This window comes from Salarias fasciatus, chromosome 4, assembly GCF_902148845.1.
Source record: "Salarias fasciatus chromosome 4, fSalaFa1.1, whole genome shotgun sequence".
NCBI lineage: Eukaryota > Metazoa > Chordata > Actinopteri > Blenniiformes > Blenniidae > Salarias > Salarias fasciatus.
Window position 1 is genome coordinate 26,256,495 of NC_043748.1, and position 69,781 is coordinate 26,326,275.

General features: G+C 45.7%; 2 protein-coding genes across 5 annotated transcripts; both read left to right on the forward strand.

The window, feature by feature from the left end:
• Positions 1–3,681: 3,681 nt before the first annotated feature.
• LOC115387641 (proline-rich protein 15-like protein A) lies at positions 3,682–4,020 on the forward strand. The gene has a single exon (XM_030090440.1). It carries the CDS (start codon positions 3,682–3,684, stop codon positions 4,018–4,020), a length of 339 nt encoding a protein of 112 aa, XP_029946300.1.
• Positions 4,021–32,967: 28,947 nt separating this feature from the next.
• Positions 32,968–60,610, forward strand: LOC115387556 (zinc finger protein 646-like). 4 transcript variants are annotated; one of them, XM_030090320.1, is made up of 7 exons: positions 32,968–33,235; positions 35,533–35,780; positions 35,875–36,121; positions 55,318–55,407; positions 56,596–56,790; positions 56,865–56,996; positions 59,823–60,610. In XM_030090320.1, the coding sequence occupies exons 1-7, from the start codon at positions 33,101–33,103 to the stop codon at positions 59,988–59,990; spliced, it is 1,215 nt and encodes a 404-aa protein (XP_029946180.1). In that variant the 5' UTR covers positions 32,968–33,100; the 3' UTR covers positions 59,991–60,610. The 4 variants fall into 4 exon arrangements, with proteins under 4 accessions (XP_029946180.1, XP_029946179.1, XP_029946178.1 ...); XM_030090319.1 differs by having other exon boundaries at positions 56,596–56,772; positions 56,865–57,044; XM_030090318.1 differs by having other exon boundaries at positions 32,969–33,235; positions 56,865–57,044.
• Positions 60,611–69,781: the final 9,171 nt, after the last annotated feature.

The window sequence follows — 69,781 nt, forward strand, 5'->3', positions numbered from 1 at the left end:
GTTCTGGTGGTGAACCTTCGTTCTGGTGGTGAACCTTCGTTCTGGTGGTGAACCTTCGGCCTGGTGGTGAACCTTCAGTCTGGTGGTGAACCTTCGGTCTCGGCCTGGTGGTGAACCTTCGGCCTGGTGGTGAACCTTCAGCCTGGTGGTGAACCTTCAGCCTGGTGGTGAACCTTCAGTCTGGTGGTGAACCTTCAGCCTGGTGGTGAACCTTCAGTCTGGTGGTGAACCTTCAGCCTGGTGGTGAACCTTCGGTCTGGTGGTGAACCTTCAGTCTGGTGGTGAACCTTCAGTCTGGTGGTGAACCTTCGGTCTGGTGGTGAACCTTCAGCCTGGTGGTGAACCTTCACCTTCACACCTCCTGTATGAGAAGTGATGCTACTCTGGAGAACACTGGGGCAGAGTGTGACGGCCTGTCTAAATGTCACTCTTCCATCTTTACACCTTACATCCAGGAACCAGGTGGGTAGAGTGGCCGAATCTCAGTGGGAAGGTTGCAGATTCAATTCCCCATCGACCCCTGTCCACGCTCTGCAGCGTCCTCGAGCAAGGCACTGGACTGAGCCCTGTGGCTGAGAGGGTGAGGCGCTCTGAGTGGAGTCCATGTCCCTCTCTGGTCTCTGCTCGTCCTCGCTGTCAGCTCTCTGGACCAGACAGAAGACGCCCGACAGCGGAGTGAAAGGTCACAGCTCCTGTCCACAGGCTCACTTCTCAAATCCCACAACATCAGCAAATGTGAAAATTTACAACCTGGTCGTGTTAGGTAAGAATGAATCTGTAGAGCGATGAGGAAACACACACTGTGTGTTTGTGTGTGGGCTTTGGTTTAGCTAGATAGGTTTAGCCCTGACCCTAACCCTAACCCATTTAGCATATAAATGTAGAAATAAATGAATATGGAAATATGTTTTTGAATAAGGCTCAATCTCTTCCACAAACATTATGAAACAAACCACTGTCGTGACGTTACACATCCAGTCAACCAGGAGAACACAAGGGTGTACAGTTCAAGGATAACTGAGAAGACTGCAGGAGGATTCAGGACCGTAGAAGAATATAGCAGCCATTTTCACATATAGCTCCAACAGCAGCGCCGTTAATCACCAAACAGTCTCCAGAGACAGAAGGACTTGATGTTTCAGATCTGTGGTTTTATTGAGTTTTATGACAGATGCACTTTATCCAGGTGGACTTTATTCCTCTATCAGGGGGAAACTACAGCCGTGCATCAATAATCAGAGGCACCAACAATAAAAGATGAATAAAGCCATAAAGCCCAGAGGAAAGTCCCAGGCTGGGCAGAGAGTGTTTCAGGAGCGTTGGACCTGACGGGGCTGATGGTCCAGGTTCAGGACCAGCCTCACCGTCACTGTAAAGGTTCACAGCCGAAATGAAAGAGAACAAAAGGAGCCAGAGGACAATAACCAAAACACAGCGTGCTTCACTGTCTGTTTGCTCAGCTGCTGCGAAAACTGCTGCAGGCGGAGAGGACGAGCCTTCAGATCCAGAGAGCAGCAGATCCTCTCAGAGGACACCGCTGTCCGCAGAGGACGCCACCGTCCTCAGCCTCACAGCCAGTCAGGACTATTGTTACCACAGCTTATTAAAACACAATATATGGTGTGTGTGTGTGTGTGTGTGTGTGTGTGTGACCATATGGAAACGATCCAGTTACACTGGAATATTAACAGTGTCAGGTGCAGACGTTGGACACACACACAGGAGCTGTGGGAAGAACACACTCTTTCCAGGGTGGAGAACATTCAGGTGGAGAACCAGGAAACCTCATGATGTGAAGTAACAGGTCCACCCACTGCACTGCCATGTTCCTGTGTCATTCAACTCATCTCAGACTAATGTGTGTGCCTGTCGAGGAAAATAAGTTCTGGGCTGTGAATGTAGAATGCTTGAAATGACTGTTGACAGCTGCTGTGGAGTCCAGTCTGTCCTGAGCTCGCTCATATTTGTTGCTTTCTGCCAGTGTCTACACTTCCTGACACATCTCCTGACATCCAGCGCATGAGAACACCATCATGTGCTGCATCATTTAAATGTGAAATACTCACTTTTGGATTTAACTTCAATTCATGAAATAACTTGACAGTTCTCTCTACCTGTGTTCTATACTCTCTACCTCTGTTCTATACTCTCTACCTGTGTTCTATACTCTCTACCTCTGTTCTATACTCTCTACCTGTGTTCTATACTCTCTACCTGTGTTCTATACTCTCTACCTCTGTTCTATACTCTCTACCTGTGTTCTATACTCTCTACCTGTGTTCTATACTCTCTACCTCTGTTCTATACTCTCTACCTGTGTTCTATACTCTCTACCTCTGTTCTATACTCTCTACCTGTGTTCTATACTCTCTACCTGTGTTCTATACTCTCTACCTCTGTTCTATACTCTCTACCTGTGTTCTATACTCTCTACCTGTGTTCTATACTCTCTACCTCTGTTCTATACTCTCTACCTGTGTTCTATACTCTCTACCTCTGTTCTATACTCTCTACCTGTGTTCTATACTCTCTACCTCTGTTCTATACTCTCTACCTCTGTTCTATACTCTCTACCTGTGTTCTATACTCTCTACCTGTGTTCTATACTCTCTACCTCTGTTCTATACTCTCTACCTCTGTTCTATACTCTCTACCTGTGTTCTATACTCTCTACCTCTGTTCTATACTCTCTACCTCTGTTCTATACTCTCTACCTGTGTTCTATACTCTCTACCTGTGTTCTATACTCTCTACCTGTGTTCTATACTCTCTACCTCTGTTCTATACTCTCTACCTCTGTTCTATACTCTCTACCTGTGTTCTATACTCTCTACCTCTGTTCTATACTCTCTACCTGTGTTCTATACTCTCTACCTGTGTTCTATACTCTCTACCTCTGTTCTATACTCTCTACCTGTGTTCTATACTCTCTACCTGTGTTCTATACTCTCTACCTGTGTTCTATACTCTCTACCTCTGTTCTATACTCTCTACCTGTGTTCTATACTCTCTACCTGTGTTCTATACTCTCTACCTCTGTTCTATACTCTCTACCTGTGTTCTATACTCTCTACCTGTGTTCTATACTCTCTACCTCTGTTCTATACTCTCTACCTGTGTTCTATACTCTCTACCTCTGTTCTATACTCTCTACCTGTGTTCTATACTCTCTACCTCTGTTCTATACTCTCTACCTGTGTTCTATACTCTCTACCTGTGTTCTATACTCTCTACCTGTGTTCTATACTCTCTAACGTCTGTTCTATACTCTCTAACCTCTGTTCTATACTCTCTACCTCTGTTCTATACTCTCTACCTGTGTTCTATACTCTCTAACGTCTGTTCTATACTCTCTACCTGTGTTCTATACTCTCTACCTCTGTTCTATACTCTCTATCTGTGTTCTATACTCTCTAACGTCTGTTCTATACTCTCTACCTCTGTTCTATACTCTCTACCTGTGTTCTATACTCTCTAACGTCTGTTCTATACTCTCTAACCTCTGTTCTATACTCTCTACCTCTGTTCTATACTCTCTACCTGTGTTCTATACTCTCTAACCTCTGTTCTATACTCTCTACCTCTGTTCTATACTCTCTACCTGTGTTCTATACTCTCTACCTGTGTTCTATACTCTCTAACCTCTGCTGATCTGTCCTCCTCCTCAGACCTTCGTCCATCATGGTGGATCCATCTGAAAGCTGGCGGAAGCTGCCGTTCCTGAACAGAATGAAGTCCCATCCCAAGGTTCTGTATGAGATCCCGGTTGAGTTTGTGTCCAACTCTGCTGCTCCTGGTTCTGGAGTGGTCCCCCACACCGAGGGGGGGCCACAGGACTCTGGGCTGGACGCCCGGCTGGAGAGGATTGTGGACAAAACGGCCACCAAAGGACGCCACGTCAAGGTGTCTCCGTCTGGGAGGTTCAAGGAGAAGAAGAGAGTTCGAGCCACGCTGGCGGACAACCCAGAGATATTTACTGGAGAGTCCAGCAGGGACCAGAATCAGAGGGCCAGGAAGTGAGGGGACATCCAGAACGCGAGACCCACGACGAGAACCGCACACTGACTAACACACACCGGTCAGAGACGTGTCCAGGGAGCCTGGGTGTGAGATCCTTCATCTCCCTGCCTGTGAGGCCAGCATGAAGCCAGTACTGATCCAGACTGCCTGCTGGGACCTGGACCCGGGGACTGGTGCAGACTGCTGGGCTCCTGCAGGACCAGGCGCCTGGCCTGAGGGCCGGACCAGAGCCAATTAAAACCTGACTGTTCTTCACTCTGACACACTTTCAACGCTTCCTCTTCTCATGGATTCATGTCTTTTAAGTGTGAAGTTTTGATCAAGAATCATTAAATAAGGCTCAAGGAAATGAGGATGTATTGACAATTACATTTTTTTTGTGAAAAACGCAGATTCCTCAATCAACATCTGAATCATGGATGCACCAATCAGAACGTTTTGATCGATACTGATACAGATAGCTGATCTTGATATTGTAGCTGTAGCCCATAGCCGACATTATAAAAACATGTTGCTATGGTGATTTGGTAAACTGAAAACCTTGTAAACTCTGAATGTGAAATATATCAATACGGTAAAAAACGACCAGCAACGGCTGATACCAATATCAACACTGATATGTTATGCATCCCTTATCTGGATGAGTTATCAAATCTAAAAATAAAAACGTCTCATTGATTCAGATGGACGTGTGATCAGGGATGAAAACACTGGCTTTACTTATCATTAAAACAACGTGCATGATACAGTTTTTAACGGTTTTCTGTCAATAAACTCTGGTTTTCAGCACCACAGTGAAGAAACCGGCTGTGATGAAACATCTGTGCTGTAATAAATGACTTCACTGTGCAGAAGCCTCGAGCTCAGCAAGACTCTTTCATTCTTCTGCTTCAACAAAGAAGCAGTGAGAAGGAAAGGCTCACCAGGCGAGCTCCCAGCGTTCTGGAGCGTGGGAGGAGACTGGTCAGAGGAAACACTCACAAGCAGGGGAAACATGCACACTCCACACAGAAATGCTACTTCAACCAACCAAGGATGCCCTCAGTGCTAGGCGAGAGCGCCACCGTGTGGCCGGCATGTGCGTGTGCATATGTGTGTGTGGAGATAGAACAGTGGTCACTCAGTGTTTTTGATTCGGAATTGGTTTAATCTGAATTAAGCCATTCAGAATCATGTGCCTGATCTCGGTGTTTACATGGGAAAACAGATTAACTCCTCTCTCACGCCGTTGTCTGTGCAGCGTTCTGATTGGACGGGGCAGCCGTGACGTTCTGACGTCTCCTGGAAGTAAACAGCGTTTTTCTCGTCTTTCTTTCTGGGTTAACTTTGACGCTGCAGCTTTGAAAATGTCCTCGTTGTGAAGCGCCCGTCGATTCACTCGTTTCATTATATCCAATTCTTCTAAAACTGCCGTTAAATAAATCGTCTCCATACGAGTCGAACCGCGGACAGCAGGCCGCCATCTTGGAACGTTGCGTCATCACGATGGAGCATGCGCAGAACGACCAGAAGCAAGTCGCCTCATTAGCAGGTAATCCTGCTTCCATGGATATAATTCGGGAACTTTAAATAATCAATTAATAACTGAATTAGAGGACAATATCAACCCACTCCTGCGCAAATATCCATCAACCAAATTACTCCTTGGAGGAGATTTCAATAAGGTGTGGTCACAGCAGTTAGACAGATTCCCCCCAAAGGCCTAGTGTAGGTTCCTGAATCATGAAGCCTAAGTCCGACGCTCCGATTCCCTCCTGAAGTCCACACTTGAAAACACAAAAAACTCCACAGAATCCTCGTTTCCTTTAAAAACGTTTAGTTGAACTTTTAAAGTCATGTTACAAAAATATAATGTCCACAAACATAAACAAATTACAAAGGTAATATCCAAAGATACAAATCAAAATCAAAAGAAACAAAAAAGTGAGAAAATGAGAGAAAGAGAGAGGTTGAAAAACTGTGTGACTCCACTCCACTCGCCTGTCTGCCTGTCAGATCCAGGACTCAGGATCCACACTCAAAACGAAACTCAAGTTTTGTCACAAGCAATTAAATATGCAGATTAAGAAAACTTCAGTTTACTCCACAGTATCTAACTAACGTTATCCATATGGATTTTTAACCTGAACTTATTTATAAACATATTTTTAAATGTAATTACCACACCATGAACTGTAAATAATCATATGTAAATATTTTAACCATGTAAATAGTCCCTTATCATCACAAACACAAACATTTAAACATGAAATCACAATTTCCACATTGAATAAACCCAAATTGTATTTAAGCTCCTACATTACTGGCCCCTAATTGTTATCAACGTCCTTGAAACAATTACTCAAACGGTGTAAACATAACTCAAAGGAGCTTGAATAACATTACTTTCATTATGTAAAACATCGTTCTTGAGCCCTTTCTTCAGCCCACTGTTCCTGTTGATTTCAGAACAGTCCATCAGCCATCTTCTGATTCCTGAAGAAGACATAGCTTTGTTAGAGGGCGACAAAGCTCGTTGGTTTTGGTTTTTACTTTCACCTGACGAACAAGACCATTTCTGTCAGGAAAAGTCTCCACGATTCTTCAAGTAACCATGAATTCCTGGGAGCAGTGTCGTCCGCGATCAGAACCACATCACCCACACAGAAGTTTCTTCTCGGTGTAGACCATCGCTGACGTTCTTGGAGCTGTGTCAGATATTCTTTGCACCAGCGTTTCCAGAAGACATCCACAAGGTATCGCACCTGTCTCCAGCGGCGATTAGCATACTGGTCTTCCTTCTGATATACTCCTGGTGGTAAATCAGGTTTGACCTTCATCAACAACAGATGATTGGGTGTTAAGGCCTCTAAATCATCGAGGTCTGATGATGCCTTTGTGATGGGCCTGCTGTTAATCACTGCCTCTGCTTCACAAAGTAAGGTGTGGAGACCATCTTCATCCAAAGGCTGCTCCGTGACTGTGATGTTCAGGATTTTCCTCACCGAGCGGATCAATCGCTCCCAGTTTCCTCCGTGGTGAGAACCTGCTGGCGGGTTGAAATGCCACTGAACACCTTTCTGTTGCAAATGTTTCTCAATCTTGGTAGTGTTCCAATCTTTGATTGCCTTTTTCAACTCACTGCCTGCTGACCTGAAGTTGGTTCCGTTATCTGAATACATCTCTCTGACTTGTCCTCTTCTAGCAATAAACCTTCTGATCGCATTGAGACATGCATCAGTGTCAAGTGAAGAGGCAATCTCTAGCTGCACCGCTCTTATGGCAAGACGTGAAGATCACGCCGTATCTCTTTATTTGTCCTCTTCTTCTTTTCACCAGAAATGGACCGAAGTAATCTACGCCGACTCTCGTGAATGGAGGCTGATCCGGCAGGATTCTGCATGTTGGTAGATCTGCCACGAGTTGCTTGCCAGTAGTTCCATGTAGTCTTTTACAGATGACGCACTTGGAGAGATAACTTTTGATGGCTCCAGTGGCTCCAGGGATCCAGAATTTCTGACGTAGCTGAGCCAACATGTGTTTCCGTCCTGCGTGAGCTGTAATTTCGTGAATGTGTCTCAACACAAGCTTGGTGATGTGTGAGTCCTTAGCCAAGATAGCTTGCTGCTTAGAGTCGTCAGGCATAGCTGCACGGCTCAACCTTCCTCCAACCCTCATAACTCCATCTTGAAGTACTGGATTCAGCTTGAAAAGTGAGCTACTTTTCTTCACCCTTTGATGTTCCTTCAGCATAGCCAAATCTTTTTTGAAATTTTGCCTTTGACAGTACTTTCCGATTTGTTTCTGCTTCGATCAAGTTGTCACACATCAGCTTCTTTCCTTTGAAAGCTTTCTTGAACTCAACCATCTTGCTTTCTCCTCCTGATGCCTTTAGTTCCTTCCTCTTATCTTTAAGCTCTTTCAGTAATTCCTTAAGTTTCAGAAACCACGCTACAGCACGTTTCAATGCTGTCCAAGAAGAGTAGTGGTTCATCCACTGGTCCATGAAATTCCTTTGGTTTTTGTACCTGGATGACATGCATCACTTCAGTCACTCTTTTGACCTCTGGGGTGTGACAGCCCCCTGCTGGTGGTCTGTGGCAGGCATTAGTTTGTGCTTATGTGGAGGTCTCCTGTCGGAGGGCGCTGTGGTGCGTCCTGGGGCTGCACTACTTCCGGCCGCTCCTGTCAGAAGCCGGGCTTCCGCTTCCCTCTTGGCTGCCGCTCCCTGCGCTACTTTCTGCCTCGCTCTCTCTCCGGGCTGCCATCCTCCACCGACGCTGCCATGCATTGAGACTGCCACGCCACTGTTTTACAGATTAACTTACTGATATGTTTGCACGCACACTTACACTGATTCCTGCACGTACGTCCGCACCTTTACAACACCACACACTCGCCTGCTGGTGATTCCATTCACTGATTGCAAACAGCATGCACGACAGCTTACTGCGTTTTGCTCTCATCTATGCTGACAACACACTGATATCTTTTGTATCTGCTGCTTTTAGATTATTTAAAGAGAAGAAACTTGATTAATGATTAAATAAAGTATTTAAAATCTTATGCTGTTGTCCTGTCCCCTCCTTTATTTGTTGCGGTCTTGAGCCGAGCCGTCACAGGGTCATCAATAGCGTTCCAGGATCTGGATTCTTGGGCCACTGTTCCTGTGAGCTGAGCAAGAAACTTGGTCCTGAAAGCCAGCTCTCATTTTTCAAAAATGCTTCCACAGTTTGTCCTCTGGAGACATGATCAGCGGGATTTAAGGTAGTGTTGATGTATCTCCACTGTGATGTTTTAGAGTACTCCAGGATTGCTGAGACCCTATTAGCGACAAACGTCTTGAATCTGGTGCTTTCGCTGTTAAGGTATTTTAGCACAGTCGTGCTGACAGTCCAAAAGATAGAGTCATCAAGTTCCAGTTCCAGTTCCTTCTTCAGAAGTTTGTCCATTTAAGTCGCAACCGTGGCCGCTGTCAATTCCATTCTTGGGATGGTTGGAGACTTCAATGGTGCGACCCTTGCCTTCGCCATGACCAAGCTGCATTGCGCTTCATCAGTTTCAGATCGCAGCAGCAGGAAGCTTCCTGTTCCGTAGGCATCTTCACTAACATCAGCAAAATGATGAAGCTGAGCGTAGACTGGCACACCAGACTGTCTTGACTTGACGCAGCGGTTGACTCCAAATTTCTCAAGCTGAGCTAGACTTGAAATCCACTTTTTCCAGATCTTGACCACACTGTCTGGCAGCTCTTCAACCCAGCTATACTTCTGCTGACACAAATCTTGTAGAATTCTTTTCACAGGAAGTACCACTGGAGCGAGAAATCCCAATGAGTCGAAGATGGAGCTAACCAGGGAAAGCAAACCTCTCCTAGTGTGTGGCCAATCCTTGAGGCTGATCTTGAACCTGAATTGGTCTGATTCAGCACACCACTGGATACCCAAAGTCCTCTCCATTGGAAGATTGTCCTCGTCCAAGTCCAGATCTTGAAAACCTTGAGCCCTCTCCCTCTCTGGGATTGAGCTGAGCAGTTTCCTGCTGTTGCTGGACCATTTTGTCAGTCGAAAGCCACCCTTTGCCAACATGCTTCTCAAGTCAGCACACAGCGTGATAGCTGCATCTTCATCAGAAACTGACTTGAGACAGTCGTCCACGTAAAAATTGGTCTTGACCGCTTTGGCTGTCTCCTGACCAAACTCCTCGGCAAAATCTGTTGCACATTTCTGAAGCGCAAAGGTTGACACACTTGGTGAGGATGTGGCACCAAAAATATGCACTAACATCTTGTGTTCGATGAGGTCCAGGTTGTAGTTTCCCTCAGGCCACCAAAGAAACCTAAGGAGATCTGTGTCTTCACTGTTGACCCTGACTTGGTGGAACATGGCCTCAACGTCAGCCATGACCGCCACATTCTCCTGACGGAATCTCATGAGAACACCCACTAACGAACTTGTCAGGTCCGGTCCCTGAAGAAGCTGTTGGTTCAGTGCCGTTCCTTGAAAGCTTGTTCCGCAGTCAAATACAACCCATAGTTTCTGCTTGGTTGGATGTCTGACCCCGTAGTGAGGCAAATACCATGTTCTCCCTTGGCTTCGCATGCAGCTCCCTCAAGCTTCACTGCATAGCCTTTCTTGAGAAGATCATCCATAAACGCAATCTATTCTCCGTGAAACTTGGCATCTCTTGAGAATCTTCGGCGTAGGTTCAATGCACGTTGCTCTGCAACAGCTCTGTTGTTTGGCATGTGCAAAGATTTCTTCCTCACTGGAAGGCAAACACTGTAATGACCATCTTCAAGTTTCACAGATTGAGACACCATGTCGATAAACTGATGGTCATCCTTGGACATCTCAAAGTCTTCATTTTGTCCAGCATCAGGAAAGTCCTGCTTGAACTGAAGATGCCAGAGATCTGCTAGCTTAGCCACTGAGATGCGATTTGCAGTGATCCCTGAGGGTGTGTTTGTCTCTACTACTTCGCTTCCACCTCTTAGTGGTCTATTCACTGTCCAGCCCAAGATAGTTCTTACGGTGTACAGTCCATTGTCCACACGGTTAACCACTTGCAGTGGTTCCATAGCCTTTGGAACATTTGCTCCAATGAGCAATCCAATCTCTGCTTAGATAGTGGGAATTCTCACCTCCTGTAGGTGAGGCCAACCATCAATATCCTCTTGCCGGGGAATGTTGTCCTTGGTTACAGGAATGTCTTTCTACGCATACACTTCTGAAAGTTCCACAAACTGATCACCGTCCAAGCTGCTGATCTCTAGACCCGTCACAATGCGTGTGTTCACAACTGAATCATTCCCCATAGTTCGCAACGAGATGCTGATATTGCGTCCATTCATGTTCAGCTGATTCATCAGTGATTCTGTAGCAAAGGAAGCTGAGCTACTTGAATCCAAAAAGGCATACATCATCACTGTCTTGGTTCCCTTTTGTGCTTTGACACGCATTAGAATGATCAAAAGAACACAATCTTCTCTACCGGCCCCAGTGACACCAGGTGTTCCAGCTGTTTGTACAAGCGCACTTCATACAGATTGCTGTCCACAACTTTTCTTTACTGATTCTTCTTTTCAAATCCAAATCCAAATTTATTTATATAGCACATTTTAACAACTAAAGACAGTTTCCAAAGTGCTGCACAGACAACAAATTCAACATTACACAATAAAAAAGAGATAAATAAAAGATAAAATCAGAATGAAATAACAATAAAAACATAACATAATATAGAAATAGGATTAAAAACCCAGAGGACCACACAACTCTACGTTGTTAAAAGCCAGAGAATAAAAGTGGGCCTTAAGACGAGACTTAAAACACTCAACTGTGGGAGCTGTTTGGACGTGGAGGGGCAGAGTGTTCCAGAGTTTGGGACCAACCACAGAGAAGGCCCTGTCCCCTCGGGTCTTCAGTCTCGTCTTAGGCACCTCGAGCTGGAGCTGGCCTTCAGACCTCAAGGCGCGCTGAGGCTGGTAAATTTGGATGAGGTCCGAGATGTACCGAGGGGCCAGTCCGCTTAAACCAACACTGAGGAACTTTTCAACCTTAATAAAACATTTTAATATCTTTTGTGATGATACATCGAGTTACAGCTAGTTGAATGACCCTCTGTCACGGGCTGAAGGCGTCAGTATTGCTTTCACTTGGACTGAGCAGCTGTGAGGAGGGTGGTAGGAACCCTGCACACTAAAACACTCCAAATGTGCGGACTGCTTTACGGCATGCGTCACATCATGATATAACATTGTTTAGCCACCATTAGATTCATGACCTCGTCGCTATCCGTCCTTCACACAGCCACTGGAAACAAATGTAGGCGAGTTCAGTCCGACAGCACGCCACCGGGAGCAGCATTTTACCACGCCACGCGCTAGGCCTCATGGGAACTGTAGTATTCCTTCAGGCAAAACACTACCGCTTTGTCCACTGGCGCCACCAAAATCAACCAAAACTGAAAGTTCCTCAGTGTCGCTTTAAAGCTTTAAACACAAACAATAAATCTTAAAATCAATTCTAAAACGGTCAGGGAGCCAGTGAAAAGACGCTAAAATGGGGGTTATATGATCGTATTTCTTGCTCCCAGGTAAAAGGCGTGCCGCAGAGTTTTGGACTAACTGTAAGTGGGAGAGAGCGTTCTGGCTGATGCCTGTGTAAAGTGCATTACAGTAGTCCAAACGAGAAGAGATAAAAGCATGCATAACCTGTTCAAAAGATTTAAAAGTTAAAAATGATTTAACTTTAGATAAAAGCTGAAGATGATAAAAGCCCGATTTGACGACGGCATTTACTTGCTTGACAAATTTAAAATCACTGCCAATAGTGACGCCAAGGCTGGTGACTGAGGGTTTAGCATAGTGTGTAAAGTGGCCCAGATCTCAGCTGGGATCGATCTGTCCAAGTACAATTCCCTCAGTTTTACCCTCGTTAAGGCTAGGACAGTTGTTTGCCAACCAAGCCTTGACGTCACTAAAGCAATCAAAGAGGGATGTCAAGGGGCTGGAAGAATGTCTCTGGAGTGGCAGGTAGATTTGACAGTCGTCAGCATAGAGATGATAGTGTATCCCATGCTTCTTAAAAATGACACTGAGTGGGAGGAGATAGAGAGCAAATAAAACTGGAGCCAGAATTGAACCCTGGGTGACTCCACAATGAAGAGGGGCAAACGACGAGGTGGACTCCCCCAGCCTAACACACCAAGATCTCCCCCTAAGATAAGATCTGAACCACTCCAGAGCAGACCCCTTGACACCCACACAGTTTTCCAGACGAACTAGAAGAATTGTGTGGTCCACTGTGTCAAAAGCAGCCGTCAGATCTAAAAGCACTAAAATGGCAGAATCACCACAGTCGGTTACTTAAAACAGATCATTAAAAACCTTCAAAAGTGCAGACTCAGTGCTATGAAAACCTTTATAACCTGATTGGAAAATGTCAAAAATATCATGAGCTAGCTGTAGCTGTTCAAGTGCACACTTTTCTAAAATCTTTGCCACCAGAGGAAGTTTGGAAATGGGCCTATAGTTAGATGGATCTGAAGAGTCCAATCCGGATTTTTTCAAGAGCGGTTCAACAACAGCCTCTTTGCAAAACTGAGGCACCACACCAGAAACAAGGCTGCTGTTAATAATTTTAAAGGTGCATTAAGGAGTTTTTCAACTTCAAAAATACTTATTTTCCACCATAAATATGTTACACATTTTTAATGATGTGTACAATGTGCCCTGACATATTCATTGCAAGTACCTCTAACAGCGCTAATTGTCACTTGAAAGTTGCAGTGCCGGTCCGGCACCAGAATTTTTTGGGGAGAATTTGAAAAAAAATGACATAATGCGCGCTGCCACTGACTTGATTTCCTTAAGTTTCGTTTTGTCCACCATTACTCCGCCAGATGCTTAGTGAGCAGCAACTGAGCAGGATCTTCCAGAAAGTCAGAACAGACTGGCTTCTAGCACTGCAGCTCCACACAGACTCCACCAGGGAGAAGACACTTACATTTTACTGGAGCGCTACTAAAAGAGCGAGGAAGGAGTTCCTTCTTCCGTGCACGGAAGCCACAGGCACGAGTTTTTCACTAAGCTGCATTACGCCCAAGGCCTGCAGGGGGCGCTGTTTCGCATAAAACGTGCAAACTCCTTAATGCACCTTTAAGGACAGCAGGCCCACTGGTAGCCCACGCATGTCTAATAAAATGTGGTGGGACAGGGTGAGTTGGAGAGGACGAAAGTTTTAGCTTGTTCACCACCTCAGAGAGACACTCAAAAGATACTGGGTTAAACCTGCAGAACATGGATGAGCAGACCCAGTCTGGTGATGGATTGGTAAGAGCCACAATATTGGCTTTTATTTTATCTACTTTTTCCCTAAAAAAAATGACAAAAAAGTTCTACTGGCTTCGGGAGACACTTCACATGTTGACTGAGTGGGGTTTAAAACAGAGCCTATGACTTTAAAGAGAACTCGAGGATTGCTGACATTTTTTGAGACCAAGTGAGAGAGATATTTAGTTTTCTCAGCTCTAACAGTTCTTTGATAAGAATGCCAGCTTTCTTTTAAGACGTCATAGGAAACACACAGTCCGTCTGACTTCCACTTGCGTTCCGCCCTCCTACAAGCACGCCTGGCCTCACGTGTGACGTCATTAAGCCACGGCTCTGAAGTGGCTCGAGGGCGCAGAACTTTACGCGGCGCTACACTGTCAAGAACATGATCACAAGTCAAATTAAACTGCTCCATTAAGTTTTCAGTTCCTTGTGCAGAACCAGTGTTCTCAGGCAGCACAGTTGGAAACATCAATGAAAAACGCGCCGCTGTGTCCGGCTTGTGGGAACGACAAACGCGTGTTCGAGCGTACTGATCACCTTTTTCATTTAAAGAAAGATCAAACACAACGGGACTGTGATCAGACACAATAGCATCGCCTATCAGTACATTTTCCACAGGCACATTGTAACTAAGAACAAGATCAAGTGTGTGTCCATGGATTTGCGTAGAACCTGTAACATGTTGAATCAGGTTAAAACCCTCAATGACATCAAGAAAGTCTCTGGACATGGCTTCAGTCGGACAACAAACATGCAGATTAAAATCACCTACAATTAAAAACCGATCAAATTCAGTTAAAACACCAGCAATGAAGTCCGAAAACTCTTTAATAAAGTCTTTGTTGTACTTCGGAGGTCGATACACCACGGCGCACAGGACAGGCTCACTTTGGCGCACTGTGAAGCAGCTCAGTTCAAAAGAAGTATATTTCATTTCTGATGACAGCTTAATCCGTAACGAGTCCCTCAATACAGTTGCTACGCCACCACCACGACCTGTGGTTCTTGGGGAATTGCTAAAGTTACAACACGCTGGACTCACCAACATTTATCCAAGTTTCAGTGAAGAAGAGTAAATCCAAGCACTGTTCTGTAAAGTAGTCCCGGAGAATGAAAGTCTTGTTCGTCACGGATCTTGCGTTAATGAGCGCGCATTTCAAAGACGTGGACTTCTTAGGTCCAAGGACAGACCAGTTCAATGGTCTCAGAAGGCCCACATTTGCTCCCCCTGACCTCCGAAGACGTGACCACCGAGGGCGCAGCATGGAGCGCTCCGCTTCACCACTCACCGCGACCAGCCACGCACCCAGAGGAGCCAGGTTGCGTCTGGAAGCAAGCCGGTAAAGGCAGGGCTGAAGATCCGGGGGAATAGTCACTGGCGATCTCAGCAGCTCCGGGAAAACAGCAAGCAAGGCTTTCAGCCTGACAAGGCGACCCCCTCTCATCCCTCTGCTTCGCCGTTTCTTCAGTGGCAGAGCTTCAGCCCGACAAAGATACTGTGGCACATCAGCCAGGTAAGGTCCACGGGGGCGCTTTGCTTCTCCAAACGTACACACTGCACGCTTATCCACAATTACTTTGATTCGTAACAACTCCTCACGTTCATACACCAGCGCACAGTGAGTGGTCCTCATAGGTCCCATTAAAAACAATAAAAAACAGACTAAGATAGGGAAAACCAAGCTGCGAACCAGACACACTTGTTCGTAATGTGTGTTCCTTTGTCACTTCATATGTTAAATACGTGTCCCTTCCTGACTGAAGGCAGCCCCTCAGACATGATAATGACATTAACATGTCTGCCTCTGGCCACAGGGGTTCAGGACAGCAGGACAGGGTATAAATACCGGTCTGTGTCTTAGAATGTCAGAACTCACACTGACTGAGCAGCAGTAGTGACTTCTCTCCTGTTGCAACTGGAACTAAAGGAATCTAAAGGAACTCATCGTTGGTGCATTTTATTCATAGAACTTCCACAACAAGACAACGTAATCCTAATGAACAACAATATACTTGGAGCAACAAAAATGTCACTTTATCATCTAGAATAGACTTTTGGTTAATCTCAAGAGTAACTTAAGTATTAATTAGCCCTGCTATTATGATTGATCATAGATCTATTAATCTGAAAACAAATTTAGCAGCTCAAGAGAACAAAAGAAACTTTACAAACTGGAAATTCAACAACTCTCTCCTGTCGCATTGTGACTTTACCAAATCAGTCAGAGAACTTTTTGAACAATACTTGAATTCTGCAAATGCTAATAACAATTATGGAAGATACTGGGAACTTCTGAGGTATGACATCAGAAAATGTGCTATATGTTTCGGGAAAGAATTGGCAATGAAGAAAAGCGCAAAAATTGAGCGTTTAACAAAAAGTATCACAGATTTGACTTTAAATTTAGTAAATGATAACGAATTTACACCTATTATTTGGCTACTTCAAAATTAATTGTATACTTAGAGAGCCAAGGCGCCTTTGTACGATCAAGGGTAAAATGGATCGAAGAAGGGGAAAGAAATAGTAAATACTTTATCAATTTAGAAAAGAGAAATGCAGAGTCAAATATGTTATCTAAATTAAAAATAGGTGATTTGATAACTGAGGATGCCTATACAATGTCAAAGTTTGTTAGTAATTTCTACGCAAATCTTTATAAAGAAGATGATTGTAACGACAGCTATTCTATACTAAGTAATTCGAAAAATGCATTAAAACCAAGTGATGACATTAAAGAAAGAATGTGATGAAACTTTATCAGTTGAAGAAATAAAATGGGCGATTAATAACCTTAAACGTAACAAGTCACCGGGAAATGATGGTCTTACATCTGAGTTTTATCAACAATTTTCGATTGAAATTTCAGAATTCCTACTTGCAGTATATAATGAACCCATAATTAAGGAAGAATTACCTTCCTCAATAAAGCAAGGTCTAATTACCCTGATTCCAAAACCCAAAAAGGACCTACTTCTTATTGACAATTGGCAAGGAATTACTCTATTAAATAACGATTCTAAAGTTCTTGCATCTATTATGGCAAAAAGATTAAAGACAGGATTAAATGAAATTATTCATGAATCTCAAAGTGGTTTTAGGCATATTTTGAATAATATCAGGCTTGTGCTAGATTTAAAGGGACTTAAAGAGCAACTAACCCCCTTGACAGAGATTGACTCCGCCCCCCTCAGGATTTGAAAAGAGGCGGGCTCGGCAGATTGGAGGAGGGAGGGGGGCGAGTCCGAGCGGTGAGGGCGGTGCGGTGCTCACATGGAGCGTCGGAGCGGCGCTCACTCAGAACACGGAGCGTCGGGACGCCCGGGGGGCCCGGGGGTTTTCATAACCCACCAACCCTACGTAAATCACGCCTGTGAGCTACGCTAAATGATCTAACCAGCTCACTCTAATGCTAAAATGATGCTAATGCTAAAACAATGCTAATCTGATCATCGCTATGAAAAAGATGGCTCGCTCTGGTCCGACTCCGACTTGTCGGGGAGGCATCTGCTTGTATAGGGCTGCACTCCATGACGTAGGATGGATGCAGGGGCGTGGGCGAAGCGTGCGTTGGATGCCATCATCCAGCCAATCACGAAATTCAAATGTAGTAAAGCTGTTAAACCACTTGGGGCGGTAGTGAGACGGTTTTTGTCACAAAAATAGGATTTTAAACAAGTTTGCACTAAATTGTAAAAGTAATGTCAGAAACGAGTAGACAACAACAAAAGACATGCATTTATACAGTTTATCAGCAAAGAAAAGTGATTTGGGGGTTAGTTGCTCTTTAAGGCAACTTTACAAAATTTACCTCAGTGCTGCCGCGATAGGCGCTGCGGGGAACTGCAGCCAGCAGCCGAGGCGGCACGGGAGCGCACAAACACTTTACAGACTGTCCGTGGGTCTTTTTCTGTTTTTTGTTTTGACCCACGAGATAACGCTGATAAAGTCCTTTTTTTCTTCGTGGCGGCACTTTTTTGTGGGCTTTGAGTGGATGCAGGTCGTTTGATGGCTGCTGAAGAATCCATTTGTATCCCAGCAGTGTTTGAGTCCGTGTCCACGGCGGCCATGTTCTTCCTGTTCGGCAACGCGTATACAACGTCAATTTACATCACATCCCCACGACTGCGCGGGAAATTTGGACCCCGAACAGCAACAAATTATTTGGCACACAGCCTGTATAAGGCAACAGACAGACCGGCGGACTGGCCTGTTATTTAAGGTTTTTAATGCTTCGCGGCCCATAAGCATTGAATAAACTGGAAATGCATGTGAAGTTTTTCACAAATCTTGCCTTAAAGCTCGGGTAGACGATGTTGTCCAAAAGCACTTTTAGTCATCCTGAGTGAAATGCTCCCTGCCCCCTGGGAGAGGTCAATACATTATGAGGACGGAAAAAGGTGCAGAAAAAAATCTGACAACAGTAGCGGCCAAAGGACAGTAAAAACTCCGACCAATCGTATCGCGTGGACCGCTCTTCAGGAACCAATCAAATCCCTTCACCGTTCTACCAGCCCCCTGCGTATATTTCAATGGTGTGCACTGGCCCTGGTTCAGAGCGCGTTGCCAAGGCGCTCTCGCGGCTCGTGGCTCGCGTGAAAAATAGAAGGAAGCGGAGCGGCGCGCTGCGCTGCTATGAGCGTTGTGTGCGGCAGTCAGAAAGGTTCATAACATTGGAGGCGATCACAAACTCTGTGCGAGTGGTGCTCTCACGTGCGCGTGCGCACGCCGCTTCTGCGTCCAGTGCGTTCGCTCCTCCAATGGGGTGGGAGCTGGGCGGAGCCTTGGGAGATGCTACATTCGTGCTACATGCTAGTTTTCCAAGATCGTCGACCCTAGCTTTAAGTCCCTTTAATAGATTATAATGAGTTAATCCCAGATGATCCCTTGATACTTTTCCTCGACTCTCAGAAGGCATTTGACACTGTCAGTCACAAATTTATCTTTGACGTTCTCTCTTTTTTTGAATTTGGAAACTTTTTTATAAGTGCTATTAAAACATTATACAAAGATAACAATAGCTCAGTGAAACTCCTATATAGTGCATCGGAGCAAGGAGTAAGCCAAGGTTGCCCTGCCTCTCCTTACATTTTCTTACCAGTTGCTCAAGCACAGCAAATTCTGTAGTGTTAATTTTACAGTGTTAGGCCAGTTCAGAGTAAAGAGTTGAGGTCTTGGTGTTGGTTTTAACATATCTAGCTCTATGCTGGTGTGAAGCCAAACTGCTGCGGGTGTAACTTTCCAGTGCTGACAGCTAGAAACACCAGGCAGTGTTACTTTAAAGCAGAACTATGCAACATTTTTACCTCAATAAATGTGTTTCAGAGTCCCTGTGGGGGTAAACATAGACTTTTCACGGTGATTCGCCTGTCCCTCCACTCCCCCCGGGGTCTGAGTCCTGAAAACAGCGCTTGCAATTTCAGAGGAGCGGACCCGACTACATCTGAGAGAGTAAACCTGCTTTACAGCACTCATACGGGATTACAAGTACAAAAGCAGCTGGAGTGCGAGATCTGTCATTGTGTTGCAGTGGACGATCTTTGCATGATGTGTTGATTGGTTCTAATTTCCGTTTGGTAACTGAAAAATAAAGAGGAGTGGCACCTCTTCTCATAGACGTGAGCGCGAGTGAGTTCGCTGCACTGAGCTGAAAGCAGCAGGTCTGAGTGTGTTTGTTTTCCAATCAGTTTGAGAGTGCGAGGCAGGCATGTCTGCGACAGAGGGAGCAGCCAGAGGAAGTTCCCGGGCAGCGCGAGGAACTGCTGCTGCAGAAGATTTAACAAAAGCGCGTAAAACAAACATGAAACCCTCTCTAGCGTTAGCAACGCCACCCTGAGGGGCTCACGGATGGCAGAACCAAAAAGACAGAAGAAAACTTTGTCTGACGAGCGGAAAAAAAGAAAACGGGAGTGGGATGCTCTCTACACATGGGTGTGTGTGTGTGGGGTGATGCGGAGGACGTTTATGACAGTGAGCTTTCACAGGAGACCAGTAGGGGGAGCGCTAAAGCAAATCTTGCATAGTTCTGCTTTAAACATCCCATTTGAGCATGTGCCTCAGTCCAGATGTTGGAGAGCCGCCATTTTCATTTGCTCGCTTCAGTATGAACAGTGAAGACTGGTAAGTAAACTTTTGTTATTCTCTTCATTTTGTAACAATGGGCTCTATGCACAGCTCCATTACTTCCTGAAGTTCAGACAGCACCTTTATTTCCTGTCTTTCATGATAGGATGAACTGATTAATCCAGGTGTGTCTGGCCATTTACTGAGGCCAGACACACCTGGATTAATCAGTTCATCCTGTCATAAAACACAGGAAATAAAGGTGCTGTCTGAACTTCAGGAAGTAATGGAGCTGTGCATAGAGCCCATTTAGTACTAGTTTTGCACAATTTATTTATTTTGTTTTACATTTTGGCAATGTAGTCACACTTAATAGTGCTTTGTGGCAACTTTCGTAGTCATAGAATCTCCTCATTTTTTCACGTCTTTCTCTTCGGCAGCAGCCGACCTAAACACGAGAATCTGGACCGTTCTTCTTGGCCATCTGGTAAGTAATCTAGTAATTGAGAATTGTCTGAACTTTTACACAGTGTTTCTGAATATGTACAGTGTCTTATTTCGTTGGAAACATCGTTGTTTAAGGTTATTGTGACCTGCGAACGTTTGCATGCATTCAGGGGCGTAGCTCTCAGCCTTCTTTATGTTATCAACAAATTAGATTTTATATGAAGCTAATTCTCTTAGTGTTGAAATATAAACCAAATTCTATAAAAAGTTATCGTAACTGGTGCAGGAGATACTAACATGCCCAGACATGTCTGCTGCTCGTGTATTTTTTTCCTGTGCCAGTCCTGTGTGTCTGCACAACTTGTGGATTAGATGTCTGTTTTCAAACTGGAGAAGGGAAATATATGACCATATACATTTCAGCCTTTTGTGAACATTTGGGCTGTATATTCGATGTTCAAGTAACCGTTTGAATATAGGCGTAAATGATCATCTTCCTCATCAAACATGAGGGAAATCTGTGATCGCGGAAGTGCGCTGTGCGTTTATTCTGCTTCCTGCTTGACAGAGACGTCAGGATCCTCGTGAAAGAAGCCGATCGGTGCTGGTAAATTGAAAATTTAGTATTTTATTTCTTTTTGGCGTGCGTTGTGCTTGAGGAAGACCATTAAAGGTGAAACGTTGCGTGACTGTGCACGCTCGATTTTTTTTTTTCGGGGTTTTTAAGTTTTGTTTTCCTTCACCACTTTGGATGGATGGATGGATGGATGGATGGGTGCAGGGTTTCCGCCAGACCTTTTCAGCTCCACCCGCGCCAAATTGTGCAGCGCCTGGACAACAGAGAGGGAAAAAAAGAAAAAAAAACTCTCCGACAGTCGAACACCGGCCGTTAGCAGCGTTGGCAGCGTTAGCCGTTAGCAGCGTTAGCCATTAGCAGCATTAGCAGCGTTAGCAGCGTTAGCCGTTAGCAGCGTTGGCAGCGTTAGCCGTTAGCAGTGTTAGCCATTAGCAGCGTTAGCCGTTAGCAGCTTTGGCAGCGTTGGCAGCGTTGGCGTTAATGACATAATTGGAAAGCTTGTCTAAAAGGTTGACTCTGTGTTTTTCAGTGCGATTTATTGACAGGATACAAAGATATCGCAGTCACCACAACAAGTGTCAAGAGAAGTATGCTAAGTTCCAGATCTTACAGGAAACAGAGTATCTTCATACTCAACAACTTCAAATCCAAACTGTAAATTGGCAAAAGAGCTACACTTTGTTCATGTGGTGTAAATGTTTCATGATTTAAGTTGTTCAAAGACAAATGTGTACTTGACAGGGTGGGATGTCTTCTTAATAACCTGCTGCTGCCTTTTTTTCAGACACATGCTGTAGATGAGACAATGATCATTGAGGTGCAGTATCGAAGCCGCAAGAAACACATCAAGTTGCAAACTGCTGACTTTGAAGAATTCACTGCTGAGGGTAAGTTTTGAATTTGGCATATGACTCTACAGAAGTCCAGATGAAGTAGGTCATTGGATTGTAAGGTTTTCACTAACTCCTCTGCCATGTTGTTGTTTAACCTCGTCACTTAGTGAGTGGAAAGCATCACTGTGGGAGACGACACCGGCACAGAGGTGGATGAAACCGTCTTTTCAGGATTAGCTGCTGTGGAAGGGATTTGTTTCGTCATCAAACACAGTCATGCCGATGGTAAATGCAAAAAATGTCGTTCCTTGAAGTTTCAGCAGTGTTCATATCATATCATTAATCTCTTTTATCCTGTATAAAATTTCAAAAAAAGTAAATGTAAAATACCCTTTGGTGTTACTGACAGGTAATAATTGATCACTTGAAAAACATAGCAGTAAGCCTCCACAACAACGAAAGAGCAAACATTTTAGACATATAATTACACTTATAGTCAGTACGCATGGTTTTAACTGTCAAGTCGTCGGATTCCTGTAAGTCAGTTTTTGATCCTCAAGTAAAAATGAAATTAATATTGCATCATCTCTTTTGTTTCCAGATACAAGTAGCTCTCAACCCTCACCTCGATCCACACCATCTTCAGCCAGTGGGAGTTTTCTCTCCGTCTCGAGCAGCAATGAAAGCGACACCAGAGCAGCCAAGCGGTGTAACGGTGATGAGGAGGCCCCTCCGATTGTGGCCCGTCATGTGAGCTGAGCATCAAATATGAATCCAGTCATGTTTTGATTGCCCAGATATGGAGGGGAAGAGGATAATTTGTATTTTATTTTTAAGTATACACAGTCTGATTTGATTCTATAATATCTTGAGCTTATAAAACAGATACTGCAGTCAAAACCAGGAGGGTCCACAGTGCTGGAAGAATACGAAGAGACGGGGACGCGAAGTGACAGCAGAAGAAGGCAGATGGTCAACATTCTAACAGCAAACATGGTAGAGACTGGAGGGTGAGTTTGGGACCCCACACATGCATAATTCAGGTGATCATGATGTAAACCAGCAGTTTAGTTGTTAAAAGTACTGGTTAAAGGTTTAAGGTTTCTCAGGAATAAAAATAATTACCTTCCAAACAACGTCCTCAACATGCTTTCTCAGGTATTGTCTCACGGATTTTTATAAGACATTGACCATGGCAAAAGCAGCCAACATTTAAAAAGATCCAAATTGTTTTTGTTTGGAGAACACAGTCAACATTACCACCGTGTACAAACAAATATAGAACTGCATGGTTTTAAGAAGAACAATATCAAATCAAATTTTTGACAAAACAAAGATAAACGGCAGGGGCACAAATTCTGTTATGCGACTTTCCAGCCCAGAAGTTATGTGAAAATGTTAAAGCCAGTTATAAACATAGAAACTGAGACCAAATTGGCCCATTTTTATTATTTCTTTACTTTTTGGCAGAAGATTCCCTCAGCGAGTAACCACAGAGAAATATGCTCTTGGAGTTGTCACCTTATTCCCTGCATTAAAGGATCCTCTCTCCAAAAAAGGATATGTAAGTTGTGTATTTAAGTTAAATATAAACAGTCTTGTGTTTTGGACAAGTGCAGGTTATCAGTGAACTGGATCTACGGGAATGCTTGGGAGTTTAAAAAGCTGACTTAAATGTTTTTGGGTTATTTTTCTCAGGAGTGCTTTTATGACAGCCAGCGTGGCACGGGTTTTCTGGCATGGAGGCTCAAGACAGTTCAAAGAAAGACGAAGCTTCTGTCCAAAGAAACAAAGATGGAGGTGGTTAGAGGAGGTGGTCCAGAACAGAGGAGGGTGCTGCCTCAGGCTGTCGGTCAGTTGGATGAAGACCGTTGTAAAGAGCTCATTTCCTTGTTGAACCATACCAGTGACAGAGAGGTCATCTTGCAGAAGATGATGGAGACCTTTGCGTATAGACAGCGCCTCATCCAGAATCCGGATGAATCACATAAAATACTCTCAGTATTTCCTAGGCTGCTTGATACTAAAGGGCTGGTAGGTACTGATATTTTCTTGTCACTGCAATGTGTAACTGTTATAATCAGTAAACGGGCCTAAAGAGTTTGTTTTTGTGGCTGCAAATAGCTCAAGATTTCAGCCTCCTTTTTGGACCAGAAACATCCGCAAGACTCCTCGAGAAGTGGCAAACATCCTACAAAGGAAAGGTCATCTGGGAAGCATAGAGCCTGAATACCAACCAAGTGCTTCAGAGTCTGCTGAAATCTGCAAAGAATCAGTACGCCGATGAGTCTGTCGAAAATCACTCCGGTATGTTGTAGGCCATTTGATTTTATTTATCTGTATTACATTTTGCTTTATTGAGTACTAGCCATAATATCTAGAATTGATTTTGATGCAGTTTCTGTATTGGTGAATTGATGAATCCTTTGTTCAGTCTTGCCTTTAGTTTAGTACTTTTACATTTTCAATAATTAGCTCCCATGGTTCAATTTTGAGTTTGATTAATTTAGCTAAAATCATCATGACACAAAATGACATGTTGTTTGTTGCTGGGAAAACTGTGGCTCCTGCATCATTAAAGGGCAACTCCGGTTTTTTGACACCTGGACCTTATTTCTAGGTGTGTCATGCTCATATACTCACTCAGACAAACATGGTGCAGCTCGGAGTCCTTCAGAAGTTATTTAGATCCAACCGATGTAGCCGCACTAGCGGGGGCCACGGCAGGGGAGCTTCAGCGCGGGACATCATCTCTGCAAAGTCGCTCATTTCTGCAGTGTTTTTTCCTCCAACATGACTAATTTGTTGTGGACTGAAGGCTGTTCAATGAAAATGCACGACATGAGGTGCATGTATAGGAGGATTCTGGTTTTACGTTGCACAAACTGTAAACTATTTTACACTTTCACTTCCTTATGTTACACTTTCATCTATATACCCCTGTTGAAGACACTGGAATTCATTTTTAAGAATGAAGAAGCGTGTTCTCAAATTAAGAAGTCTGTTCTCAGCAACTTGTACCAAGATTTTTGTGATGGAAAATATTACAGAAATCACTCTTTGTTTTCAGAATCTGAAAATTCATTGCAAATTCAAGTTTATTATGATGACTTTAAAACATCAAATCCCCTAGGGTCAAAACAAGGCATACATAAGCTTGGACGTTTATATTTTACACTTCGAAACTTGCCACCACGTCTAAACTCATCCCTGATGAATATTCATCTCATTTCTTTGTTTCACTCCCAAGATGCGAAAAAATATGGCATTGATCAAATACTAGCTCCTTTTGTAGAGGACATAAAAATACTAGAGCAGAGTGGAATGAAAGTGTCATTTACTGAGCAACGCCTCTATGGGACCATTGCACAAGTAACAGGTGACAATTTAGGTTTGAACTCAATACTTGCCAATCACTACTGCAGAAGGTGTCTTATTGACAAAGCCACTGCTCAGTCAGTGTTCAGTGGAAGTGATCCATGTGTGGTGTTGCGCGCCAAATTAACCAATGAGCAGCATTACAGTTGTCTTGTTGAGAATCCAAGAGAAGATTCTTATTTTGGCCTCAAACGCAACAGCATACTCAATTCCCTGTCATACTTCAATTTGTCTGACAACTTTGTTTTTGATATCATGCTTGATATTTTGGAAGGTGTAGCACAGTATGAAATTAAGCTGTTGTTTGATTATATGAACCACAACTTTGTTTCAAATGAAAGAGTATATGCATTTAATTATGGACTTATGGATAAAAAGAACCTAAACCTAAACATGCTTTGTACTGGAAGTGGTTTGGGACTTAATGCGAGTCAAACATTGTGCCTGATTCGCAATCTCCCTTTAATCTTTGGTGATGTTGTCCCAGAAGGTGACAGACACTGGCAGTTATTACTTCTGTTGCATATTCTCAATATTGTATTTTCCCCTTGCATTACAGAGGGCGTGACTGTATTTTCAAAACATCTCGTTCAAGAGCATCATAAGTTATTTTCAGATCTATATCCCCAAAATAATTTCATACCAAAACACACTTCATGATCCACTGCCCTGAGTGCATACGCCAAATTGGGCCTTTGGTACATGTTTGGAGTATGCACTATGAGGCAAAACACAAGTTCTTTAAAGGTGCATTAAGGAGTTTGCACGTTCATGCGAAACAGCGCCCCCTGCAGGCCTTGGGTGTAATGCAGCTTAGTGAAATACTTGTGCCTGTGGCTTGTGTGCACAGAAGAGAGGAAATCCTTCCTCGCTCTTTTAGCAGCGCTCGAGTAAGATGTAAGTGTCTTCTCCCTGGTGGAGTCTGTGTGGAGCTGCAGTGCTGGAAGCCAGTCTGTTCTGACTTCCTGGAAGATCCTGCTCAGTTGTTGCTCACTAAGCATCTGGCGGAGGAATGGCGGACAAAATGAAACCTAACTCAATCAGGCCAGCCGGAGCGCGCGTTACGTCACATCATCTCAAATTCTCCCCCAAAAAACTCTGGAGCCGGACCGGCTCTGCAACTTTCAAGTGACAGTTTAGCCTGTTAGAGGTTCTGGTAATGAATATGTCAGGGCACATTGTACACATCATTAAACATGTGTAACATATTTATGGTGGAAAATAAGTATTTTTAAAGTTGAAAAACTCCTTAATGCACCTTCAAGTCCATCATTAAAAACTTCAAAAACATAATGAAATCCATTGTGAAAAAACACCAGAGAGCTGTTGCCTATCATTGGGAGTCATTGTCTGCCAAAGGCACTAAATGTGGGCCTATAAAATCTAAAGTTCTCTCTGATGTTGAGAATGGGGACTTGATTTCAGAGCATTTTCAAATTGATATATCCAGTGAAATAAGCATCACACCTTGGGTTGAACACAATGGAATTGAATTTCACACTGGTCTTGTTGTTTGCACTGATTTTGCTAATGAGATGCCTGTTTTCAATAAGATTGTGTGCATCTTTTCGAGAGGTGAAATTTATTTTGTTGTATGGAAATGGAAATGGAAATCCAGAAATAGATACCACATTTGTAGAGCATTTTCATGCTTTCCACATTGTTGAAAATGTGCATAATTTTTCAGTTATCAAACCTAGTCACTTGAGATATTTCAAGCCTTTTGATCTCCAAATGTCCTATGGCGATGACTCGTTTTTCTATGTTGTGCTGGACACGTGCATTATTTAAGGCATACAGCAGTTATGGGCTGCTTTTTGTTAAGAAAGTCTCTAATAGACAAGGTCACTGTACGGGGTTTTGTTTTGTTTTTTTTTTGGTTGCCCTATTCCTTGTCATTCTATTTTGTGGATTTGTTAAGGAGAACAAATACATGTTTTCAATATCAATTCATTCTGTTTTGGGGTGATTATTACACACGCATCTGGTAACACTAGAAGATTGCACACTATAACTCCACTGCGTTAATTCCTGGTGACAAACTGCTACTGAAAATTTCAGCTTAAATTAAAGGACATTAACAAGTGTTAAAACTGCTGTAGGCAGGATTTTGCTAGTCAATGCTAATTTTTCTGTGTTTTCTTTGGATTAAATGTTAGAGTATCCATTGATAATCCTTTAGGAGTGCAGCATAACTGCACTACCGTGAGGCGCAGCGTTTCCATCTGTCTCTGTTCTGGGCTGAAAAGGAATCTCGACAGCTCCAGGTATCTTTGACCAATCAGAAGAGCCCCTGAGGCTCTAACCGTGATTGGTCGAGGCGCGTTCGTCGCACGTTCTTGTGGGAGGGGCTTCACTTGCATAAGGGCGTGATGTCAGAGAAAACAGGACAGGATTGGCTGTGCTGGGTTTCAAATCGCCATCTTAGATGGGTCAAATCGCCATCTTGCTTAGGTAACCCTAAGCAAGATGGCGGAGATGCTGAATCCTGCCTACAGCACCTTTAACACTTGTTCAGTGTAATTTTCTTACTCAGATAGTGTTGGAATTCTAGAACTATGTACACCAACTTAATGTTCTTTAAACCTGTTTTGGTGTTATTATTTTACACTTTAAGAGTTAACTGGGTGACACTGTCATAGTGTTAAAATTTTAACTCTTTGAAAAGTGTTAATTTAACACTTTAACAGTGGTTCCCATATAAACCCCAGAGTGTTAATTTTAACTCTGAGGGAGTTGAATTTGTGATTTCAAATTTGCAGTGAGTGTTGAATTATTTAGTTTCTCAAAGCAACACCAAAGGAATTCAATTTCTTGGCAAAGAACTCAAAATAACACAGCTCACAGATGACACCACAATATTTCTGAAGAATGCTGACAAAGTTCCGGTAACTTTATCCACTTTCTCGATATCTTTGAAAACATCAGGATTAAATTTAAATAAAAAAAAGTGACATTCTATGTATAAGAAAAATCAACAAAACTGAAATTTGTAGCATTCCAGTTAAAGAACCAGTTGCTTATCTTGGTATTAATATCAGTAATAACTCTAAGGAGAGAGAACACAGTAATTTTGCTCCTATTGAAGATGCTATAAAAATGAAATTTTTCTTAGACACTGACCATTTTGAAGTTTCCAAACAAGAATTTCAAACGATTCCTTACAATATAAAAGTTCTTGCTTGTAGCATTCAGAGAACTACACTCATTGCTTTGGAGAGCTCTGTTTCCATAAATGTCATGGATTGGTTGAATAAAAAAATGGTCAAATAATTTTGCTAGAAGTGGTCTGGAATATATCACAACTCCAACTTGTAAGTATCGATCAGTATAAAAAACAATGGAACTCAGTCTTTTTAATGCCTCATAGGTATATACTCACAAATAAAATAAAATAATGTCTTTATAAGATCGTCCATAGATACTGTCCTGTTAAAGCAAATGTATGTCGTTTTATATCAGAAATAAGTAACCGTTGTAACTTCTGTGATTGTGAAGGAGAAACTGTGGAGCATATATTTGTTGATTGCTTTCACTCCACTTCCCTTTGGTTCCATTTAGAAAGATATATCTCAAGAATACTTAAAAAAAGAAACCATACTCAAAAAAACAGATATTTTATTTTATTTTATTTTATTTTAGCAACCCTAATTTCTCTGTTGATGAAATATATATCATTAATCTAATTTCTATACTAGCAAAATTCTTTGTTCATAAGATGATTTGGTTAAAGAAATGACCCTCCTTTTATGTATTTGAAACTACAGATTTCCAAAGTTACCAAAAAACTATTGAAAAATTAAATGAATAAAAAATTGATAAAAACATTAAGAATCTTAGAGAAATACAAATTTATTACCCCATCCTAGTAGACCCCCTTATTTTTATTTACTTATGTTATTCTACTTCTGTTTTTTACTTCTATTTTTTCTTTTATCTTTGTGTCTTTGTGTTTTATGTATGTTTATTGAAATAATTGAAATATACATCTCGAAAATGTAATGTAATTAACGTGATGTTTTGCTGAAATGAAAATAAAAGCTTTACAAAAAAACAGAAAAAAAGGTAATCCTGCTTCCAACCCGCTGGTGTATTTGGATTCTCATTAGGCTGTATAGAGGAGTAATAAGTCTTCTCAGTGGTTCGTTCCTTCCTGCAGCAGGTGAGACAGTGTGCACTTCTGCACACGACCAGCAGAGGGCGCCGTTCAGACTACCAGAACAAGACAGAGCCTCGCAGTTCTGTCTCACTGCTGTGTTTTCCAAATTTGGATTAAAAACTGGTAAAACAGTGAAAGCTTGTCGCCTCTCACAGTTAGATTCATGTAAAAATCCTGAAGCAGGCGTGGGGTGTTTGTAGGCGCTGTTCTCGCGCCCTGGGGTTGATGGGAAATGAATGCTAAAATAAAGCGTTTCATTCATTCATTTTCCACGTCGTTGCGGATCAATATTCTGGATATAATATTGGCGACGAGGATGGGATGAATGAACGCTGTCCGGGTTGAGGAGCCTCCTGCGCCCACTGCGTCCAGGTTGCCCCATCAATGGATCAGCTGCTGGCGATGACTCAGTCACAGCAGTGACCCACCTCAGAGAAAACCTCTTCCTCCTGGGTTTTTGGTGTTCTGACTTTTCAGGCTGAGTCTCCCAAAGTGGAATGAACTGTCAATCCCAGAGAGACTTTTTCAACAATCCTTTATTTAAACAAGGAAAGTTGTATCAAGTCATTAGCAACACAAAACAACACGAATCAAAAGAGGTTAATTAAATACAACAAATAAATGAATAAATAGAACGCCAACCATCCTCTGCCACAAATTACAACAAAACATCTGCAAAAGTTATTTTTGTATCTCCAACAGAGAACAGGACACCATCATAATCCCAGGTATTTTTAAAAGTCTCTAAGTCCTCCATTCTAAAGTAGTGCCTGTACTGGAACTGTGAACGAGCCCTCATAAGCCTTAAACTACAGTAGAGCGTCGCATCTCCCTTCTCCCCTCATCTCCTTCCTGCTCAGGTAAAGTCTGATGTGCTCCTGCTTGGTTGGACTCCACCCATTTCCTACAGTGAGTCCACCTGTAGACTTGGTGAAGTGGGTGGAGTCTGGTGTGCTGTTGCGTGGTTGTGTCAGTCACTGTGTCAGTCTGATCAAAAAACAGGACAGCATTTCCGATCGGAATTCCAAGAGAGTCATAACTAGAAGTATGAACCAAAAAAGTGAAACTTGCACAGATCCTCCTTCTCATCATCATCATCACCATCATCTTCCTCCTCCTCCTACTAGAGCTGCATGGCAGCAGTTGTCATTCCCACGTGGTGTGGCGGTCAGCCTTCAGCTCTGCTGCTCCCATGTGAAGCACTTTCCAAGGGAAATGTTCTTCAGGAACATGTGGGATCTGGTCTAAACATGAATCCAGAGGGTTCTGACTTATAGGTCCTCTTCACACAGAGGAATGAAGGGGTGAAACACTATGAACGGGTGAGGAGAGCACTCTGTCCCTTTCTCTGTGTCCACTAGATGGAGCTCGTCAGGAACCTCACATCTTACAAAGAATATTTTCTTTAATTTTTCTTTTCCTTTTATAAAATCTTGAACATGCTGATGTTTCTATTAAATAATTACGGTAATACAATTATTTTTGAAATTGTCATATCATTTGAAATTATCACATTTCATGAACTGTCCAAAAACTGGCAAGACTCTTTTGTGGTTCATTTGTTTTTCAATACATTTTGTTGAATTCCAAAACTGGAACAAACTACCGTATGGATTTGATAATCATGATATCAGACTGATCAGTGCTTTTTCAATAATCAGCATAGACCTGTGGAATGCCGTCCATCTCAGGCTTCCCTTCAGAATAAGTCCTTTTGTTCAACATATGTTAATGAGTGTTTGCATGTTATTCCATGTCTCTCCATTTTTAGGTTTTTATTTTCCTTTTTATTCAGACTTTTTTCTGAGAGGTGCAGTCAGAACACTTCTCAGTACCAGCAGAACGTCACATGATGGAAGCGTTCATTCAGAAATTCTCCGGTGCAGGTGAAGAGTGCTGGGCTCACCGGGCTTCACGTGGAAGTGGAATGTTCCTGTGATTGGGTTTTGCTGTGATCTATATTTATTGTATTATACTGTCTTTTTGTAATTGTTCCATAAATAAAATTGCATTTTAATCAGAATCAGCCTTAATGGCCAGGTTTGTGCATGACAATCAAGGAATTTCACTCCGGCTGTTGTTCACTCTCTACCTGAAGGACCATACAGCAACAGGATAGAAGACAAATATAAATAAATACAAACATTCCGAAAAGGAGGAAGTCCCAATATTCACAATAGTATGAACATTTATGAAGAAAAAAAAGAGAACAGGAGAGAACAATATAACATCTTTAACAGAATTTAATTTAATTTATTGAATCAAGCCAAAGATTTGAGAAGAATTGAAGGTGAAGCCATCAGAAGCCCATGATCCTCCAGTGCTGTCCAGGTCCAGAAACACCAGACCTCAGGAGCTCTGCTGGCCTGTAAAGATGAGCCAGGCGGACCTTGTTGGGTCAAAACCCAAATGAACCTCCTGAACCATTTCTAGAATAACCCCTCTTCGAGCTGTGGAACAAGAAGAAGCCCCCCTCCGAGGAGACCATGGATTTTGGTGCGGTGCAGAGCTCAGCTATCACAGAGCATCAGTGCAGGGTTTAAAGGCCAGCCAGGGCCTTTCTGTGTCCAGTTTGCATCTTCTCCTTGTGTGTGCATGTGTTTCCTCCAGGTACTCCAGTTTCCCCCAGTCCAAACCATGCACCGGTGGAGGGATCCCTGAGCCAGACCCTCGGCCCCACCAGCTCCCCCAGCACCGTGCTGTGGCTGCCTACCCAGGGGTCAGTGCGGGGAGAAAGGGAAAATGACTCAAATTAAATAACGTTGAAAGAACCATGACTGGGCCCTGCCTCCTCCCAGTTTACAATTCAATGAGAATGTGGGGGCCTTTGTAAATGACATATTGTTACACATTTCTGGGAAACTGTGGTTGAACAATCAGTCTGAATCATCTACATATAATATGTACAAATAATCAATGTAATCATCTTAGCAAAATAACACCAACACAAAATGATTTGACAAAAACAACGTCGTTTTACAAATTCAAAATTACAGACCTTAAAATCTGATCGGAGCAGGATCAAATTATGGAGAAAAAAAAATAAAAGAAAAAAATTAACCATAACAATCAAATTAGTAAATCATTTCAACTTTGTATACCAGATTTGGACTATGTGTTGTTGATCTATTTCATTTATATTCATTTTTTGGTTATTTGTAATTTTATTTTCTCCATTTGATTGTGTTCAATTTAAGTCCCTATCTGTGAATTTGTATTTTGATCCAGTTGTTATTTTATGTACTAATGTATTAATCAATGTATTGACTGTTGGTTGTATTATTAACAGATGTTAATAAAACTTGAGGAGAAAAATATAAAGAAGGGTTGCTATGGTGACAGATGTTTCTAATGTGACTAAATATTTATTTGTAAATCTTGAGCTGCTTGTTTATTATTCTGACTTCAGCAAATGAAAGTAAACTCTTGAGATTGTTTGTTTTTCATTGAGATCCACTAAATATTTATTTAATAATTATGCCCACCTAGATATTCTGCTAAAACAAAAAAAAGCCCAAATCCCGCTTTGACTATTAAACAGTGAATTTGTTGCTGTGTTGATGTGAGAACGCTGCGGTTGTTGTGACTGCGCTGAGCAGCGGTTCGCCGGCGGGCTCGAGGCGCAGCGCTGCAGTTCCCCTCCCGGCCAGCGGGGGCAGTAGCGCCACGCCGCCATCGTTATGTGTGCCGCCAAAACGCTCGTTGAACAGAAGAACTATTTTTCTTTTCGGAAGAAGATCCGACAAAGCGGCCTGTTTCTGTTTGTCTACAGCCAACAAACTACGAAAACACGAACCAAGCGACGATGTACGCCAGGACAAACACCGGCAGCACACATGGAGACTTCCAAGACAGAAACGGAGTAAACTATGTGACATCGACAGAGTCTTTCAGCCACTGCTCTCAATTGTTCTGGAAAAAGGACCCGAACGACTCCGGAGTAAGAAAGCAGCTGCTCCGTTAGGCGCCGATACCTCGCTGCAGAGCCGCTACACAAGCACCGCTGTCACTCACGCACGTTACATTTAGCCTTCTCCTCGTTACAAGCGGGTTTTCACCGCGGTCTGATGCTTGCCAGGGGTCCGGAGCCTCTGAGAGACCCAGCGGCTCCGTTAGCATCATGCTAACCTAGCAGCCGTCATGCTGAGCCGCTCCTGGCCTAGCAGCCAGCCCCCGTCCCCAACGGCTGCAGCACATTTATTTCCTCCCACGAGTTCAGTTTAACCGCTTCGGAGATTTCAGCGATATGTTGGATTAATTTATTCGAAAAGTACCTGCCGAGGTAGCAGTGCCAGCAGTGCCGTGCTAGCGGTGCTGAGCTAATGCTAAGTTGAGAGACTCGGGCTGCCTCAGAGCGCCTGAACAAAACACCGCAGCTCGGTTTCTCTCCAGGTATCCCGAAACGAACATCACCTGGGAGTTCTTCTGCACGGTCCGCCGCACAGACCCACACGTTTACAGCGATCAGTGCAGGGTAAACACAGCCGGGCTGGCCCGCAGCAACCTGGAGCGGAAGACGCCCTGCGGAGCGCTCTGAAAGCCCCTTTGTAGAGCCAGACTGTGCGGGACAGCCACCGAGAGTAACCCCGCATGCTCAGGTTTTATCACTCTACCGCGGGCTCACACGTGCGTGTCTGCATGTCAGTTTCCTCTCAACACATCAGAAATGTCACTCATCTAACAGCTGCAACGTGTTGTTCTGTGAGACTACATGCAGCCTGACAGATACAGGATGGAGATGTTAGCAATCCTCACTGTATGAATGAATGTTAATATTTAAAGTTATTATCCCAGCCAGCAGGAGAAGGACCCACTTGATGATCATAGGTTTTAACTTCAAAACAGAAAGCTTATTTACAACACCCACAATGTAGTTATAAATATTTTAACATAGGAATCCATCTAAAAATTACAGATGCATCATATCTTAGGTTTCTCTTTGATTGGATTCCGTATCTCTGAGACTCTTTCTAACTGGACAGTAAAGCTAGGTTTACACTTGCACGACTTTTTGCCACGATGTTGTCGTGGCAAGGCGTGCCAATCTGGAGTCACGAACCGGCAGGCTTCCACACAGTTCATGACTAGTTCACGGACAGTTCACGAATGCGCCTGTCAGTGTCGCAAACTGGCATGATGCATTCACACATAGTTTACGCATAGTTTACGCATAGTTTACGAGCTTCCCGCATTGGCACAACGTGGTTGTGCGCGCAATTACGCACGTCATATACGAGTAAAAAGGGGGCTTCCCCAGCCCGGGTCATTTTTGGATTTGTTGTGGAACAGACAACATGCTGAATGCCAGAGACACCATCACCATCACTAGAGAAGATCCTGTACCTGCAGCTGCTCTGTGTTGAAGAGCAGCGGAAAAGGTGCTGCCTGGGGCCCCGAGCTGAAGGGGGCCCCGACGGACGGCTGACATCAGTCAATTTCAATGAGAAATTAAAGGCGCTACACTTGATGCTACAGCGACAGTGTGTCGAAAATCCCCCGCATGGGGCCCTGTTCCGGGTCCTCGCTGGTGACTATGACTTGCAGCATCCTCCCGCATCGTCCCGACGTGTTCACGAGGAGTTCACGGACAGTTGGCGATATTTTGTCATGACCAAAATTTTGAACATTTCAAAATTCTCGTCCCAACATGGCATGCAGTCACGACGGGTTTACGCACACTTCAAGCCACGTTACGAGTGGTTTGCGACTCGATTCGTGGCAATGCGTGCCACAGAATCGTTCAAGCGTAAACCTAGCTTAGGAAACTGCACCTGTATGAATATTAGCTTTCAGTGCACACATTGTCAGTGCAGTCACAAACATTTTAAAGCCGCTGTATGGGGCTCATTTCTGTTCAGGGCTCTCGGTCTGTTTTGGTCTTAATGGCACATTTTTTTCTTATTTTTTCTGGTGGGTGCTGTCACCAGGTGTAGTGATATTTGAATTGTGGTCAACACAGTCTAGAACAGCAGGACTCTATCTGATTGATCTAATGTGTTGTCATAGAGCATGAATGTACTGCTGATTGCAGTTTGTTCTCGTTTGGTATTTTTGAGATGATGCTCCTCAGACGTCTTCTCTGTGTGTGAGCCAGCGCAGCCACTCACAAATCAACAAATCAGCCAAATGTCTGAGTATTGATGACTTTCTGAAGCCTCCAGTTGGATGTGTGACAGATGTGGATGAGTGACATGCGTGTTGTGGTTGTAACTGATATTTTCCTGTCCTCTGACACAGCCAAGTTCGACCATCAGCTGGTGTGATCAGCTCCCCACCTCCTCAGCAGCGCTCTCCAGCTCCGCCCTGTCCTCAGCGTCTCTCTCCATGGAGTCTCGAGCCCAGGCGCCCACGTCCACGGCGGCGTCGGCGGCAGATGACATGGAGTCAGACGAGCGGCCGTACGTCTGCGACCTGTGCACCTGTGCCTACAAGCACGCCAGCTCGCTGCTCAACCACAAGCTCACTCACAAGACTGGAGACTTCAGGTTGTCCTGTCAGACCGCTGCTTTAGCCAAACTGCTGAAAATGAGGGAGATTGTGTGTCTAACGCTCCTACTGTGTCCGCTGTCCACGTCGCAGGTGTGACTTTTGCAGCAAGCCTTACACCAACTACATGTCGTTGCGCAACCACATGCGAATCCACGGGCAGAAGCGCTACATGTGTGACTTGTGTGGCAAAGCCTTCCGCCTGGCCCGCTACCTCCGCAACCACCAGAGGATCCACGACGACGGACCCAACCGCTTCGACTGTCCGTCCTGCTGCAAGAGCTACCGGACCATGCTGGAGCTGGCCCAGCACCGCTGCACGGCCGCCTCGTCCAACCAGGTACGCCGCGCTCACACATCGCCACTCGGTGCATGCTGCGACCCGGCGCGTGAGCGCACACACGCGTCCTGCCGGGGATTTGGGTATTTTAAAAGTATTTTTGGTTCAACAGATGTTCTCTGGACAGTTATGACAGGAATAAGAAGAGTAATGAAAGGTTTCCACTCTGTACAGTGTTCCTCAGGCGTCACGCTCTCATCCAGCCTCAGATCAGAGGAGGGCTTTAGCAGCGAAACTGTTTTTTCTTCAAATTCTTTAGGAAAAAAATCATCATACAAAAAATTTGTCTTTTTTTTTTTTTTTTTAATGAACAGTGACACAGTAAATAACAGTCGTTTATATTCTGCTGTTAGTAATATATCCTCACACCACACCCAGTAGCTGGCTCAGTTTCAGCAACTCTTCCTTTTGCACAGCAGCAGTCAGTTTTTCTGGGAAATGTCAGCTTTAAGATGCTGTTTGATGTGGAGTGCAGACCCACCGCGATGCTGGTCCCAGCTTAGAATGTGCTGGTTTCCAGGAGCCAGGTGAGCACGGGTTGGCGGTCTGGCCGCTATGCAGGGCTCTGTCAGGGAAGGAGCAGTGGCAGTTCTGTCTGGGGGTGGAAGCTGCATGTCCTCAGCACTGGTCTGTCAGTGACGTGCTTCAGCTCGGCTCTTATCACTGACGTTCTTCTAAACTTTCCTCAGAAGACCGTCTTGATCGGGAATCAAACACACAGAAAGAATTTCCTTTTGGACCTCATTGTAATGTTTTTCAAAATGACATGCCATGTAGACCAGCTTAGCACAATGTCTGTGTTAAAAATACAGCTTTCAATCTGAAAAAAAGCCCTAATGTAATTAATCATGATTTTGAAACAATCTTTAGTCATCCCTACATCAGTTACTCATGAATATTGCGATTACCTCTGACAGACGAGTTGAAAGTTTAGTGAAAGTCATGGAAATGCAGAAGCCACAGTTGACAGCTCGGGCGGGTGTAGTGATGATCATTAATGTTTTCAAGTCTTATAAATGTTGAGAGTATTTCAGCAGCCATGGAGAAACACACTTGCTCTTACCTCAGGTGTCATGTTGACAAATCCGCTTCACGTCCACAAAGCCTCTGATTGGACCTTCTGTCCATGTACAGCAGTCAACATGGAGTTCAAATATACACATGAAGAACCAATAGGATGAAACAGCTGCTTCGTCTTTAGTCTTACAGGCATGAGGGTCAAATTTGCAGCTTAGAAACCAGAGCTTTTTAAAGCCCACTTCTGGCTGTCAGAAGACACAGACGTGATGTAAGACGGTCAACATTTCCAGCCTGTGGTGCCTGTTGGCCTCATAAAGGGAAGAAGCAGGAAGCAGCCGGTGTGTGTGCTTCACTGCAGCTCCCATCAGGCAGTTCATAAACTGCTGAATGGGTCCAGCTCTGGCCTGGCACCGACCAGGGCGTCGCTTCAACGCCCTGAGAAGCAGGTTGAGGAGATGAAGCTCTGAGCCGACAAGGGTCAGCACAAGCACAGCTGCATTTCAAAGACTGGATCAGCTTTTCAATCTGAACTGCAGACAGAGAGACGGCCGTTCAGTCTGCAGTCCTCTTATTCTGGATTTACTGTTTGGGTTGTCACATATAAGCCAGAGAGGAACACTGATTATTGACACATACCAAAGAAACATGTTGCGTGAGAAAATAAAGAAGCTGAGTGTGTTCCGAAGAGTCCTGAAGCAGCTCTAACTGAAGCTTTACTAAATAGAAAGGTCTTAAAGCAGGGACTGTGTGAGCCTCCAGAACTGAGGCCCACTAGTCTCTGGTCCCGCTTAATGCTCCATGGTCCAATAAGACCCTGAGGCCTGTGCCTTCTGGCAGGGATCCTGCTGGTGGTCTAGCCCTCAGACCATGCTAATGGAAACAGTTTGCGATGGTCTGACGGGACACTTGGAGCCTCTCACCTTCCTCTCAGTCTTCCAGTCTCTCTGGGTGTCTGTCTTTGGGGACTTTTCCGGTCTTTCTGGACTCTTCCACTCTTTCTGGTCTCTCTGGACTCCTCTGGACTCCTCTGGACTCCTCTGGTCTCTCCAGACTCCTCTGGTCTCTCCGGACTCCTCTGGTCTCTCTGGACTCCTCTGGTCTCTCCGGACTCCTCTGGTCTCTCTGGACTCCTCTGGTCTCTCTGGACTCCTCTGGTCTCTCTGGACTCCTCTGGTCTCTCTGGACTCCTCTGGACTCCTCTGGTCTCTCTGGACTCCTCTGGTCTCTCTGGACTCCTCTGGTCTCTCTGGACTCCTCTGGTCTCTCTGGACTCCTCTGGACTCCTCTGGTCTCTCCGGACTCCTCTGGTCTCTCTGGACTCCTCTGGTCTCTCTGGACTCCTCTGGTCTCTCTGGACTCCTCTGGTCTCTCTGGTCTCTCTGGACTCCTCTGGTCTCTCTGGACTCCTCTGGTCTCTCCGGACTCCTCTGGTCTCTCTGGACTCCTCTGGTCTCTCCGGTCTCTCTGGACTCCTCTGGACTCCTCTGGTCTCTCTGGACTCCTCTGGACTCTCTGGACTCTCCAGTCTGTGGAGAGAGCCATTTTTCCCCCGGGTGCTTGACGCCGGGCTCACTGGATGCGTTCCGGCTGCAGTCCTTCTCCGGTCCGGAATCACCGCAGCGCTGTGATTCACACCGCCTGCGGCGCCTCTGCAGTCCGCTGGAGGAGGTTTCCAGATCCGTTGCTCTCTCCTTCAAACAATATGAAACTCGTTTAACCCAATAGAAAGCAGCCCAAACCGCCACCTGTGTTGAAAATGCACAATAAAACCACCAGCTCTTGTGTTTCTCTGCCAATATTTGGAATCTCAAATTTTTCTTGGAAGGAATCCATTTCAGTTTGTGAGAGGCTACTTTTACTGGAATAGAGGTCCTGGTAAAAATGTTTGAAAGCCGAGTTAATCTCTTTGGACTCTGTTGTCACAGCCGGAATCCAGCTTTATCTCAGTTATCAACTGATTAGAAATAGACTGGTGGAGTTGGTGAGGAAGTAATCTCCCAGCTTTTTCTCCATGTTCATATACATGAAGTCTTGATCGAAGCAGAAGCCTCTCTGTTTCTTTAATTGAAAGTGTTTCAAATTCAGATTGTAAGAGAAGCTTCTGCTTGCACAAGTCAGCAGAGGGATTGTTGACATATTGCATGTCGAGACTGGCTATAGCTCTGCCAGTTCTCTGAGTCTATCCCTTCTTATTGTATTTTTTTGAGCAGAGAAAAAGATCATTTGGCCACGTAGATGAGCCTTGAGTGTTTCCCAGAGTATTGATTTTGAGATTCCTGGCGTGTTACTGATTTCTAAGAAAAAGTCAATTTGAGATGTGATCCATTTCTGAAAGTCCTCATCAGCTAGTCCAAAAAGGTTCATTGGTCTTCCAAGTATTAATCCAAACCAAAGGTTGTTTTCCAGAGACCAGAGTGGTATTTTGTTGTTTACCTGACGGTTTCGGCAGCTGTCAGCTGTCTTCTTCAGAGCGTCACGTGATGTTGTTGTGACGTATCTTGTCAGCTGATTTATACAGGTTTTGCAGTCCGACTTCTTGAGTACAGCATCCCAGGTGTGTGAAAGCAGAAAGGCCCCCTCATCCCGGTTCACTGTCTCGGGGGCACGTTTCCGAATTTCAATAGCTTCTTTTATCCAGCGTCGGTGTTTGTTCTCCTCTGTCCCGATGACTCTCGCTCCATCCCAATCCAGAATGTGATTTTCTCTTTACAATGATCTGAAATGGCCGACTTGAGTTGTTCCTGTTCAGCTTTTCTTTTTGTTGCTCGTGTTAGTGCTGTGCTGGTTTCTTTCTCACATTCTGTCTTGTGTTCCTTTTTTCGTGTGCTGAAAGTCCTCCCTGTCTCTCCAATGTATGTTTTGTTACATAGCTTACATGGAATTTCGTAGATTATGTTGCGTTTTTGTTCCGGTTGTATTCTGTCTTTGGGGTGTGCTAGTATTTGTCTGAGTTTTTCATTGCTCTTTGTACTTTCTCTGTGACGCCCCTGATGTATGGGAGGGTTACCATCGTGGTGTTCTCCATCCTCTCTCTGTTGTTTTGTTTTGGCTTGGGTCTCTTTTTCTTCTCCTGGACCTGAAGAAGAAAAAGAGATATTTTAACACTGCTTATTATTTATTATTATATTTTATATTGATTTTTCTAGACTAATTTGCAAGCTTGACCATTTTCCCCAATGTTAAACATATAAAACGTATAAAATGTATTTAAACATGTAAAACCCTAAAAGAAAAAAAAGAAAATTTAAGCTAGAGAAATTGGCTTTAATTAAAATAGTACAGGTTTTTTTCTAATCAAAATGTGCAATGAACACAAACATAAAAAGTAATGAACAGCAATAGAGTGCACTTTTGTAACAAAAACTAAACACACCAAATAGATGATTAAAAAAGGTCAATAAAAATGCTAACTTAGCTGGTTACCTCTTAAAGGGCAACAATTTAGAACAAAAACAATTTAACTTTAACATCTATAACCTGAGTGAATAATACAGCTGCTGAGAACAATTTTTTGTTCAGAGATCTAAGCTTTGATCTCCTTTTAAAAATGAGGTAAAAGATAAAAAACAATAATGTACACTTTTGTAACACAAAAAACTAAACACATCAAATTGCTTTTTAGCAGTTTTAATGGGATATAGTTGTAATAGTTGCGCTATCTGACCACTAGAGGGCTCTGTCTCCACTGAAACACAGCCCCTCATCATCCATTAAATCAAAGACGTTCCACTAGTGATCAGACTAAAGGGTCGTTTCAGCTGTTAGATTGATGGTTTGTTCACTCAGCGTCTTTTCACATTTCTGTGATTTGTTGTATATAAAATCCCTCATGCTAGCTTGTGAACTGCTAGCGGTAGCTCGCTAGCTAGCGTTAGCATCGGTGCTAGCTTCAGCGTCTCTCCCTCCAGCTTGTTGGGGTGTTTCTATGGCGACTGATCTCTTGTAGATCCTGTACTGCTGCTGTAAACCAGCTCTGCCTGACACAGCCTCCACCCAGCCTCCACCCAGCCTCCACCCAGCCTCCACCCAGCCTCCACCCAGCAGCAGCTCCAGTCAGAGAAGCTGTCAAACCGCGCTCCGCTCGCTGTTAGCTGCCTTTGCGTCCCCGTGTCAACGTGAAGGCAGCACTGGCTGCGGCTGCGGTTTTTCATCGTTAGCGTTGCTCCGAATGTATCTGTTATGTGTGTGGATAACTGCACTAGAGGGAATATTTAGTTGATATTATCTGAAGCTTTCAGGTAACATCATCACTCCCAAAAATATTATATATAGGTGAAAAAACAACGAGGAGGAGAACGTGTCCTGGTTTAACCATCTTTCTGATTTATGAGATCATCCCGAAGTTATAATCCTTAACGATCTTATATCGTCATATCGCACACCCCTATGCCTACGTTGTGAATAGAAATATTCATCTGTACTGGGGAATGATCAGAAATAACAATTGCATGATATTTACATAGCATAACCTTTAGGATGAGAACGTTGTCCAAAAGAAATAATCAATTCTCAAGTACGAGTGATGCACTGGGGAAAAGAGTGGATAATATTTAGAAAGAGGCTCGGCTACTAGCAGCGGGTCTAAAATACCATAGTTTTTGAGAAATGCTTTGAGCACTGAAGCTGATTTCGAGGTCGTAGCAGATTGACAGGGTTTGGATCTGTCCAAAATAGGGTTTAGGACTACATTCATATCTCCTCCCTTGATTAAATGGTGTGTGCTCAGATCAGGAATCATTCCTATTCGCCTTGTGAAATACTGAGGATTTTCCCAATTAGGGGTGGGCGGTAGCCTGGGAATTCCCATCCTGCCTGCGCCCTCATTTCATTTCGATTTGCAGGGCAGTCTGGCGACCAGGAGGAGAATTTCTCCCTAACTCAGGGACCTAATCACAGGACGGGGAGGGACAGTTAGACCATGACGCGCACTAAGTGACTGCCTACCGAGTGGCAGCGGAGCGACGATCAGCTCCATCATCGCTAACCTCTCTGATATGTTCGGCGTTGTTTTGGTCACAAACATATCTGTGGAGTGTGCATTAACGCGGGGTTCACTTTCCCTCATGTTTACTTTACACAAACGGCAATAAACGTCTGGCGCCATTGCGAAAGAAGTAAACACAGCAATGCTTCTTCTTCTTCCTGGTTTTGCTGTCGCTCTGCAGCAAAACCAGGCGACTCGAACTGACACGATTAAAATCTGTTAACATTAATCTGCTGACATTAAAATCTGTTCGGATAGTAAAAGTCTACAATCATACAATATTGCACGCCCCAGCTGCCGAACAGGACAAGGGGAAAAAAAATAGAACTGACACGATTGGCTCTGGGTTTCAGCAGCCGCAGACTGACAGACATGCACAGCGCCCAGTCAACAGCTGAGGAACATTTTAAACTGCTCCTCCCCTACAAGAAAATGAGCAAGTGGCTCCCAGCCTGAATCTCACTTGTGATTCAGGCGGCGTTAGCCAGCCTAGGTGGGCGGTATAAACGGTATAAACCGTGTGCTATATAAATTTGGCCCACGGTAGGGATGTTGGTCATTCCGTCCAACCGCGATAGCAAATTACGTCCTCCAGGTTTCAGTAATGCAGCTGTTTAGATGCCTGGTTCCCCGAAGAAGTAGTAAACAACAACAGAGATGGCGGCGAGCAGCGAGCAGACAGAAGAAGTGCTCCTGAAAAAGATTGGTGCAACATCTGAAACAGTGATCTGTAACTGGCGGCCCGCTGACTGAACATTAATATCTGGCCGCCAGATGATTTAGAGAATGTGAGGCAGCTGCTTCACGGAGGCAGTAACTCCGTCCATTAACCTGTCAGCATCCAGCTCCTCCTGAACCGCCTTCTTCACCGGTGAAACACTTGAAACCCTCTGATTCAGTGAACAGCCTGAGCCCTGCAGCTCCTGCTGCCTTCAGGGACACTTTGTAAAAGTAGCTGCTGATAGACGCCACCGGTGTCTGTCAGCGGTTAGCTTAGCTGTTAGCCACCGACGAACGGGGATCAGTTAAAAAAAAAAAATCAAGTTGCCGACCCCTGATCTATAATCTGATCATGGTTTGGACTCAAAGTAACTTGACTTATGTTATTTAAAGCTAGGGTAGACTAGGGTAGATCCCTTCGCCGTTCTACCAGCCCCCTGCGTGTACATTTCAGTGGCGTGCACTGGCCCTGGTTCAGAGCACGTTGCCAAGGCGCTCTCGCCGCTCGCGTTGCCAAGGCGCTCTCGCCGCTCGCGTGAAAAATAGAAGGAAGCGGAGCGGCGCGCTGCGCTCCTATGCGCGTTGTGTGCGGCAGTCAGAAAGGTTCATAACATTGGAGGCGATCACAAACTCCGTGCGAGTGGCGCTCCCGTGTGCGCACACGCGCGGCGCTTCCGCGTCCAGTGCGTTCGCTGTCAACGGGAGCTCCTCCAATGGGGTGGGAGCTGGGCGGAGCCTTGGGAGATGCTACATTCGTGCTACATGCTAGTTTTCCAGGATCATCGACCCTAGCTTTAATAGTTTAAAAACTACTTCCTGCTTCCATGCTTTTTACCATGTGCTATGGTAACCATTAAAAGACTTATGCTGAAATGTATGTATCAAATTATACCGTGATGTATACCGTCTACCGTGTAAGTTTCAAATTATACCGTGATATAAATTTTAGGCCATATCGCCCACCCCACTCCCAATTTGGGGCACAGACATACACCGATATTACAGGGATATTCTGAAATTTACCTTCGACAATAACATCATTGTGGACTGTAGTGACAACAAATGGAAGGTTTTTCCTTGTTAGAATTGCTACTCCCTGCGCTTTTGAGTTAAATCCTGAGTGATAAACATGTGGAAACCTGTTTTGAACGAGCCTATTACTGTGTGAGGAGTACAGATGTGTCTCTTGTAGAAAAACAATGTCCGGTTTGAAGGTTGACAGATGATCAGATATTCTTCTGTGTTGAGAATGATTATTAAGCCCCTTAACATTCCAAGTAATAAATTTAGTTGAGTGGAGATTAGTTGTATTAACTGAACTAGTGACCATGGCCATCATCGTGTTTATATGCAACTATGCCAACAATGTAAAACTAAAATGAGTTTGCACCTTTAATACTATAGAAATAATACATCCGAACGATGTATAATGAAGATTTGTAAGCAAACTCCCCTAAATGGGAGGGTTTTTTTCCCCTCGATTCTTCCGTGATGGTTAATAATTGAGATGAATTAAAACATTGGGATTACTGCAGGACTGGCGGAGATGCAGATGAATGTATTAGATCGGAGTTTTTGCCTGAATGGAGGAAATACAGTTAATCCAGGAGCGAAACAGTTATTGAGAATTAACCTCTCACTTTGTGCACTGCCGGGTTTAGGAGCTCTGGCTTCTGTTTCACTGTGAATATACTTCACAGACATATATTCATGTCTCCAGCTCTGACAGCTGAGGGGTTTATTTTTTTAAGCAGCAGCACCTTGGTCAGACTGCTCAGCCAATCAGGGAGCTTTATTCCGAGGGTGTGGACAGGTCGTCTCCGAGCTGATCGGCTCCTCTCGGAGCACCACACACCACAGGATTTGCGATCGGAAATATGAAACATGTTCATTATCTACGATCTTGGCTTCCGACGCCTCCCGAGAGCAGTGTTCATTTTGTCAACGAAAACTTAAACGAAAACTATTCGTTGACGACCCTTTATTCCGTGACTAATTTGTGACGAGAACGTAAATTTAATAAGTAATGAAAACAAAAACTAAAACAAAATCTCTGAACATCATGAACTGACGAGTAAAAATGTGACGACAAAGCTGACGCTGGCCGTCGGACAAGCTGGGTTAACCATCCTCACACCGGCTCCGGTCCGGTCCGGTCCGGTCCGGCTCCGATACGGAGACGCAGCACCGCAGCACTGTCACTCAGTGCCGTGTTTGTTGTTGTGCTGCTGGTCTTCTTCTTCTCTGATGTTTTACGGCAGCTTGCATCCCGTTGGCTGCATTACCGCCACCTGCTGGTCATTATGATCGGAGCTTTTTTCTTGCAGGTTGTCATTTGTTGTAAGAATTTACAGAAAGAATCTGAAGTTGATGTATTTAATTTTTTTCCAACAAGCCGTAGATTTTCATATTTATGATACAAGAGTTATATGATACATTCTAAATTTAAATATCTAAACATAATTAAAGATCTGCTCACAGTGGAGTTTTTACAACCGTGACACGCATCCTTTTTCACTTCTGCTGCTGTGGTTTTATGTTGTGTTGTTTTTATGTGTATGTTGATGGAGCACTTTGCACTTTGCCCAAGACAAATTTCCTACTGAGACAAAGTTATCTATCTATCTATCTATCTATCTATCTATCTATCTATTTATCTATCTATCTAATTTACTACAGTACAACAAAACTGTCAAATTTCATCAAGACTGAAATGAAGACTAAAACAAACTAATTTCCACAGACTAAATTTTAACTAAAACAAAACAAAACTAAACTAAAATGTGACTTTAACTAAATCAAGCTTTTGGTGAGTGACTAAAACTAAAATGAAATGAAAAATTCATGTCAAAATTAACACTGCCCGAGAGGCTCCGACCAGAAAAATCTCTCTGAACACACCGCACACCAGAGGAGGATCGGACCGAACTCATTTGCATATCCCGACTGTGATAGAGTGGGACACTCTGTGGGATGTTGCTGATCTGATTGCTTCCTTCGACGGTGCTCCGGTCAGAGAGAATGGGCTCGGAGAGTGGGATCCATACAACACTTTATTCCAAGTTGGAATACATAGGTATATGTGCGTGTGCGTGTGGTCTAGAATAAAACAATGAAAAAACAATAATAGTACTGTAACTTAAGTATAAAGGCATAATATAATAATAAACATGGAAAATGTATAACGGCAAGTGAGGAAACTCAGTCATATAGATGATAATAATACAAGAGCAGTCAAACAAAGGGTTAAATAAATCAAATATGGGGTTCTGACTGACTTCACGGTCTCTTACTCCCTCTAGTGGACACATAGTGGTATAACAGTCTATCTCCGACACGAGAGATTCACATCACGTGAACTTAATTAACTACTGAAACATGCTGAACGGTCTTCAAACTGACATAAACACACATAATATGTCGGCAGTTAAACTAAGGAACATTGGGGGGGTTATATTCACAACATATCCCACAATCGGACTTACTTTTCTGTCATGGACACACACGATATGCACTCGTCGCTGGGGACGGCTTCAGAGCAGAGGACGCACTCAGTAAAGGAAGTGACATCACCATTGTGTGACTTCAAAGTAAAATACCCGCTAAACACAAAAGACTTTCTGACACCGACAATCGGACCTTGTCGGCTTCGGTCGGGAGGAGAAAATCGGGGCAAAATTCCACCCGATGATCCTGTAGTGTGTGCTGGCTAGGGCTGCCACAAACGATTATTTTGGTAGTCGACTAATCACCGATTGTTTTTTCGATAAGTCGACTAATCGCATCATATATAAATTAAAGTAAAACATAGTTTATCGCACCACCATGAAGCTGCTCTTATGCAGCCACAATTAAATTTCAGCTTTTACGTGTTTAAGGTATATTCTAGATAAAAATGAAGACAATTCAGATGAGAGTTCATTAAACCTTTTATTGAAATATGCAACAAACACTTGTTTAACTGTGTTCCATAAAGTGCAAATACTTGAGTAAAATAAGGAAAAGGCACTTGCCTAAACAACACAAAAATTAATCCTTAATGTTAATTTTTTTTCTTAATTTGTGTTTGGCATCAAGCAGCCAAGGAATTATTGAAGTTTTCGTCTCACTGACTCAAAAAAAAAGTGCATTTTGTGTTCAGTGCTCAACTGTATGAAACTTTATTACACTCTGACTCAATCAATCATTCAATCAATCAGTCTCTTTATTTGAGCGACAATAACAGCGTCAATTGTCCATTTATAGTTGTAGTAGTACAGTGTTATTTGAACTGTGCTCAAAAAGGAGCAGGGAGAAGTTCGAAGAACTTATTAAATCTACCCCTTCACATTTAAGAATCGCACACATTGAATCCCACATCCATTAGAAAAAAAAGAAAAAAAAGAGAAGGAAAGGAAAGAAACAAACAAAATAAAAAAAAAAAACTTACAAACCTTGCATACAAACGCACACATCAGACAATTTATAATTACAATTAATGTATATTACAATTAATGTATATTCTTTTCAGTATTCCTTAAATTTAAATTTACAATATTATTATATTTACAATATTAAGACAGCATCTCAATAAACACAATATTATTATCGGGCTTTAGACAGTGTAATGAAGTTCATCAGCCACCTGGGGTTTGGATCACACATATTTCTGAAGTGATTCTGCTTTTAGTTTCTTTTTAAATAGATGTAGACTTGTGGATTCTTGAATGGATTTATTGAGCTCATTCCAGATTTCAGGACCCTTACATGTGACGGTGAAGCTGGTGCACTTCAGCTTTCGCTTTTTCCCTCTTATAAGCTGTTTTCTCCTCGTATGAAGTTCATGACTGAGAGGGGTCAGAGGAACGAGTTGACAAAGTCTAAGGTTTAGTTTATAAACCACAGTATACATGAGCGCAGCGTTGTGAAGAGTGTTGATCTCTGAGAGTTTCAGAAGCTTAAACCTACAGAAGAGAGGATCAGAGGGAGCATTAAACTGCCCATGGTAGAACACGTATGACCTTCTTTTGTATAACTTGTAGTTTCTGTAAGTAGGCAGGATACGTGTTGCACCATATGACGTTGCAATAGTTTAGATGCGGTTCAAACAGAGACCGATAAAGCGTTAGAAGAGCTTCTAGAGGAAGACAGTATCTTAGATTGTAGAGGAGACCAACATATTTAGATAATTTATTGTTTAAATACTCAAAATGTTTTTTGAAATTTAAAAATTCATCAATAAATATTCCAAGAAATTTGATGTTCTCTACTCTTTCCTCAGCCCTGTCATTAATCTTAATTTGTATTGTTTCCACCTTTTTTCGGCTTCTGTTTGAACGAAACACGATGTATTTGGTTTTATTTATGTTCAGAGATAATTTGTTACATTTGAACCTTTCATTTATTTTAATCATTTCGTCATTTACAAGACTCTCTAAGCTTCCTAGATTTGTGTGACAAAAATAGATTCTGAACCAATCAAGTGCTTTCCCTCTGACACCATAGTGTTGCAGTTTGCCACCTAAAATGTCCAAATCAATGGTATCAAACGCTTTTGATAGGTCGAGGAATACACCAATTCCACACTCTCCTTTATCAACAGCGTCATTAATTTGTTGGATGAGATCAAGGATTGCCATACATGTTGTACTCTTCTTCCTGAAGCCGGACTGAGATGGAGTGATTACGCCTAGTTTATCCAAATAACTACGGAGTCTGTTATGCACAATTCTCTCAAGTACCTTTGAAAATGTGGGCTCACAGCTGAGCGACCGTCACCTGCTGCATCCGAGAGCAACACGATGGTCACTGAACAACAAGAAGCAGATAAAACAACAACAGAACAGTAAACAGCCACGCTAAACCCAGAAATTAAACCTACCAGAACAATGTTTCCCTCGTTCTCTCCAAGCCGCCGCTATGCCGCTCAGATCCTTCCTCTCAGAACTGAACTGTCCGTCAACAACACCTTTACCGTTCTGTCTCGAGTTTAAATCTTCTTTCCACCATCTTCTCAGAAGTTGAGATGCGTCCCGTCGACTGATGCTGAAGCATGAAAGAATCCTTCAAATCCAGCTAGTTCGTCTGTGGCTAACAGCTAAGCTAACCTCTGACTGCAACGTTTCGCAGCAGAACGCTTTTACGAAGTGTCCCTGAACGCAGCACGCCGCAGGTTGCTCACTGAATCAGAGGGTTTCAGGTGTTTCACAGGTGATGAAGGCGGTTCAGGAGGAGCTGGTCCTGACAGGGTCATCGATGGCGTTACTGCCTCTCATTCTTAAAATCATCTGGTCGGCCAGATATGATTGTGCAGGCCACTTTTTATTTATATTTATCATTATTTAATGTATTTATACTTATATATTTTTATTTATTTATATAAATTATATTTATTTTATTTTGTAATAATTTATTTTTTTAATGTATTTTTTTATGCCTTAGTTTTTTTCATTGGGATTGTATTTTAAGAACAGGCAGAGTTTGAAGTTGTTGAAATGACTGTAGTTGTTGAAGTCTGTTTTGGTTTACTCTGAATACAAACAAAATAAACAAAAGCTGTTTTGAAGTTTAATTTCTGTTTTTCTCTCTTAGTTACAGAGTCCCTGACACTTACAGTAAACTGTCAATTTGTATCGAATCGAATCGCTAAATATTTTTTATGAATCACCCTTGAATCGAATCGTAGCCTGTGAATCGAGATCGAACCGAGCCGTTTTGTGGCTTGATCATGATGATTCCTCAACTATGTCCAAAAATAAAACATTTTTGGCTACATATTTGTGTGCTGTTTTAAGTTTTAATTTTTCTATGAAAAGATAGGCGACATTCAGTCATTTTTACAAAAGGAGAAATATCTTCTTTTCCAGAGTCACTGTCATTCATATGGTGTGTTCCATTTTACAGTAGTGTTTTTAGTTTTTCACTACAAAGTGCTGTAAATGCTTGGTAGTGTGCAGCAAAAGCTTACTTGTGTGTGCTCAATGAATGGTGTGTGTCATACGACTGTGTGTAGCAAATGAAAACATGAGTTCCATTTTGTGAACACAATGTAGAGATTTGATGTCAAGTGTGTTCTTGCAAAGGGAGTGTCAGGTTTAGCATTTTGTGTGTGCACTTTTCAGTTTTGTGTGTGCAGTATTGAGAAAGCCGTTATTGTATTGAGAAATGTGTGTTAACAATCGTGAAGAACTGTAATATAAACTGGTACCTGGAGTATGTTTAGTCACGTGCCCATTGAGGCTGGAGGAGCAGGAGCTTAGTCTGCATCTTGTTGTTGTCCTGCAGGCAAAATCTGTTTCTGGATGTAGTCCTTGGACTCAGCTGGGTCAGTGAAGACCTTTTCTCCCAAGCCAGGGGAAGTAATCCTCAGTTTTGCAGGATAGAGCATACCAAATCTCACGTCACTGCAGCCACGAAGTAGGTCTTTAACTTCTTTAAAGGAATACTCCGAAGATTTTGGACCCACGCCCTATCCCTATCATTGACAAAGTTAGACAAGCTCATAAATACCTTTTTTGTGTCTGTGCATCCAGTGACTGGATCCCAGCTGTTAGCATCGTAGTTAGCTTAGCTCAATTGCTGGAAGTCAATAGGGAACAGAGCCGGACTGACGAAAGTGGAAAAAATCCTCCTTCCAGTGGTCCAGGGGACGGCATGTTAGCACGTGAAGTAAATCCCAATGGTTATAAAACATTTTAAAAGACGTGTTTTCTTTTCAATCCATTAAAATAAAGTTTTGATCCACACAGACCTGCGCATGGCAGCGCTCCGCAGAAGGATATGCCAGAGCACAGCAGTAGAAGCATAGACTCAGGCGCTGTGCGCCGGTATATCCTTCCGCAGAGCACTATGTACTATGCTGCCTCTCTGAGCAGCAGAAATATGAGAAAAGCTCAAACATAAAGGCACGAAGGTAAAAAAAAAATGCTTTGGGGGTGTTTTTGATGAGTACATAACTATATAACAAGGTTAAAACATACAAAAAGTGAATTTTGCATGATACACCCCCTTTAAGGCGAAAACACGACACGGATTTTATTTTGAAAACACTTATTTAGGAACGCTTTTTCCATTTCCTTCCGTCACTGCGACTTGCTCCTGTCTGGATTGATGCGGTAGGGCTGCAGCATGCGGAAAGTAGGATCCTTGCGAAAAGAGACTGGAGCTCCGCAAGGGCTCCGTATCCAGACCGGACCCGGACCGCGGCCGGTGCGAGCCACAGCATTGATTTTAATGACTACGGATTAGCTGCGGTGTCCGTTCCACAGCCAGACTGCATCCAGTGTGCATCGGGGGTGAAGGTGGCTGACCTTTTGTGAGTGGAGTGTATTTCAGTGGCAACAGTTGGTGCTGTGGCCGGATTAACCACAGGGGTGTACTAGAGGTCGACTGATATGGGTTTTTTGGGGGCCGATGCCGATGTTTCCACATTTGGGCAGCCGATGCCGATATGCATAGCCGATTTTTCCAATTTGATATTTAGGCCGATTTTTTAATAAATATATATATATTTATCACATTTTTGTGAAACGCAGCAATTTCTGAGCAACTAAAACAAATCTATTACAACAAGTCGTGTCCAGTCCTCTGAACATTTATCCAGCTTTCAAAACAATGAAATATGTTGTCTGAGTAAACACACAATGTAACCAGCAGTAGTAAACATTCACACTCTTCTGAAAGTGTCAAAAAAGAAATTTAAACTTTAATATAATTTGAACAAAAGTAGTCAGAAACAAGGCTGTAAAAAAAAAAAAAGTCATACATACAAATAAAAACATAACTCTGGTCATGCATTATGTGGAGGAATTTGCGGGTGGCTGATGCATGTTTCAGAAAAAGCCCCATGATTGATTATTTACTCTTTAACTCTCGCCATTTCCTCCTATTTACTTTGTTCTGCTGTTAACTACAGTAGTGGTGTGTTTTCACCAACACGGTTGAACACGCACAAGTAAAGTCAGCTCAGACCAGCTGATCTCTTACTGCTAAAACTTATCACAAAGTAGCATTTGAAGTTAACAATATGCAGGGTTCAGCCAGACCTGTTCAGTCCGGGCGCCCTGCCCACGCTAGGGTGTGCAGCGCCCGGACAACGGAGAAGAATAAGAAAGAAAAAAAAAAAACACTCTCCGACAGTCGAACACGGCAGCGTTAGCAACGTTAGCAACGTTAGCAGCGTTAGCAACGTTAGCAGCGTTAGCGCCGCGGCACCACGCGCTCCCCGGCCAAACTTTTTCTCTGCAGTAAACACTGATCTGCTGCAGACTGGAGCCACAAAAACGTTGAAATGTTCAACAAATCCATGATTCACTGCAGATGCAACAGGAGCAGCTTTTTCCACAGCCTGGATTCCACCGGGCACACTCTGCTCTGAGGAAATGATGCCGCAGCGCCACAGGGGTCCTTTCTTGAGGGGCAACTTTAGCTGCCCGCACATGTGCCTGATCAAAAATTGCATCATTTTATACAACGGATCAAAAATCGGCTTTTTAAAAGAAAATACGGCCGATGGCGGATGGAGAAAAATGTCCAAATATCGGCCCGATATATCGGCCGGCCGATAAATCGGTCAACCTCTAGTGTGTACTGGCCAGGACCGCCACACTCAGGCCCCGATACTATAATACTGTGATATATTGTGGATGATACATATACTAAAGTTGAAAATCAAAAACTAGTTGCAGTGTATGTATATCAGATGATATTGATCATTCAGAGGCGGAATTGATCCATGAGGGATTTAGTTCCCTGAGTCCTCCCGGGCAGAGGTTCACAAGTCCCATTGTATTCACACAGCCTTCAGAACATCAATCATTTTGGTTTATTTTAAAAAAAAAAATGGATATTGAGAGCCGTTAAATTGGTATTATACCAGGCAGCGCTGGGAAATTGTATTGATACTTCATGCCATATATTGCCGTATGGATATTATTTCACACTCCTGTATAACCAGCAGTGTTAGCATAGGAAGTATGAAATGCCAGATGTCATGGTGCAAAGCCATCCTGGACTACACTCCATGTTCTGTATGTGTAACAATCCAAACCTGTAATAAAGTCATTGAGTTCAGATGACTCCATTGGTTTCAGACCTTCTTCTCTTTATTTAAAAGCGCTGTTTATGTTCAAACGAGCCCTGAAAGTGGTGTACGCTACAGCTGCAACTATCGAGTATTTTGGGAATCGAGTACTCTGTTGATTATTTCTTCGAGTAATCGAGTACTCTACATTTGGGTCACGTGGTGTGCGTTCCACGCATGCGCGCTGATCCACGCATCCTCTGGGAGCTTTCTGCTGCTCCAGACTGTGTATCTGCTCTTTTATTGCAGATTATAGAAAATTAAGTACATACATTGTTGGTCTGTTATCATTTAGTATTAGAGTTTATTTAGCTTTTCTGTTTCTGAATTGCGGGGCGGCGCCCGAGCGACTACACTTTCACTGTCATTCCCATCTCTTCTCATCCCTCCCGACAGTCTGCTCTCTATGTCCACCAGTTTTCCATCCTCTGGAAGTTTCTGTAGACGGAGCAGCAGCCTGACGGCCTCAGAGTCACTTCACTGCACGGTTGGTTTGCTGTGGCGCTCTGACGCAGGTCTATACCGGCGCGACCGGCACGTGCACGCCGCGCGGTCCCGCGCAGGGCTGCGCGGACGTCCGCGGACCGATCCGCGAGGACCCCGGCGGACAGGAATTCACGACGGGACGGGTGTCGGGACCCGGTCCGGCGTCGCTTGGATATGTCTGTCAATCACAACAATCCGGGTGACGCACACACACCACATCTCTCTCTCCCTCACACACAAACGTGCGCGCACCTCATCCACACGTGATGTTGATTAAATGAAGCCTCGAGGTATTAAATTTACCTCGTACGTGCCTTTATACTCGAGGTACTCGAGTAATAGTTGTAGCCCTAGTGTATGCCACTTCCTGAGCCACGTTAGGTATTTAAAATAAATGAAGTTAATGTGAGAATGAGCACTGCTGTCCACCTTTCACCCTGGTGACTGGAGACGTTGGACACAGGAGAAGCCCGCTGCACTGATGGTGAGGCCGGCAATTAAAGCCAGAAAGACTGTCTTAGGCATATGCTAGCCCTGGGCGGTAAATCGATTTTATCGATCAATTTGAGTTTTTTGTTGCAGAAGATTTAAAAAATAATGAATTCGATTTTGTACTCTTCCACGCACCTTTTGTCCCACGGGAGATTCCGTTGCTTTCCCCCGACCCCTCCCCCATGTTTCCGTCATGTGCACGCATCGCACATGAGCAACATGGCAAACGAGAGCGAGAGGTTCCGTTAAAAGAAAGGAGTAGTATCGTCGGTGATTTGGATCTGGTTTGGGTTTGCGGTGACAGACGAGCAACGAGTGAATGCACGCTGTGAAGTTTGTCTGAAGCCCGTCGCAAGTAAAGGCAGCAGCACAACGGACTGATTTCAGCATCTTAAACAGGCATCCAGCCAAGTGGGAGAAATGCCACAGGGCCGCTATAGCCAACAACCTCCAACTGAAAAAAAAACTTGCTGTGACAGAGTCATTTACCCACGGACCGTGTGTGATACATCGATTCAGTAATAAGGGGATTACTTGTTAATGTTTTTGATAATGGTGCAGCTTTCAGTGTGAATGTAACTACAAAGTGCATTTGTGAAAAGAAACCTACAGCTGGCACTTGAATTCCAATATGGTTTACTTTAGTTAAGTATTTGTTAAATTAAAAACTAAACTTATTTTGAATTCTGCCTGTCCTTTAAACTTCTTGTTAAAAAAAAAATCGGAAAAAATTGTTATTCGAATTTTTTGTGAAAAAATCGATTTTATTTTTAGTCAAAATCTCCCAGGCCAACATATGCCATTTTTTGGTTTTAGCCTGTATCCTAAGTCTTGTTTTATCGATAAGTCCCTAGAGAAGAAGAGGGTCCTCATCCAAGATGGCAGCCGCATTGCTGCCTCCATACGTCCCTGAGCTGACTTGTCTTTGGGACAGGGACTCTTGTGAGTGGAGCACAGGTCGACCACTGACATGAAATCAGTCAGTGATTGGTTGAGGGAGCCAGGCTGACCGGTGGGCCCGATGTTGGTGGTCCAGATGGCTCGTCTGGTGCTGGAGTTGGACTCCAGCTTCAGGGACGTGGACCAGAACGCAGTCTGGACGAGGACCCGGAGCGGCAGGGACTCCAGCATGTGTCTGTGCTGCATGTGACGTTCCGCGGCGTCGCACTTCCCTCTGTCTTCTCCAGCTGCAGTGGAGGGTCCTGCTGGGTGGGGGGCGCCGTGTGGGCTCGGGGTCGGACCGGGGTCAGGCTCAGGTCAGGGCCAGAGTCAGGGTCTGGGTCACAGCACTCAGTCTACACAACTCAGTGCATTTTTCTCTCACAAGTGTAGTAATCCAAACTTATATGTGTGTGTGTGTGTGTGTGTGTGTGTGTGTCTGTGTGCGTGTGTGTGTGTGTCTGTGCATGTGCATGTGTGGGGTTGGTTCATAAGAACCGGTTCAACTGTCCGTCCTGCTTTAAGAGCTACCGAACCATGCTGGACCTGGCCCAGCACCGCTGCAGCGCCGCGGCCAAAAACCAGGTTGGTGCGAGCACGAGTGAGACTGAGGTGTGTGTGAGAGAGTGTGTGAGGCAGACAGCAGGGAACTTTGAGGAAGGCTCAGTGTCACCGGGGTTAGCGCTGGAGGGCTGTCAAACATATGGCCCGCCACCCAGAACTGGCCTCCATTAGAGCTGCTCAGAGGACATTAGAAAGGACAGAGTGGAGGTGAAGTCTGCTTCTCTGGATCAGTGGACACTGGAGACCAGCCGAGCCCAGGACCCTGTCCCGCTGTGCAGGCCCGGCTCTAACCCTCCTGCCGTCTCATCCAGAGAAGAAAGCTTCCTGCAGATCTCAGAGCACTTCCTGCTCTGCGGTCACAGTAAAAGCTACGTTTTCATCGCATGTTTCCCCTTTTTGCCCTGAATTTGGTTAAAGCCTAAATGGACCAATCGGAAGGCTCAGTCTGGAATCAGAGTGCCGGTGGCTGTGACGAGAGGAGTGTGTAGGTTCTGGATGCTAACGCAGGTCTGCTGGTCCACTGGTGCCGCGGGCCTCAGTCCGGTTCCTTCAGGGAAACCAGGTCACACTGCAGAGCTCTCCCAGCGACTTCCTCCCTTGCTCCCTCCATTCACGTTCAGTTATCAGGAAGATCTCATGACCTGAAGCGTTACAAGCTAGCAGCCGGTGAGAAGAGGTGTGTGTGATGGTGGAAGAGGCTGAGCAACATCTGGTGCTGCCAGATGTGGAAGAAGCCTGGCGCTGCTCACAGTGTGGCTCAGGGAATGAGACTGAAGCCGTGGCAGACTGTCCGGGGGGTGTGTGTGTGTGTGTGTGTGCGCGTGTGGTGTGTGTGCGTGCGTGTGTGTGTGTGCGCGTGTGCGTGTGCGTGTGCGTGTGTAAGAGTGCATGTGGTGTGTGTGCGTGCGTGTGTGTGTGTGTGTGTGTGTGTGTGTGTGTGTGTGCGTGCGTGTGTGCGTGTGCTTGTGTAAGAGTGCGTGTGTGCTTGTGGTGTGTGTGCGTGCGTGTGTGTGTGTGTGTGTGTGTGTGTGCGTGTGCGCACATGTGCAGTGTGACCGCTCCATCTCATCAGAGCAGGTCAGCAGCCAGGGCAGGGAGAGCCAGCAGGACGAGCTGGATGTGGACAGACTCATCACACCCATCCGTCACCCCCCCCCCCCCTCGGTCTCAGCTCGTTGTTTGAACACCCCTCTCCTCCTGTTCTTGCAGTCCGGGGGCCGTCGATCCAACTACTCAGCGAGCGCTCGCCGCCAGCAGCAGCAGCAGCAGCAGCAGAGCAGCAGTTCCTCCATGATGCAGCCGCAGCACGGGGGCCATGGACAGCAGGACGCTCTGCCGTCCCACTGCGTCTCACCCATGTCCCAAGGAGGACCGGCCAGCCAGACGGTATCCGACCCCCACCAGGTACACCCCGGAGGCAGCTCTCTGGGCGTTAGCGTGTAGCTCCCTGAAGCTAACCCGTGACCCCCCGTCTGCAGGGCCGCTCCAGCTCGGTGTCGTCCCAGAGCAGCCAGAGCATGAGGAGCTCCTCCTCCAACAAGCACGTGTCCTCCTCCAGCGCCTCCTCCTCGTCCTCCTCCTACTCCCTGCTGCAGCCGCTGGTGCCCGAGGTAAAGGAGCTCAGCTCCGGATACACTAGGCTGAGCGCCAACCCCATGGTAGGAGAGAGCGCCGCCGCACGCCGCCCCCCCACCCCCCGCCCACTACTAACCCGAGGAGGGAGGCCCGGGAGGCTCCCTGCTCCTCCAGCTCCTCCTCCAGCTCCTCCCCACTCACTACTAACCTGAGGAGGGAGGCTCCCCGCTCTTTCCCACCCTCCCCAGCTCCTCCAGCTCCTCCAGCTCCTCCAGCTCCTCCTCCTACTTCTGACTTTAGTCTGCCGACAAACAAGTGTCCATAGTTTGTTCCAAGCAGAGCTCCAGGACCTGTTAGGGTTCAGAACAGACCTCCAGGACCTGTTAGGGTTCTGAGTAGAGCTCCAGGACCTGTTAGGGTTCTGAGTAGAGCTCCAGGACCTGTTAGGGTTCTGAGTAGAGCTCCAGGACCTGTTAGGGTTCCGAGCACAGCTCCAGGACCTGTTAGGGTTCCGAGCACAGCTCCAGGACCTGTTAATTCAGCTTCAATTCAGTTTTATTTATGAAGTGCCAATTACAACATAGTGGTTTCGAGACACTTTTACAGAGAAACCCAACAGATCCACATGAGCAAGAACCCTGCAGAACCAGGCTCAGAGGTGGTCTTCCTGCTGTCCCGGATGGGGTGAGGGGACAGAAAGAGGAGATAGGACAGACAGGTTCTTGTATCTACAGACAGTTCATATATAAACAGAGAACAGAGGCTACAAGAGGAACCATCATCACGGTCATGTAGTAATAGAATGAAACTACACTGAAACGAGAGAAGGAGCAGAGCTGGGAGCCAGTTCCACATGGTAGAACCCGGGGTTCAGTAAACCTTCCACCCACTGGGTCCGGGTTCCTCCGTTAATCAGTGGAGCAGCTGCTTTGTTTGATGCTCAGTTAGAATTCACCCATTGGATCCAGGCTGTCTCAGTGGATCAGCTGATTGATGTTCTGTCTGAGATCCCTCAAGACCGGCTCTAGTCCACCTCAGAGACAGCCTCTTGGTCCAGGGTTCTGGTGTTCTGACTATTTGGTCTCCCACAGTGGAAAGAGAGAGAGAGGGCGAGAGATCATTTTATTTCCATTGAAGTGGACACAGGTTCACAGATTTATACAATAAATCCACGACTCATTTTCCCAACATCACCTTACAGAACAGTTACATAATAGTTGAGAGAGAGAGAGAGAGAGAGAGAGAGCAGGCGCGACCCCCTAACTGTAAACTTTATTGAATATAAAGGTCTTAAGCCTCGTCACAAAAACCGAGACTGTGTCGGCCTCCCTTACATAGTTCTGAGCAGAGCTCCAGGACCTGTTAGGGTTCAGAACAGACCTCCAGGACCTGTTAGGGTTCCAAGCAGAGCTCCAGGACCTGTTAGGGTTCAGAACAGACCTCCAGGACCTGTTAGGGTTCTGAGTAGAGCTCCAGGACCTCTAGAAGTTTGTGGGCCAGTGTAGCTGTGTTGATCCAGTTCAAGCTTGGAGCCGCTGCTCAGTTTGGTGAGGTGGTCTGGTTTCCTCTTCACCAGTCCAGTCTGGGCTCAGGGGGTTTCGTCCTGAGCCCGGGTGTGGGTGTGTCTGAGGCTTGTTCAGCTGTGGATCATAGTGTTCGGGTGGTTTGATCTCCTGGAGCCTCCTGCAAGGCTTCACGGCCCGTTAGGACCTGGGGGTTCAGTCAGTCTCCATGGGGCCCCTGCTCTGAACTGTGGACCTTGTTTGCAGTGAAACGCTGTCTAACTGGACTAACCTGGGTCTCCTCCAGCTCCCAGTATTCAACTTGCAACCTCCAACCTCCTCCCACGCTGAACCTCGGAGTCTCTCGCATGTTTCTCAGCTGCTGCCCACGAAATGCTCAACGTTTTCACTGAGTCCACACATCTTCCTCCTGAAGCAGACTGTTTCCATGGTGACGGCTTTAGATGAAGCAGACTGTTTCCATGGTGACGGCTTTAGATGAAGCAGACTGTTTCCATGGTGACGGCTTTGGATGAAGCAGACTGTTTCCATGGTGACGGCTTTAGATGAAGCAGACTGTTTCCATGGTGACGGCTTTAGATGAAGCAGACTGTTTCCATGGTGACGGCTTTAGATGAAGCAGACTGTTTCCATGGTGACGGCTTTAGATGAAGCAGACTGTTTCCATGGTGACGGCTTTGGATGAAGCAGACTGTTTCCATGGTGACGGCTTTAGATGAAGCAGACTGTTTCCATGGTGACGGCTTTAGATGAAGCAGACTGTTTCCATGGTGACGGCTTTAGATGAAGCAGACTGTTTCCATGGTGACGGCTTTAGATGAAGCAGACTGTTTCCATGGTGACGGCTTTGGATGAAGCAGACTGTTTCCATGGTGACGGCTTTAGATGAAGCAGACTGTTTCCATGGTGACGGCTTTAGATGAAGCAGACTGTTTCCATGGTGACGGCTTTAGATGAAGCAGACTGTTTCCATGGTGACGGCTTTGGATGAAGCAGACTGTTTCCATGGTGACGGCTTTAGATGAAGCAGACTGTTTCCATGGTGACGGCTTTAGATGAAGCAGACTGTTTCCATGGTGACGGCTTTAGATGAAGCAGACTGTTTCCATGGTGACGGCTTTAGATGAAGCAGACTGTTTCCATGGTGACAGCTTTGGATGAAGCAGACTGTTTCCATGGTGACGGCTTTAGATGAAGCAGACTGTTTCCATGGTGACAGCTTTGGATGAAGCAGAGACTGTTTCCATGGTGACGCCTTCAGATGAGACTGAGCCAGTCTTAGCATGTTCTCAGTCTTTGATGGTCTTCTAATCTCCTCCCTCTGTCTGCTCTCCTCAGCCCAAACACCAGGACGCGTTCTCCCTGGCCCCCCAGCGGCCCCTCACCACCATCAACCCCATCAGCCACCCGCTCCACCCGAACGGCGCCCCCACGCTGAAGCCGCCGCCGGTGCCCCGCAGCATCCAGGCCATGCCCTGGGAGCAGCGCTCGCTCTACAATCAATGAGAGTCCCCCAGCAGACAGCACCGCCCACCTCACCTCCACGACCCCCACACCCCGCCGGAGCCCGGGACGGAGGGCCGCGGACGTCCCCGCTCTGCGGACGCCTCTTTGGAACGCCGTTTGGGAACCATTGAGAACTAGTAGAGAACGGTTACTGAGTAGTTAGGTTGGAAACGACGTTTTGCCTTGCCCCTCATGTATGATCTATGCCATGTACTGGATATAAGTTAAAGTGTCTGTCCTCTCCCGTCCTGCTGTAGTTATATCTATCATTCCCCTATGAGTAGTGTCCCCGCCCCCTCCATGTACTAAATACCACGAAAGGTTCTTTTATTGAGAGTGTGTCCTCCAGTGATGAAACCATGTGGCCAGCGTGTGGCAGAGCAGCTTTTCTATCCTCTGGAAGGGAGGAAGGGATCTGGAACCAGGGACTCGTGCTGCCTGGACTCCCTCAGTGTTAGAGAATGAACATTGTGTTGTGGTGGAGCCGCCCTCCGCCCTCCGCCCTCAACCCTCTGCCCTCAACCCTCCACCCTCTGCCCTCTGCCCTCCACCCTCTGCCCTCTGCTGTCCGTCCTCAACCCTCTGCCCTCCACCCTCAACCCTCCGCCCTCAACCCTCTGCCCTCCACCCTTAGCCCTCTGCCCTCTGCCCTCCACCCTCAACCCTCCACCCTCAACCCTCCGCCCTCCACTCTCCACCCTCAACCCTCTGCCCTCCGCCCTCCGCCCTCAACCCTCCACCCTCAACCCTCCGCCCTCCACTCTCCACCCTCAACCCTCCGCCCTCTGCCCTCCACCCTCAACCCTCCCCCCTCCGCCCTCCGCCCTCCGTCAGCCTGACCTCCTGCTCCGAGACGTGGCCTCCAACACGGACTCTTCTTTTAACACACAACTGAACACTCACCTTTTTCTAAGCGGGCGTCTGCCCGCCGCTTTGTGGATATTGTAGTTTTAATAATACTGTTGCGGGATGGACTCCAGAAGACCACCGTGTGGCGCCACCTTTCTGTTCTGACTGTTACCACGTCTGTCCTCCACCTTCCGGCACTTCCAGACCAGTGCTGTGTGTGACTGACCCCACCCCCACCGTGTAGAGCTGGCTGGCCCCCGGCCTGTCCCGACCCCTGACCCCCGACCCCCTCGGGGGGCCGGGGGCGCGGGTCCAGCCTGTAGTGACGGTTCGGCCGCTTAACCTCCACAGTCCTACTGACATTGTATTTTCTCTAATTCTTAAAGTTGTTTCTATTTTTATTCATGACATGTTTTCATCGTTGCTTTCTCTCCTTGTAAAGTGTCTTTGAGTATTTAGAAAAGTGTTATACAAATAAAATGTTTTATTATTATCACCATCAGCACTGCTTTCACCGCTCCGCCACCGGAGACAGGACAGGACGGGGGACGCTCTGAGAGACGGGGGACGCTGAGAGACAGGAGACGCTCTGAGAGACAGGAGACGCTGAGAGACAGGAGACGCTGAGAGACAGGAGACGCTCTGAGAGACAGGAGACGCTCTGAGAGACAGGAGACGCTGAGAGACAGGAGACGCTCTGAGAGACAGGAGACGCTCTGAGAGACAGGAGACGCTCTGAGAGACAGACGCTCTGAGAGACAGGAGACGCTCTGAGAGACGGGGGACGCTGAGAGACAGGAGACGCTGAGAGACAGGAGACGCTCTGAGAGACAGGAGACGCTCTGAGAGACAGGAGACGCTGAGAGACAGGAGACGCTCTGAGAGACAGGAGACGCTCTGAGAGACAGGAGACGCTCTGAGAGACAGACGCTCTGAGAGACAGGAGACGCTCTGAGAGACAGGAGACGCTCTGAGAGACAGGAGACGCTGAGAGACAGGAGACGCTCTGAGAGACAGGAGACGCTGAGAGACAGGAGACGCTCTGAGAGACAGGAGACACTGAGAGACAGGAGACGCTCCGAGAGACAGGAGACGCTCCGAGAGACAGGAGACGCTGAGAGACAGGAGACGCTCTGAGAGACAGGAGACACTGAGAGACAGGAGACGCTCCGAGAGACAGGAGACGCTGAGAGACAGGAGACGCTCTGAGAGACAGGAGACGCTCTGAGAGACAGGAGACGCTCCGAGAGACAGGAGACGCTGAGAGACAGGAGACGCTCTGAGAGACAGGAGACACTGAGAGACAGGAGACACTGAGAGACAGGAGACGCTCCGAGAGACAGGAGACGCTCCGAGAGACAGGAGACGCTCTGAGAGACAGACACTTTAAGAGACAGGAGACACTCCGAGAGACAGGAGACGCTCTGAGAGACAGGAGACGCTCCGAGAGACAGGAGACGCTCTGAGAGACAGGAGACGCTCTGAGAGACAGGAGACGCTCTGAGAGACAGACACTTTAAGAGACAGGAGACACTCCGAGAGACAGGAGACGCTCTGAGAGACAGGAGACGCTCTGAGAGACAGACACTTTAAGAGACAGGAGACACTCCGAGAGACAGGAGACGCTCTGAGAGACAGGAGACGCTCTGAGAGACAGACGCTCTGAGAGACAGGAGACGCTCCGAGAGACAGGAGACGCTCTGAGAGACAGGAGACGCTCTGAGAGACAGGAGACGCTCTGAGAGACAGACGCTCTGAGAGACAGGAGACGCTCTGAGAGACGGGGGACGCTGAGAGACAGGAGACGCTGAGAGACAGGAGACGCTCTGAGAGACAGGAGACGCTCTGAGAGACAGGAGACGCTGAGAGACAGGAGACGCTCTGAGAGACAGGAGACGCTCTGAGAGACAGGAGACGCTCTGAGAGACAGACGCTCTGAGAGACAGGAGACGCTCTGAGAGACAGGAGACGCTCTGAGAGACAGGAGACGCTGAGAGACAGGAGACGCTCTGAGAGACAGGAGACGCTGAGAGACAGGAGACGCTCTGAGAGACAGGAGACACTGAGAGACAGGAGACGCTCCGAGAGACAGGAGACGCTCCGAGAGACAGGAGACGCTGAGAGACAGGAGACGCTCTGAGAGACAGGAGACACTGAGAGACAGGAGACGCTCCGAGAGACAGGAGACGCTGAGAGACAGGAGACGCTCTGAGAGACAGGAGACGCTCTGAGAGACAGGAGACGCTCCGAGAGACAGGAGACGCTGAGAGACAGGAGACGCTCTGAGAGACAGGAGACACTGAGAGACAGGAGACACTGAGAGACAGGAGACGCTCCGAGAGACAGGAGACGCTCCGAGAGACAGGAGACGCTCTGAGAGACAGACACTTTAAGAGACAGGAGACACTCCGAGAGACAGGAGACGCTCTGAGAGACAGGAGACGCTCCGAGAGACAGGAGACGCTCTGAGAGACAGGAGACGCTCTGAGAGACAGGAGACGCTCTGAGAGACAGACACTTTAAGAGACAGGAGACACTCCGAGAGACAGGAGACGCTCTGAGAGACAGGAGACGCTCTGAGAGACAGACACTTTAAGAGACAGGAGACACTCCGAGAGACAGGAGACGCTCTGAGAGACAGGAGACGCTCTGAGAGACAGACGCTCTGAGAGACAGGAGACGCTCCGAGAGACAGGAGACGCTCTGAGAGACAGGAGACGCTCTGAGAGACAGGAGACGCTCTGAGAGACAGGAGACACTTTAAGAGACAGGAGACGCTCTGAGAGACAAGAGACACTCCGAGAGACAGGAGACGCTCTGAGGGACAGGAGACGCTCTGAGAGACAGACGCTCTATTGTCGTCCACTTGCCTTGAATGAGTCCAGAAATGAGGGGGACGTCCTCCTTGTCCATCTTGGCCTTGGTGGTGCTGGCAAGCAGGACGGATCGCAGTGAACCGGACGCGTCCTCCGACAGGGACGGAGGTCCTCCCAGCTCCCAGATCACCAGCACACACACACACACACACACACACACAACATATTTAATTTATATATGTCAGTTTATATCTATTAATTATATCTGTTTTAAGATTGTATTTGAATTATGTATGATTTATATATAATTAGTTGTGTCGGTCAGTATATTTCTGTTATTTCATTATATCTATCCTAATTTTACATACAAATGATATTGAACTTTTCCTTTGTATGTTTCTGCTGCTTGTCCTGCGTGTGTTGCTGCTGCGGCGCTGCAGGCTCCCGTACGGGACACATGAAGGACTTTCAGTTCAGTCCAACATGCAAACGACTCAGGGCCGAGCGCCGGGCCGGTGCTGCAATCCAGGACCAGGATTCAGTGTCAAAGTGATAAATCCGTCTGAGACAAATTCCTTGGTGGACATTTTGGATAATGGCAGCTGATAAGAGTCCGTGAGACAGACAGGTCGTTGCAGTGGGACAGTCCATCAGCCGTGTGAGGCCTGCAGAACTTTTCATTTCTAAAGGACTGTTTAAGGTTTGTCCACTGGGGGGCCCTCTGTCCCCGTCCCTGTCCCTGTCCCTGTCCCCGTCCCTGTCCCTGTCCCCGTCCCTGTCCCCGTCCCTGTGATGGCGCTGCAGTCCCTGGTGCAGTAGTTCTTTAGATTGTTTGATTTCACTGGAGCTTCTTTAAATGTTGACGACCGTAGAGTCTCTGAGACTGTCTCTGTCCTCTGAGTCCTCCTTGTGAGACCTGGGGGGGGCTGCAGCGCCCCTGGTGGCTGCTCCAACACCTGCACACCGAGAAAACACTGAGCGGCCTGTTTTACAGTTTGTACCCATTGCTTGAACCCTATAGACTCATGCTTAAACCAAAGTAACATAACTTGAAGTTGTTGTTCCTACACCTTAAACAAAGTGTAACCACACCCTAAACAAAGCGCTGCTTTGCACTTTAGTTGCAATTCTGTAACACACTTGCTCCTTTCTGCAACACACTTGCTCCTGCACACTACACACTATTTCATACGTAAGACACTTAGTTCAAAAATGAAATCTCAAGGTACCACTGGGAAAACACATCTATTCCAAATACAACTCACATCTCCTAAGTGAAAACACTGAGGCGTGTGCCTGAAAACACTGACTTGAAAAACTGAACACCAATCAGCCGCTACAAAAAGGCCTCCGTTAAGCCATTTGGAGAACCTTGCAAGCATGGAGGCAGGGAGAGCGAGAGGCAGAGGAAGAGGAGGACAGAGAGAGAGAGGAGGACGTGGTCGAAGAGGCCGAGCGAGGGACATTACTTCCAATGACACAAGAGCAGCGTTGGTGGACCAGGTCCTAGACATGGTCTGACTGTGAGGGAAGCTGGCAGAGAGTCCAGCCTGATCTGAGCCGCTTCACACTTTCATCCATAATCAGGACATTCCGACTGGACAACAGGTATGTCCTCTACTCTCTACTCAGACTGTAACTAGAGTATTTACAGTACTGTACCGTATCACGTTACCGTGTCACATGTGCTGCACTGCAGGGTGGCTAACGCTCTCTTTCAAACTAAAGTGGTTGCTTTGTGAAACATTCTGTGATAACGTGTGGAGATGTTTCAGTACTGTGCATACAGTTCAGGACAGTATACACAGTACTGTAAAAACCAAGCAAACAGTAACTATTTGTGGTTGCATTTTTCTGCAGAATGGCTAGAAGACCTCCTGGGGGGCGCCAGCGCCTGTCCACCCAACAGCAGGACCTGTCCATCGTGAACCCAGTCAGAGCAAACAATGCAGTGTGTCTCCACCAGCTACAGCAACACATTCCTGCAGATCGGCACGTATTCAACAACACAGATCGAAGAAGCGTTTCCGCTGTCGGACGCATCTGGGTAAAGCACAACACGACCATGAAGCGACTGTACAGGCTCCCGTTTGAGAGGAACAGTGTCAGGGTGAAAGAACTTCCACATGAATAAGTGCAGCTGACTGTTACAGTCCTTCACATTTACAGGACAGAATGGGTGCAATTGTGAAAATTGTGCCAAATTTTTGCTTTTTGTGTTTAGTAATCGAAAAAAACTGTCAGCCCACACACAACTGTGCTTTTCTGTGTTGACAGTATATTTTTAGTTTTATTTTTGCTTTAACTGAATTTACTGTACTGTAAAATGCAATGTAATGATTTTGGATTGAGTATTTCATGTTTTGGTTGCTGTGAAAACGTGCCTTCTGTGGAACTGAATAAAAAGAGTGAAAACGAAAGACTGCAGTGTTTTACATAAAGTAGACTAGTGTGTTGCTGCCGATCTGAAAGTGCTTCATAAGATGCAAGTGGGTAACATTTTGTCATCAGAGTGACATTTTGACAGAGGACTGTCAGGTTTTGATAGCAGAGTTTCAGTGAACAGATGTGAACGGTTCATTTCCCAGTGTTGTGTCTCATTTGCTTGTGTGTAGAGTTTTGACACAATGAGCCAAGTTTTGCAAAACGTGTTCAAGCAACGGGCAGAAACTGTAAAGCTGCAGGCTGTCCCACTGGGACAGACGGCCGGAGGACACGAGGACATCCTGACAGGACAACACTGGACGACGCTCCGGCGGTGCTGAGCTGCTTCAGTCGCAGCTGCACCGCTGGAATCTGAGCTTTATTCAGTGTGTTCCAGATGTGCAGCTTCTGTTTCTCTGGTCGATATTCATGTCCCAGAAATCTGTCCTCTGAAAGAGTCTGTCCTCTTCGCTTCAGCAGAACACCACCAGAGTGTCCAGCGTCCAGCGTCAGGAGGTGAGTCTGTGTGTACACAGCTCATAGTGTTGGTGTGAAGTCACAACGACGGGACGAGGGTTCTACTGCCAGCTCCAGTTCACACACACACACACACACACACACACACACACACACACACACACACACACACACACACACACACACACACAGACACACACAGGGAGAACATGCAGACTCCACACAGACCTCCAGCATCAGTCAGCCGCAGTGTGAAAACATAAACCCTGAAGTATCTCAGGAAATGTTTTAAACAGCTTCATCTTCTGAACCGAGCTTTTATTTTGAAACCACTGAAAACTCTGATTCTCTTAAAATAAAGACACTGCGGGCTTTGAGGTGTAAAAACAAATTATGTAAAGAAAGACTTAAAAACAACAACAACAATAATGGTGATGATGATGATGATGATGATGATGATAATAATAGTAATAGTAATAGTAATAGTAATAGTAATAGTAATAATAATAATAATAATAATAATAATAATAATAATAATAATAATAACAATAACAATAATAATAATAATAATAATAATAATAATAATAATAATGTTTTGACCACTTTATTGCTTTTTCAGATGTTTTCTCTCAGGAGTCGTGCACGCGGGTCGCGGGAGCGCGCCTGGTGGCTGCGCGGGCCGCGCCGCTTTGCGGGCCGCGGTGCGGCTGCCGGAGCTGCGGGGCGCTGCGGGGCGCTGCGGGCCGGACTGACTCCGCGTGCAGCGCTGTGCGGCGGCAGCAGCGGCTCGGGCCGTCCGCCCGTTATGGAGGGGAAATCGTTTCCCTGTTCGATGCCGGCCGCTGCGGGAGCGGTGCGGGGCCTCGGAGGCTGCAGCCCCGCCAGGCCCGAGTCACGCAGCGGCCGCTCGGTGCAGAGGAACGGGAAGGAACCGTCACGAGACCGTGGAGAAGACGGAAGCATCTGAGAACCGAGCTGCAAACTCCTGATTTAATATAACAACATCATTATTATTATTTTAATAATAATAATAATAATAATAATAATAATAATAATAATAATAATAATAATAATAATAATAAAACAATAATAATAATAATCATCATCATAAGTTACTATTGTTACTGTTGTTGTGCAGTGAAGATATTCAGATTTAATACATGAACAGCCAGAGGAATTAAAATAAAAACACTGAATTGTATAAAGTGTCATGACTGATAGACTGAACTCCAGACCTGAAGAAAAGCCCTGAGGGCCCCAGAGTGAGACCGACACCCCAGACTCAGGTTCTGGACCGAGACCGTTTGTCTGAGTCCCGTGGACTCGGGGTTCTGGTCCGAGGCCCGTGGATTCAAGGCCCGGGTCTGCGGGCCTGCCTGTCCTCCTGCGGCCCCTTGGTGGCGGTGGTGAGCCACACGGGAGAAGAAGGGCCTGCGGGCTTCATTCCAGTCCACCTCCGAGGAGGAACTGGACCCTCGTCCTGGGCTTAGCGGCTCTCGGCAGAAAGAAGAGAAGAAGAGCTTGAACCCGTCCTCATCTCCACTGAGCTGCAAACAGAACCGGACTCTGGACTGCAGGATCCTCCTGATGAGGCTCAGCCTGAGCCTGGTTCAGAACCCTGCCGGCCCTCACTGGATCAGAACCCTGCCGGCCCTCACTGGATCAGAACCCTGCCGGCCCTCACTGGTTCAGAACCCTGCCGGCCCTCACTGGATCAGAACCCTGCCGGCCCTCACTGGATCAGAACCCTGCCGGCCCTCACTGGTTCAGAACCCGTCCGGCCCTCACTGGATCAGAACCCTGCCGGCCCTCACTGGTTCAGAACCCTGCCGGCCCTCACTGGATCAGAACCCGTCCGGCCCTCACTGGATCAGAACCCGTCCGGCCCTCACTGGTTCAGAACCCTGCCGGCCCTCACTGGATCAGAACCCTGCCGGCCCTCACTGGATCAGAACCCGTCCGGCCCTCACTGGATCAGAACCCGTCCGGCCCTCACTGGTTCAGAACCCTGCCGGCCCTCACTGGATCAGAACCCTGCCGGCCCTCACTGGATCAGAACCCTGCCGGCCCTCACTGGATCAGAACCCGTCCGGCCCTCACTGGATCAGAACCCTGCCGGCCCTCACTGGATCAGAACCCGTCCGGCCCTCACTGGTTCAGAACCCGTCCGGCCCTCACTGGATCAGAACCCGTCCGGCCCTCACTGGTTCAGAACCCTGCCGGCCCTCACTGGATCAGAACCCTGCCGGCCCTCACTGGATCAGAACCCTGCCGGCCCTCACTGGATCAGAACCCGTCCGGCCCTCACTGGTTCAGAACCCTGCCGGCCCTCACTGGATCAGAACCCTGCCGGCCCGGTTGTGGCTCATGATAAATGACAGGTCTTTGTTCTAAAACCGGGATTCTCCTTCACAATGTGCTGAAGCTGTTTGGACAAGAGTCTTTTCTTTGTCTTTGCTGCTTGATTTGGTTTAATTCCAGGAGTCCAGCTGGTCTCTGGCCAGCAGTGTGTGTCCCGGTGTGTCTCCTGGTGTGTGTCTCCTGGTGTGTGTCCCGGTGTGTCTCCTGGTGTGTGTCTCCTGGTGTGTGTCTCAGTGTGTCTCTTGGTGTGTGTCTCCTGGTGTGTGTCTCCTGGTGTATGTCCCGGTGTGTCTCCTGGTGTGTGTCTCCTGGTGTGTGTCCCGGTGTGTCTCCTGGTGTGTGTCTCCTGGTGTATGTCCCGGTGTGTCTCCTGGTGTGTGTCTCCTGGTGTGTGTCTCGGTGTGTCTCTTGGTGTGTGTCTCCTGGTGTGTGTCCCGGTGTGTCTCCTGGTGTGTGTCTCGGTGTGTCTCTTGGTGTGTGTCTCCTGGTGTGTGTCCTGGTGTGTCTCTTGGTGTGTGTCTCCTGGTGTGTGTCCCGGTGTGTCTCTTGGTGTGTGTCTCCTGGTGTGTGTCTCCTGGTGTGTGTCCCGGTGTGTCTCCTGGTGTGTGTCTCCTGGTGTGTGTCTCCTGGTGTGTGTCCCGGTGTGTCTCCTGGTGTGTGTCCCGGTGTGTCTCCTGGTGTGTGTCTCCTGGTGTGTGTCCCGGTGTGTCTCTTGGTGTGTGTCTCCTGGTGTGTGTCTCCTGGTGTGTGTCCCGGTGTGTCTCCTGGTGTGTGTCTCCTGGTGTGTGTCCCGGTGTGTCTCTTGGTGTGTGTCTCCTGGTGTGTGTCCCGGTGTGTCTCTTGGTGTGTGTCTCCTGGTGTGTG

Bases quoted from the DNA above. Each gene is read 5' to 3' on its own strand.
- LOC115387556 (XM_030090318.1), top strand. From the start codon at position 33,101: ATGTACGCCAGGACAAACACCGGCAGCACACATGGAGACTTCCAAGAC. The intron at 36,122-55,317 runs GTACGCCGCGCT...TTGGTTCATAAG, and splicing joins CGGCCGCCTCGTCCAACCAG to AACCGGTTCAACTGTCCGTC. The intron at 55,408-56,595 runs GTTGGTGCGAGC...CTGTTCTTGCAG, and splicing joins GCGCCGCGGCCAAAAACCAG to TCCGGGGGCCGTCGATCCAA.
- LOC115387641 (XM_030090440.1), top strand. From the start codon at position 3,682: ATGGTGGATCCATCTGAAAGCTGGCGGAAGCTGCCGTTCCTGAACAGA.